Consider the following 72,089-nt stretch of genomic DNA (forward strand, 5'->3'; position numbering starts at 1 on the left):
AAAAATAGATAGATAGATGATAGATAGATAGATAGATAGATAGATAGATAGATAGATAGATAGATAGATAGATGGCACAGGGTGAGTTGAACATGAAGGGGTGATATCTGGAGAATAAAATTAAGGGGTAAGAGAGGATTATACTGGGAGAAGGAGAAACAAACAAGAAAAGGCTTTTACAATGGAGGGGAAACAGGGAAAGGTGAGAGGGAATGAATGAATCTTATTCTCATCAGATTTGGCTAGGGGATAACATACACACTCAATTGGGTACATAAATCTATCTTACCCTACAGGAAAATAGGGGGAGAAGGGGAAAAGAGATCAGGGGGATGATAGAGGGGAGGTCAGATTGGGTAAGGGGGCAATCAGAAGAAAACACTTCTGAGGAGGGACAGGGTCAAAAGAGAGAATAGAATAAATGGGGGTGTGGGGACAGGATTAAGGGAAATACATTTAGTTTTTCACAACATGACTACTAAGTATTTTGCATCACTACACATGTATAACCTATATGAGTTGTTTGCCTTCTCAATGAGGGTAGGTGGGGAGGGAGGAAGGCAGAAAATTTGGAACCCAAAGTTTTAAAAACAAATGTTTAAAAATTGGCTTTACATGCAACTGGGAAATGACATACAGGCCATGGGGTATAGAAATCTATCCTGCCCTACAGGAAAATTGAAGGGGAAGGGGATAAGAAAAGTGGGGGGGAGATACAAGGGAGGGCAGATTAGGGGAAGGGGTATTCAGAATGCATGCCATCTTAAGGTGGAGGGAGGGACAAGATGGGGAGAAAATTTGGAATTCAAAATATTGTGGAAGTGAATGTTGAAAACTAGAAATAAATGTATTAATCAAATGTAGTGACCAGAAAAGAGAAGAAAAAAAAAAGGGATAACAATCCTGATCTCAGACAAAGCAAAAGCAAAACTATCTTATCAAAGGGTTAAGGAAGGAAACTACATCCTGCTAAAAGGCACCCTAGACAATGAAGTAATATCATTACTAAACATATATGCACCAAATGGTATCGTATCCACATTCTTAGAGGAAAAGTTCAGGGAGTTACAGGAAGAAATAGACAACAAAACTATACTAGTGGGGGACCTCAACCTCCCCCTCTCTGAACTAGATAAATCTAACCAGAAAATAAACAAGAAAGAAGTTAAGGAGGTGAATAGAATACTGCAAATTTAGGTATGCTAGACCTCTGAAGAAAATTGAATGGGGATAGAAAGGAATATACTTGCATTTCTATATATTACCAACAAAGCCCAACAGCAAAAGATAGAAAGAGAAATTTCATTTAAAGTTACTGTAGATACCATAAAATATTTAGGTGTCTACCTGCCGAAATAAACCCAGGAACTATATGAACCCAATTACAAAATAGTTTTGACACAAAAAAAGTCAGATCTGAATAATTGGAAAAACATCAGTTGCTCATGTGTAGCCTGAGCTAATATGATAAAAATGACAGTTCTATCTAAGCTAATTTACTTATTCAGTGCCATACCAATCAAACTACCAAAAAATTATTTTAGAGAGTTAGAAAACAATAATAATAAGATTCATTTGGAATAACAAAATGTCCAGAATATCAAGGGAATTAATGAAAAGAAATGCAGGGGAAGGTGGTCTAGCCATTCCAGACCTTAAATTGTATTATAAAGCAGCAATCATCAAAACTGCATGGTACTGTCTAAGAAATAGAGTGGTGGATCAGTGGAATAGGTTAAGTATTAAAGAAACAGTAGTCAATGACTATAGTAATCTATTATTTACTAAACCCAAAGGCCTCAGCTTCTTGGATAAGAACTCTCTAATTAACAAAAACTGCTGGGAGAACTGGAAAAGAGTATAGCAATAACTGGGTATAGACCAAAATCTCACACCATATACCAAATAAAGTCAAAATGGGTTCATGATTTAGATATAAAGGCTGATACTGTAAGCAAACTGGGAGCACAAGGAATCGTTTACCTATCAGATTTATAAAGAACAGAAGAATTCATGACCACACAGGAGATAGAGAACATTATGAAATGCAAAATGGATAACTTTGATTGCATTAAATTGAAAAGTTTTGCACAAACAAAGCCAATGCAACCAAGATTAGAAAGAAAGTACAAAATTGGGAAAGAATTTTTACAACCAGTGTCTCTGATAATCTCTATGTATTTTAGAAATGAGGCCTTAAGTCAAATTTATAAGAATACAAATCATTCCCCAATTGATAAATGGTCTAAAGATATGAACAGGCAGTTCTCAGATGAAGAAATTAAAGCCATTCATAGTCATATGAAAAAATGCTAATGCTCTAAATCATTACGGATTAGAGAAATGCAAATCAAAACAACTCTGAGGTACCCCATCATACCTATCAGACTGACTAACATGACAAAACAGGAAAATGATAAATTTTGGAGAAGATGTGGGAAAATTGAAACACTAATGCATTGTTGGTAGAGCCCAAAGGTCTATAAAATTGTGCATACCCTTTGACCCAGCAATACCACTTCTGTCTCTATCCCAAAGAGATCATAAAAATGGGAAAAGGACCCACATGTACAAAAATATTTATAGCAGATCTTTCTGTTGTGGCAAAGAGTTGGAAATTTAGTGAATGCCCATTAATTGGGGAATGGCTGAACAAGTTGTGGTATATGGTTTGTTTGTTTTTTGTTGTTGTTTGCTTTGTTTTACTTTTGTTTTTTTGGTCAGGCAATTGGGGTTAATTGACTTGCCCAGAGTTGCACAGCTAGTGAGTATTATGTGTCTGAGGCTGGACTTAAACTCAGGTCCTCCTGACTCCAGGGTTGGTGCTCTATCCACTGTGCCACCTAGCTGCCCCTATGTGGTATATGAAAGTAATGGATTGCTATTGCGCTAGAAGAAATGATGAGCAAGGGGACTTCAGAAAAATCTGGAAAGATTTGTATGGAATGATGGTAAGTGAAGTGAGCAGAACCAGGAGAACATTGTACATAGTAACAGAGTTAGCTCTTCTCAGCAATGCAAGGATCTAAGACAGCTCCAAAAGTTTCATGATGGAAAATGTTATTCAAATCCAGAGAATGAACTATGGAGTCTGAATGCAGATCGGAAGCATGCTTTTTTTTTTCCATTTTGTTTTGTTTCTTTTTTTTATGGTTCTTCCTATTGATTCTAATTTTTCTTTACAACATGACTAATGTGAAAATATGTTTAATAGGAATGTATATGTACAGCTCGCCTTCTTGGGAAGGGAAGAGGTGAAGGAGGAGGAGAAAATATAAAACTCAAAAGCTTATGGGAGTGAATGTTGAAGGCTAAAAATAAATTAATTGAAAAATGTATATAATCACACACACATACACACACACACACACACAAAACTTTTAAGGCTTTCCTCAGGAATCAGAGAATTCACTTAGTGACTACTGGAAGATGAAGTACATTATTCTTTCAGAGGTGGATTTAATACAGACCATCTTTAACTGAGCTTTTCTGTTCCCTTTTAGGTCTGCAGCTTCATGTTTACATACATTTGCTGGCATCAAAGGATTTTAGGATTTAGAAGGACTATGAAACCTTTAGATTTTATCCACTCAGTTTCCTTATCTAGATGGGAAAACTGGGCCCATGTCATAAGTGATTTGTCTAAGGCCCACACATTTACTATCATAACCATACCTTGGCTCCTTCTTTCTCTTAGAATATATGTTTTATGAAAACTCAGACATGCTAGGCATTTTCCTTCAAATTTCCATCAGGGAGCTTTTTGCATCTTATAGAATACAATTCTGATGCCCAGCAGGGCAGTTATGACTTGGCTAAATGATCAGTATTAATTGGGATGTAACTCTGATGGTGGGAGTTATAAATTTCTTTTTCAAGTTTTGGTTTTTATCAGGGGCTAAGAACTTGCAAATGTCACTTTAATAGGCTCTAGATAGGGTTTACTGGGAAGTTACAGAAACTTTGTGTCCATTATTCAGGCCTAAGGGCACTTGGATTCTTTTTTTTTTTCCACCTAAGGAAAATTAAGGGAAGTTCAGCAACTCATTAATACTCCAGTTAAAAGGGGAGTCATCAAAGAAAGGAGAATAATGGTGTTATAGAATTCCGCTATGTTTGATATCAAAAAGCACATTAAAGTCCATTTAGTTCAGTACTATTATTTTACTAAGGGATCAGCTCTATGTAACAGAAACAACCCTGGCCTTGGTGTTGGACAGATCTTGCTCTAAATTCTGACTAACTCTAGGGATGGCTGTGAGATGATAGGAAAATCAATTAAGCTTTTTTTTTTTACTCTCAGTTTTGTCATTTGTAAAATAGGAATTATATCAGTGCTAAATTCTCAGCAAGTATTTACAAGTAAGTCCGTCTTTAAAACAATAATAAAAAATGATAAAAGCTGACTCATTTACTGCTTATTTTACTACAATGCATTTTATAATCCTTAATTCATTTATGCCTGAAAGAATAAGTACAATTATTATTACCTCCCTCCCCTCAATATTTAAATTAGAAAAACTGAGCCTTAAAGGGTGAAGTGATTTATACCAGGAAAGTAATAATAAGTGTCAGAGGCTTCCAACCCAGCCCTGAACAAACTCTGCATGCATTATGCTACTTAACTTGAACTCCTGTTCTGAGATTCTTCCCCCATGTTGCTGACTTTTGCTCCCCTCTTACCCTGAGCTCTGCCAGACCCAAACCTGGGCTGGCCCAACAGAACAGCATCGGTATGAAAGAGGGGAAGTCCTGGTATATCTGGGACTTTGGGGCTGAGGCTACAATCCTCAGCTGTGGAATGAAACCCATGCTGAATGAAAAAGGTTCAACTTGCCTAGATGGTGTGTGAAGGAGAATGGGAAGGTCCATTAGGGGAGAATACCTGATTCTTCTGGAGTATTCATGTCCAGAAAACAGTCAGCTAGGCCCCTAGGCAGACTGCAGACTTCTAAGGATAAGCCCCATCAAGACCTAGGCTCAAAGTTACCTGCTTTGAGAAACTCCTAAGAACTGAAGCAATTCACCACAATCAGTGTAAGTACATTCTCCTGACTAAACTCAACTTCCTAGTTCCTTATTAAAGCTTATTAAGCCTCTTTGTCTCTATTCTTTTTTTTTCAATAGAATTACCCATAGCCTTTCTCTTTCCCCAGCCCACTGCCTCTTGTTCCCTTAGGTCCTATAGTCACATGATTCTAGTCCTCATTGGGAGTGGGGGTAGGGAGGTACTTTGCATGGCACCATCACAGGTGTTCTGCATTTAGGTGTGATGTTGGAGGATTTTACTATAGAACCTCTAGGGTACCCTTCTCATATTCCCAAGTTCATTTGTAGCCCCAGAGCCTTGTTCCCTCCTATTTCTCTTGACTGACTTAGAAGTAGATGGTCCTTTTTGCCTGTGGGAATAAAGAAATTCCCATTGATGTTCCTAACTATGGGGCTGGGGTTAGGTTCCTTCTATATCTGCAGTGATTCCATTTCAACAATTCAAGGCAAAGGAGCTTGGATTATAACTAAGGATCAAATACCCAGAAAAATTGAGCATAATCTTTCAGGGGAGGACTTGAACATTCAATGAAATAAGGGACTTCCAGACTTTCCTGATGAAAAGACCAGAGCTCAATGGAAAATTTGATCTTCAAATACAAGGCTCAAGATAGGCATAAAAAGGTAAACAGAAATGGGGGGAAAACATGTTATTCAATAAGGGTAAATGGTTTACATCCCTTCATGGGAAGTTGGAACTTATAACTCTTGAGAACTATATTTTATTACTACATTTAGAAGGGATATACACAGACAGAAGGGGTGGGTTTAAGTTGATTTTGATGTGAAGAGAAAAAAACCTAATTAAGTGGTGAAAAGGGATTGCAATGTGAGAAGAGGAAAGAAGGGGGAAGAAAAGGAAAAATCACATCACATGAAGAGGCACAAAGAAACATTACAGTATAGGGAAAGAAGGGAGGGAGATGAACATTGTTTGAACTTTACTCTCATTGGATTTGGATCAAGGAGGGAATAACATACTCAGTTAGGTATAGAAACCTAACTTACCCTATAGAAAAGGGAAAAGAAAAGGGAGGGAGGGATAGAAGAGAGGGAAAAAGTAGTAAGGGAAATGGGGAGAAAAAAGGGAGGGGGCTGATTGAAGGGAGGGCAAATTGAGGAAGGCAGTGGTCAAAAGCAAAACTCTAGTGATGAGGGAAAGGGATAAAGGAGTAAGAAAAGCATAAACAGAGTGGGGGATAGGATGGAGAGAAAGACACAGATAGTAATTATAACTGTGAATGTGAATGGGAAGTGGATAGCAGAATGGATTAAAAACTATAACATAATCGTACAATGCATTGTTTACAAGAAACACATTTGAAATAGTTTAAAAGTAAAAGGCTAGAGTAGAATATATTATGCTTCAGCTGAAATTAAATAAAAAACAGGGTAGCAATATTGATCTCAGACAAAGGAAAAGAAAAAATAGATCTAATTAAAAGAGATAAGGAAAGAAACTACATCCTACTAAAAGGCACCATAGACAATGAAGTAATATCATTACTAAACATATATGCACCAAATGGTATAGCATCCAGATTCTTAGAGGAGAAGTTCAGGGAGTTACAGGAAGAAATAGACAGTAAAATTATACTAGTGGGGGACCTCAACCTCCCCTTCTCAGAACTAGATAAACCTAACCAAAAAATAAAATAAATAAGAAAGAAGTTAAGGAGGTGAATAGAATTTTAGAAAAGTTAGGTATGGTAGACCTCTGGAGAAAATTGAATGTATATAGAAAGGAATGTATTTTCTTCTCAGTGGTACATGGCACTTACTCAAAAATTGACGATGTAATAGAGCATAAAAACCTCAAAATCCAGTGCAGAAAGGCAGAAATGATAAATGAATCCTTTTCAAATCATGATGCAATAAAAATTATATGTAATAAAGGGCAATGGAAAGATAGACTAAAAATTAATTGGAAACTAAATAATCTAATCCTAAGGAATGAATGGATCAAACAACAAATCATAGAAACAATCAATAACTTCATCCAAGAGAATGATAATAATGAAAAAACTTACCAAAACTTATGGGATGCAGTGAAAGCAATTCTTAAGGGAAGTTTTATATCTGTAAATGCCTACATGAATAAAATAGAGAAAGAGATCAATGAATTGGGCATACAACTAAAAAAAAAACTAGAAAAAGAATGAATTAAAAATCCCCAATTAAATACCACATTAGAAATACTGAAACCCAAAGGAGAGATTAATAAAATAGATATTAAGAAAGCTATTGAACTAATAAATAAAACTAAGAGCTGGTTTTAAAAAAACTAATAAAATAGATAAGCATTTGGTTAATTTAATTTAAAAAAAAAGAAAGAAAAAAACAAATTACCATTATCAAAAATGAAAAGGGTGAATTCATTACCAGTGAAGAGGAAATTAAAACAATAATTAGGAACTATTTTGCCCAACTATATAGCAATAAATTTGACAATCTTAGTGAAATGGATGAATACTTACAAAAATATAAATTGCCCAGATTAACAGATAAGAAAATAAATACTTAATCCCATCTCAGAAAAATAAATTGAACAAGCCATCAATGAATTCACTAGGAAAAAATCTCCAGGGCCAGATGGATTCACAAGCAATTTCTATCTAACATTTAAAAAACAATTAATTCCAATACTGTATAGACTATTTGGGAAAATAGGTTAAGAAGGAGTCTTACCAAATTCTTTTTATGATACAAATATGGTGCTGATACCTAAACTAGGAAGAGTCAAAACAGAGATAGAAAATTATAGACCAATTTCCCTAATGAATATAGGTGTAAAAATGTTAAATAAAATGTTAGCAAATAGGTTACAGCAACTTATCGTAAGAATAATACATTATGACCAGGTAGGATTTATACCAGGAATGCAGGGCTGGTTCAATATTAGGAAAACTATCAGCACAATTGATCATACCAACAACAAAACTAACAGAAACCACATGATTATCTCAATAGATGCAGAAAAAGCTTTTAACAAAATACAACACCTATTCCTATTAAAAAACACTAAAGAGGGGGCAGCTAAGTGGCAAAGTGAAAAGAGCTATGGCCTTGGAGTTAGGAGGACCTGAGTTCAAATCCAGCCTCAGACACTTAATGCTTAACTAGCTGCATGACCCTGGGCAAGTCATTTAATCCCGATTGCCTCACCAAAAAACAAAACAAAACAAAACAAACAAAGAAAAACCCACTAGAGAGCATAGGAATAAATGGAATCTTCCTCAAAATTGTAAGTAGCATCTACTTAAAACCTTCAGCAAGCATTATATTTATTGGGGATAAGCTAGAAGCATTTCCAGTAAGATGAGGGGTGAAATAAGGATGTCTATTATCACCACTGTTGTTCAATAAGGTACTAGAAATCTTAGCTTTAGCAATAAGAGAAGAAAAAAAAATTGAAGTTATTAGAATAGGCAAAGAAGGAACAAAGGTATCACTTTTGCAGATTATATACTTAGAGAATCCTAGAGAATCAAGTAAAAATCTACTTGAAATAATGAACAACTTTAGTAAAGTTGCAGGACATAAAATAAACCTACATAAATCATTGGTATTTCTATATATTACTGACAAAGCCCAATAGCAACAGATAGAAAGAAAAATTCCATTGAAAGTTACTGTAGATATTACAAAATATTTAGGAGTCTACCTGCCAAAACAATCCCAGGAACTATATGATCACAATTACAAACCACATTTCACACAAATGAAGTCAGATCTAAATATTTGAAAAAACATCAGTTGCCTGTGAGTAGGCTGAGCTAATATAATAAAAATTACAATTCTACCTAAATTTATTTACTTATTCAGTGCCATATCAAACTAACAAAATTATTTTATAAAGCTAGAAAAAAATAATAACTAAATTCATCTGGAAGAACAAAAGTTCCAGAATATCAAGGGAATTAATGAAAAAAAAAATGCAAGGGAACGTAGCCTAGCCATACCAGATCTTAAATTGTATCATAAAGCAGCAATAATCAAAACTATTGGGTAGTGCCTAAGAAATAGAGTGGTGGATCAGTGGAATAGGATAGGCACATAAGACACAGTAGTCAATGACTATAGTGATCTACTGTTTGATAAACCCAAAGGCTCTAGCTTCTTGGATAAGAACTCGCTATTTGACAAAAACTGCTGGGAAAATTGGAAAAGAGTGTGACAGAAACTAGGCATAGACCAATATCTTACACCATATACCAAAAAAAAAAGTCAAAATAGGTACACAATTTAGTTATAAAGGCTGATACTATAAGCAAACTAGGAGAGCAAGAAATAGTTTACCTGTCAGATTTATGGAGAACAGAAGACTTTATGACCAAACAAGAGATAGAGAACATCATGAAATGCACAATGGACAATTTTAATTACATTAATTTGAAAAGTTTTTGCACAAAAAACCCCAATGCAACCAAGATTAGAAGAGGAGCAGAAAAATAGGAAAGGATTTTTACAACCAGTGTCTTTGACAAAGGCCTTATTTCTAAAATGTATAGGGAACTGAGTCACATTCATAAGAATACAAGTCATTCCCCAATTGATAAATGGTGAAATGATATAAGCAGGCAGGTCTCAGATGAAGAAATTGAAGCTATCTATAGTCATATGAAAAAAATGCTCTAAATCACTATTGATTAGAGAAATGCAAATCAAAACAACTCTGAGGTACCCTATCACACCTATCAGATTGGCTAACATGACAAAACAGGGAAATGATAAATGTTGGAGAAGATGTGGGAAAATTGGAACACTAATGCATTGTTGGTAGAGTTGTGACCTGATTCAACCATTTTGGAGAGCAAGTCAGAACTTTGCCCAAAGGGCTATAAAAATGTGTATACCCTTTGATCCAGCAATAGCACTCTAGGTCTCTATCCCAAAGAGATCACAAAAATGGGAAAAGGACCCACATGTACAAAAATATTTATAGTAGCTTTTTTTTGTGTTGGCAAAGAATTAGAAATTTAGGGGATGCCCATCAGTTGAGGAATGGCTGCACAAGTTGTGGTATGTAAATATAATGGAATAATATTATGTTATAAGAAATGATGAGCAGGCAGACTTCAAAAAAACCTGGAAGGACTTGTATGGACTGATGCTGAGTGAAGTGACAAGAACCAGGAGAACATTGTACACAGTAACAGCCACAATGTGTGCTGACTAACTTTGACAGAATCATCTCCTCTCAATAATGCAAGAATCCAAGACAACTGCAAAGGCTGATGGAAAATGCTGTCCACATCCAGAAAAGGAACTATGGAGTCTGAAGCCAGTCGAAGCACATTATTTGCTATCTGCTTTTCATTTGCTTCTTTTTTCTCATGGTTTCTCCCATTGGTTCTAATTCTTCTTTACAACATGACTAATGTGAAAATAAGCTCAATATGAATTTATATGTAGAACCCATATCAGATTGCATGCCATCTTGGGGTGTGGGGGGGAGATGGGGAGAAAATTCACAACTGAAAGTTTTATGGAAATGAATGTTGAAAATTAAAAATAAATAAATAATTTATTTTTAAACAAGAGCGATTGCCAAAAAATCAATGAAACACCAGCACATGTATTAGTAAGGATATGGTTGAAAACGGAATTGTTAAGAACTGGCTCAATATAAGATGTAAGTTTGTGTTTCTAAATTGTTACTATTCTTCTCAATCACTAGAAAGGCAGTCACTTCAACCACTGCCCCGTATCCAAACATACAATGATCAGGAGGAAGAGGGAGAGAAGGAAGGAGGAAAGGGTACATGGGAAAAAAAAAGTAGGGGTAGAAAAGAGGAGTGGTGATATATACAAGGTTAGCCACTGTGACTTCCCTATACTATACATATTATCAATTTAAACATGCTTCTACCATGCCCATTCTAGCACCTGCTTTCATGATAGTAAATCACTTTTGGAATAATTACAGGATCACCTTGCTTCAGTGGTGGATTATTTGAGATTATGTAACAATGTATAGTGGTGCCAGTCAACATAGATTCATGATTGTCTTTAGATAAATTCAGCAGCATATTAATGGAAGTAGGCAGTGGAGAGTGGGAGTAAACCAAGATTAGACCTTCTCAAGGCATGATTGATAATGTAGTGGCAAAAGACTGCAGTTTAGAGTAGAATTGATTGGGAAGGGATGAAAGTATAGGGATAACAGCCTAAGTAAGAACAGCAGGGTAGAGAGATTTAGGAATCATAGTGAGGATAAAAACCAAAGTCACAAGGCAGAGGAAATGATAAAATATAATCAGAGAAAAGAATTTCTGAGCTTGTGAATGTGAAAATACACTTGTGGCTGGTATCAAGAACAAAGTTAGGAACATCTATATTTCCAAATGAGTTTGCATGAAGGAATAGTTCAAGGGAATTGAGTTTATTGAGAAATGGAGAAATCAATGAGTTTGAGATAGTTTGTATCCCTTATAGAAGTTGAGATGGAGAGAAAAACTCTAAACTGAAATCATTGACTTAGGTAGGGTCTTCTGCCAGTGTCTAGATAAGAGCTACCTGAAACTATTAAAGTAAATTTGGATAAAATGAATGTCATAGAAGGAGAGGTGAATGAAAGATAGTGATGGAAAGAGAATCTAGAAGTGACAGTGAGCAGAAAGATATATTCCAAGTACCCTCACCATAAACGATGAGTCAGTGGGGTATGAGAGAAACTACAACAACCAGTATTGGAAAAAGTAGCCAAATACTCTATGTCAGGAAGAGGTAGATAGGTCACAGTGAAAACCAGAAGATGGATAAAGTGGGAAAGTTTACAATGGAAGCAAGTTTTTAATCTATTGGGTAGGCATTCAAAATATCACAATTGAAGGAACATGAAGAACTGGGGTGGGATATTTGTGAAGGGCAAGAATGGGTAAGGGAGTGTGCAAATAAGGGAATAGTCAATGGCACATGGGAAATAGTGTTTCTAAAGTGACTTCCAGGGATCCAGAATGACTAGCATGGAGAAAATAGGATGGGATAGGAGTTTACTACCCACTGAAAAATGAGTCCAAAGAAGAGTGGTTGGTGATTGTAGCAAATAGAGACCTGGAATTGGCAATATGGTATTAGAAGTATTACAAATGTACCACAAAAAGGAGTGAGTTGGGGTGTTGGGGTGAAAATTCTTCCAGTACTGAGAAGGGGATCCAGAAAGCTGGGTCTAAGAGGAGCAAGGTTTAGTAGAGCAAAAAGATGGAAGGAGCAACAAGGGAAAAGTCTTAAGGGGAAAGACTATTTGTTACCTATGGAGCAAGCATTACAAAGAGCATGGTAGAGGGTCTGGATAGATTTCAGTTGGAATGTTTTGGAGTAGGTTTTGGTTGAGGAAGAAGGGAAAGAGGGAGCAGTGAGTGGCTACCAAGAACAGGTTTTGAACAATGGCAGCCAAGGACTAAGATTCAGTGGGATTCACAAGGAATGATATGATGGGAAGACCTTGATGACTTAGAAACAAAAGTTCAAGGAGGAAATCATTTTCCATATAGGTTTAGCCTGATGTTGTGTTGTCCCCAGGGTATAAGGCAGCAATATTCAGCTAGTAACGGGGTAGGGCTGGGCAAGCCAGCTCCTATTGCTGAGTTTCATTGGCTAAGAATGACTAGAGGACCTAAATGGAAACCTACATCTGTGAAGTTCATCTGTGTGAACACATATGTATGTGTGTGTGTATAAATATATATATATATATATTATATATATATATATATATATATATTATATGCATATGCAGTACATACATAGATATGCATATATGTATGCGAATGAATATAGGTTTATGTGGAAGATGTATTATGCTTCTAAATGATTGTTTGCATGTTTGTATGCTATATGTCCAACAACCAGCATAATACCTGATATATAGTGGCTAATTGATAAATTCTTCATATATTGATTGATGTAGGTGGAGTATCTGAAACACTATTAGAATATTCAATGAAGAAATGAAATCAGTTTGCATGGTAAGATTAACTAAATAATTTAATTCATTGTATTGAGTTTATTTTAAATTTTTAATAAAACAATTAATAAAAAATGAGAATTCTGCTTCCTCTGGATTTAAGGATGATGGCAGATTATGCCTCAGTTTCCACTCCTCTGTAAGTAATTTCTAAGAGAAAAAAGGTTACTTCCCAAGAAAATGCTCATTTTTTTTCCTCTTCAGCCTTTTGTAATTTATAATTGTAGAATCAAATGCATACTAATAATTTCGTTGTGACATCTTCCTTTTGAAGGATGCAGTTTTGGTAAATCTAAAAAATACATATTCTACTTTTAGCACCAGAGAACCACAACAATTGTCTGAAAAAATATATCCCCTTATGACTCTCTTATACATCCTAGCTAACCTTATGACCAATTATATTTCCTAAATCTCTCATTTTTTCTATCATCTATAACATACACTTCATCTCTCCTTTCTTTTCCTGTCATCTATAACATAAATTTCATCTCTCCTTTCTTTTCCTCTCCCTCAAAAACTTACATGAACCTCTCCTGAAAATTATTAATGGAGGCAAACTCAAATATTGCATTCACTGACAACTTCTGAACCCTGTTTAAGTTGGAGAGTTAAGGATATCTCTGGTATTGAAGAAACCTGTGTGAGAAAAGTGTTTTTTTTTTAATTTCCTCCTGTGAGCACTCTGTGATGAATAAGTAGATTTGCCTTGCGACTGAAACCCTTTCCACACATATCACATATGTAGGGCTTATCTTCAGAGTGGAATTTTTAATGAATATTCAGTTTTGAATTATTAGTATACTTATCAGTTCTTTTCTACTTTATGGTTTCTTATGTTCACGAAGTTAGGAGAAGCGAATAAACTACTTTCTAAAGATGGAATATTTTTATTTTTAGCTCATAGAATTTCTTTAGTAGATAAGCCAACATGATGTCCAAGTTGACAATTGCTTATCATCTCCATACCTATGGCTTTCTGATTCATAGAATCGCTCTACTGCTTATTGTGACAGATTTCCTTTACCTTGCACCATTGAGAAGCTTGTACCAAATGAGACAAAGATTGCACAATTGTCTGCTCAGAACAAGTTTCCATGGATGAAAGTTTTCTCCACTTTAATCTTTCACTCATATTGACTTCTCCCTAATTTTCATGAAGGACAACACTTCCACAGGCTTGCAAAAGTTCATCCTGAAGTTTTACATGCCTTGAAATTTCCCTTTGAGGATTCGGATAATTTTTCTCAATTCTGGCCATTTTAGTGGACATTTAATAGAAGATTCCCCAAAATTGCAAGTATAGATCTACCTTTTGATACAGATCTCTAGAAGTTTACCATAACTATTCATCATATAATTCTTGGGCCTAAAATTACTAGTGCCTACTGGCACAACTTTATACTTCCAGGTCTCAGAAGCTGCTCCTTGGAAAATGACTTTTTGTTGAGATTTCCAAGTATTTTCATATATTCTCTTCCTCTGGTTTGATGATCTATATTTTTGAATGTATCCACTTTATTAATCATCTTGTACATACCATCTAATTTTCCTAAAATTAAAGCAAAAAATGCATCAACTAGAAATGAAATTTTTCAGTTATTCCAAGTAACCCATTCACTCTGTGGTATATTGGCAGGGATAAGAAAATCAATAGTAATTGAATTAATTCAGTTACATAATTATTAAGTACTTATTTTAGGCAGGGAATACTGAACCCTAGGGGTGATCAAAGGATACATATGCATCCATAAATTGTAAATCTTAGTACAATACAAAAGCAGAGGAAGAAATATGTATGAAAAATTAATAAAGGGATTCAACTTTTGTAAAAAGAAAAATAATTTCTAATGAAGGAAAAAAAAATCAAGAAAGGCACTTTTTAAGAGGTGGCATTTGATATTTGGCAAGTACTTGTCATGTATAAGGGGTATTCTGAGATCCCTGGTCTGAGATTCTGCCTCCATGTTGCTGACTTCTTCTGCCCCCTTAACCTAAGCTCTGGTAGCCCCAGACCTAGCCTCACCTGAATGGATAAGCAGAAGATAAAAAAGCTGACATGCTGGGATACCTGGGACTTTGGGGCTGAGTTTGCAATCTTCACCTGTATTATGAAAATTGAGCAGAAGAAGAGAAGTAGATCTCACCTAGGAAGTGTGTGAAGGGAAATGGGAAGGTGCTGTGAGAGATAATACCTGGGTCCTTTGAGGGATTTGTGTCCAGAAAGAGCAAATCAGGTTGCACTCAGGCAGGCTCTGATCTCTAAGGATGAAGCTATTTTTTTGACTCCACAGGAAAGATATGGACTCAAAATCACCTGCTTTCAGAAAGTCCCAAAAACTGAAGTAATTAATCCCAATCAGTGTAAGGTAGTTTCTCCTGACTAAACTCAGCATCCTGGTACCTAATTGAGACTTTTGAGCCCTTTGGGGCTGAAGCTCAGTCCCATCAGTGACTCCATTACAATAAATTCACAATAAACCCAAAAAAGAAGATGGATGAGCCCAAGGAGTTGAGAGTTGTTGCAAAGGTAGCTCTTTTAACCTGGGGACATATGGGTGTATGGAGTTTTCGGGAAGTACTATCATAATTTAGCTAACTTGAAATATAATATAATCCCAGACACCTTGGAATTTCCCTTTCCTTCTTAATCCCTAACCCCTAAATCTTTGAGGTTCCCTCTTTCTATCCTGTTTGAACTCATTCTTTTGCTATTCCTCAGCTAAATGTCTTTGGGCTTTGCTGTCTGCTCTTCTCCTTAACTCTAATCTCCTTGTTGTCATTACACCCTGATTTCTTTATTTTATTTTACTGCTGTGTTTGTGTTAAGTTCCACCCTTATTTTTGTCATTTCTCACCCTCTCTCAATAAGACTCTTACTCCCTTTCCTCACCTTTCTTTGCTCCATCTTTCAAAACTGAAATGGTAGCTTCTGACTTTATATATAGGTCAAAGAACAGAAAATATTGGGAGGGCTTCCACAGCCTTCTGGATATTGAAAAATCATAATTAGAGGAGGAGTTACTGGAGGAAAGGAAGAAATATCTGTCATATATACTTAACCACTTTCCTGCTCCATTATCTACTTCCCTTCCATATCCACTCATGCTAAAGAACACTCTGAAATCACTAAACATGGGTCTCTTCAATCAAAGCAATAACATCCTGGAGATGCTATGGTTAAATCCTAAATCCAAAGATTAAAGGATACATTTTCTAATACTGAAATTTTCTCATGTTTTTGTTTTATTTCATTTGCTTCATGGAAAATCAGATCAGCCTCGAAGTAGTCGGTCCACAGCAATGATATATGTGGGACACTGAATTGAAATTCGAGAAAAATGAGGAGACCATCAGAGAGTCAGTACTGAATTCAGTGAGTTGAGAGCACTGAGATGGGCAAGAAAGGGACAGAGGCAATAGGGACATAGACTAGAGTTGTAATTTCATTGGTCTAATGACCAAGATAAGAGGACTCCTTCTACCAATGGAGGTCTGCAACTTCTCTGCAAATTCTAGTGTTAGTTTGGGGAAAAACTCAAAGGTTAAATGACTTTTCCATGATCACATAGTCAATATGTATCACAAACAAGACTTGAATCTAGATTTTTCTAGCTTTAGGGCTATCATTCTATATATTTAACTACATGACTTTTAAAGATATGGTAACTGATCTATAGAAGGTAACATTTCATAAATCCTGGAGAATAGTAGAGAGAGTATATCCCTGGAACTTGGAAAATATCATTATCTTTTGATTGAGGGAGAGCATGTGTTCTGCCTTCCACATAAAAATAAATTATAATATATGGTAGGCAAAATACTACTTTGGGAATTGAATTTAAAAAAAATGAACACTTACACCAACGGGATATTAATGTAAGGCAGTTTAGACTATTAAAAAATGGTGCTAAAGTAGCCTAATTTTCTTTTGTGAGAATGTTTATCTTCCTATTAACTTTACACAGTCAAAAATAATTTCTTATGACCACTATTACTTTGTATAATTTTTTTTGCAATTCAATTTATTTTATTTTGTGAATTTTACATGTCATTTGGTCCACACATTTTTATGTTGATATTATTTATGGTTCCTTTATGCATAAAGAATATTTTGAGTTTATGTACATATCTAATGGGAATTTTTATGTTGTCTTTGTCTGGTAGTGTTGTCGCCATTATTGACTTTTTAGATTCACCTGTTCATAATGAATTTTGTTCCAAGCTCTCAGTTAGATTTTATATATGTTTTGTTCTGTAGATATGTTTCTTGTAAGCAACAGAAGGTGGATTTTAAACTTTCTTATCCATCTGCTTCATGTTTTCATTTTATGGGATTATATAATCCATTTACTCATATATAAGAAAGTCAGGTTTATGTTTTCTGCCTCTTATTTCTCTAATATTGCTTTTTAAATCAGATTTTCTTGTTCAATTCAAACTACTTTCTCCCAAGTTACTTATTATCTCTCAATTGTTAAATCTCTTTTTTTGAGGCAGTTTGGGTTAAGTGACTTGCCCAGAATCACACAGCTAGTGAGTGTTATATGTCTGAGGCTGGATTTGAACTCAGGTCCTCCTGACTGGTAGAGCTGGTTCTCTATCTACTGCACAACTGTCAAATCATAATGTCCTTTTCTCAATCCTCATCCTTTAATTCCTCTTTGCAGTCTTTGAAACTGTTACCATTTCCAACCAGATATTCTCTTTTCCCTAGGTTTTCATGGCTCTATTCTATCCTAGGTTTCCTCTTCTCTTTCCATTCCTTCCAAGCCTCTTTTCCTTGATCTATTTCAAGGTCATACCCACTAAATGTGGGTTCCCCATAGTGTCTATACTGTTGTTAAACTTCACAACGTATATAGTAAATTTCTACCCAGATGGATTTTCTTCATTAATATACCTATCACAATTATAACCTGTTGTTTGATTACCTATAGTTCAGGTGTTCTCTAGGAGATCCTAGAGCTGCAAATCTCTCTCATTTTCTCAAAAGGAGACAGAATCTATACTGCCTACTCCTAGTCCCAGAAGAAGAGTGTGGGACAACTCCTTTTAAAAATCCATTAAGATGTTTTTAGTCATTACAAAAACTTTTAGGAGGTCTGTTAAAGCCCAGGAGTGGGGTTCTAGGTTCTCCCAACATTGTTAACAGCCTACAAAAGTTTTGGCTGCCCTACCAGCAAGAGATCTGTTATGTAGCCCATAGAGATCAACTCAAAGCAATTTCCCAAATTAAATCATCCTTACTTTCTTCTCTTTTCTGCTTTCTTTTTTTTTCTTTTTTCTGCTTCTCTTCGCTTTTCAGAATCTGGAGAGAATGGATAATAATTCATAAGTTAGGAGAGTTGTGTTTTTCTCACAATTTTTACCAACATGACTCATAGAAATGTCCTTTACAATGATGATTTACAATTTAAACATAAATTGCTAAAATTCTGAAGTGATTACATTTAAGGCCACTATAGAGAAACCTTGATCAAAGTGAGCCTTGAAAGGACAAAAGCTTATTTATGCAGTTCTAAACAACATATTGGTCTAATTGTGGCAGGCAATGTATAGGGAATAGAATACCATCAGAGGACAGGGAATTATAAAATCTGTCATGGGGAATCTTGACCTTAATAGTTCACAGATGGATTTTAAGGATCATAAGGAAGCAGGAAGTCAACACCCACTTGCTGGTGGTTGTCTGAGTTACAATAAGATTCATTTTCTACGTGCAGCTACAGTGAGTCAGCACTTTTCAATTGCTGAATTTCTACTTGGATGACTTATCAGTAGAAAAAATAGTTATTCAGCTTAAAAGAAAATCTATCTTTTGGATCTATGGCCCTTACCTCTCCCTCTTCTTCCATTATAGCTCCTTAAGTAACCCATAAAGTGGGGCAGAGCCAAGATGGTGGAGTAAAAGCAGTGACTTGCTTGAGCTCTCCCCCAAACCCTTCCAAATACCTGTAAAAAATGGCTCTAAACAAATTCTAGAGCATCAGAACCCACAAAAAGACAAAGTGAAACAAATTTCCAGCCCAAGACAACCTGGAGGGTTGGCAGGAAAAGTCTGTTGCACTAGACTGGGAGAGGAGCACAGCAGTGCAGCATGGGCCTCACAAGCAAAGATCAGGCCTCAACTAATCTGGAGCAGGCATCAGAGGACTGAATCATGGGCAGCTGTGGCAGTTTTGAGACTTCTGAACCCACAAATGACAAAGACAACTTAGAGGGTCAGTAGGAAAAGTCTGTGACCATATTGAGAGAGGAGTTCAGTGTGGCCCCAGCCCTGGTAGAGCCCTGAGTAGCTGTTGTTTCTGGAGCTCTCAGCCTGCAGATGGAGGGGGATCAAGTGGCTGAGCAGAGGGGGATTGCAGGGATCTCTTTGCTGGTGCAGGATTCTCTTACTTTGCCCGTATTTGGATCTAGGACACAGCTCTGGGTGGGAGTCCTGAGGCAAGGAGGAGTGCTAGAGGAGTGCTGGTGTAGTGGAGCATGTAGTGGCTGTGAAGAGGAATCTTCCTCACAGTTCCAAGACAGAAAAGAGTGCTTGTGGTCACTCATAGACCAGAGCACAGGCCAGGAAAGGAGTAAACACCTCACCCTTGATCATACTGCCTTGGAAGAACAGAAAATTTACAAGTCCCTAGAAGTATCTCTGAAAACAGCTGCATAAAACCCCTGAAGCTTGGGACAGTACATTCTCTATGCTGGAAACAGACCCCTACCTTAACAAAGAGTTTATAACTCGAGTAATTGGCTGGGATCAAGAGCAAGCAGCACAAAAAGAGTCAGACCATAGAATCTTACTTTGGTGACAAAGAAGATGAAAACATACAACCAGAAGAAGACAAGAAAGTCAAAGCTCCTACATCCAAAGCATCCAAGAAAAATATGAATTGTTCCCAGGCCATGGAAGAGCTCAAAAAGGATTTTGAAAAGCAAGTAAGAAAAGTAGAGGAAAAATTGAGTGTGATGCAAGAAAATCATGAAAAACAAGTCAACAGCTTGCTAAAGGAGACCCAAAAAAAATACTGAATAAAATAACACCTTAAAAAATAGCCTAACCCAAATGGCAAAAGAGGTCCAAAAAGCCAATGAGGAGAAGAATGTCTTCAAAAGCAGAGTTTACCAAATGGAAAAGGAAGTCCAAAAGCTTACTGAAGAAAATACTTTCTTAAAAATTAGAATATAGCAATTGGAAGCTACTGACTTTATGAGAAATCAAGACATTGTAACCAAATTCAAAAGAATGAAAAAATAGAAAATGATGTGAAATATCTCATTGGAAAAATAACTGACCTAGAAAATAGATACAGGAGAAATCATTTAAAAATTATTGGACTATCTGAAAGTCATGATCAAAAAAAGAGCCTAGACACCATCTTTTAAGAAATTATCAAGGAAAACTGCCCTGATATTTTAGAACCAGAGGGCAAAACAGAAATTAAAAGAATTCATCGATCACCTCCTGAAAGAGATCCCCAAAGGAAAATTCCTAGGAATATTGTAGCCAAATTCCAGAGTTCCCAGGTCAAGGAGAAAATATTGCAAGGAACCAGAAAGAAACAATTCAAGTATTGTGGAAACACAATCAGGATAACACAAGATATAGCAGCTTCTACATTAAGGTACTGCAGGGCTTGAAATATAACAATCCAGTGGGCAAAGGAGATAGGATTACAACCAAGAATCACCTACCCAGCAAAAATGAGCATAATCCTTCAGTAGAAAAAGTGCACATTCAGTGAAATAGAGGACTTTCAAGCATTCTTGATGAAAAGACCAGAGCTGAATAGAAAATTTGACTTTCAGATATAAGACTCAAGAGAAACATGAAGAGCTAAACAGGAAAGAGAAATCATAAGAGACTTATTAAGGTTGAGCTGTTTATATTCTGCATGGAAAGATGATATTTGTAAGTCATGAGTCCTTTGTCAGTATTAGAGTAGTTGGAGGGGAAAAAAATTATATGTATGTATGTAAGTACGTATATGTGTGTGTGTGTGCGTGTGTGTGTGTATGTATAAAAATGGAGGGCATAGGGTGAGTTGAAGAAGGGGTGATATCTGGAGCATAAAATTAAGGGGTGAGAGAGGATTATACAGAGAGAAGGAGAAAGGGAGAAGTAGAATGGGGTAAATATCTCACATAAAACAGATAAGAAAAGGCTTTTACAGTGGAAGGGAAATGGGGGGAAGGTGAGAAGGAATGAGTAAATCTTATTCTCATCAGATTTGGCTTAAGGAGAGAATAATATTCACACTCAATTGGGTGTGGAAGTTTATCTTACCCTACAGGAAAATGAGGGGGAAAGGGACAAGAGAGCAGGAGGATGATAGAGGGGAGGGCAAATTGGGGGAAGGGACAATCAGAAGCAAACACTTCTAAGGAGGAACAGGGTCAAAAGAGAGAATAGAATAAATGGGGGGGGTGGGATAGGATGAAGGGAAATATAGTTAGTTTTTCACAACATAACTACTATGGAAGTGTTTTGCTTGACTACACATATATAACCTGTATCGAGTTGCTTGCCATCTCAATGAGGGTGGGTAGGGAGAAAGGAAGGGAGAGAATTTGGAACCCAAAGCTTTAAAAACAAATGTTCGGGCAATGGGGTATAGAAATCTATCCTGTCCTACAGAAAAATAGAAGAGGAAGATGATAAGAGAAGGGGGTAGTAATAGATGTGGGGCAGATTAGGGGAAGGGATATTCAGAATGCACCTTGTCTTGGCATAGGGGCTACGGCGAGATGGGGAGAAAATTTGGAACTGAAAATCTTATGGAAATGAATGTTGAAAACTAAAAATTAATTAATTTTTAAAATAAAAATAAAATAGGTTCTCTTCCAATTACAACTTGAATCTCTTTTCAATCTCAACCCAGTTTACCTTTCCCTTTTTATTAGATTCCTCTCTTATGTCCCATTTCCTATCATCTATTCTGTTTTTGGACTTCTTTGGAACTTCCCACTGTATCTTCATTCCCCAGAAAACACATCATTTGCAAATCTCACGATGCTACACAATCGGATATACCTGGAACTCATATGTCATCAATTTTCTCTTTGCTTCTCATTGGACCCTTTAACTGGAGGACAGGGTTGTAGCCTCCAGGGCCTCTATTCAAAGAGAAGGCTCAGCACAGATTTTCTTCCAATATCCCACCAGATGCACTGTTTTTAGACTTCTTTGTTACTCTCTGTCATGTTCCCATGCCAGGTACCTTCTTCCCCACCTTCCCCCATCTTGGTTTTCAACTTCCTTTTTATGTGTTGTCTTCCCCTATTAGATTGCAAGCTTCTTGAGCATAGGAACCGTCTTTGTTTTAATCTGTATGTGTCTCCCCAACACTTAGCATAGTGCCTGGTACACATTAAGTGTTTAATAGATGTTTATTGGTTGATTTATTATAGTCAACTTGAGGTGCACTCTAACTGATCTTCTTGTTGTTCTTGCCCTTATGTTAGGAGACTTCATCATACAGGTACCCCCTGAGAACCCTAACCTCATTGTTACTTCACTTATTCATTTCTCATGATCTATTCTTCCACACACCCCCTTAGCTACACACAAAGATGGTCATATCCATTTACCACTTCCATATTTATGAACTCTGAATTTTTTTAAATCTCATCACAATTTTGATATTTCACCATATTTCCATTCATTCTTAAAACTCTCCACAGGTCACCTATGCCCATGCTCTCAGCAGAAAATACTGTATTCCAAAAATGGGTCACAGACAGCAAAAAAGCATAGATATGAGAGATGATGGGTTGTGGCAGAGATGATAGAAAGGAAAATCTCCTAGAAAAGATGGGATGGAATGGGATCACTTTAGCATAGAGAAGGGTTTGTGTTGCCAAGAACAGTTACCTTTTCTCATGACATAGAGATGAAGCAGGAAAAATGTTGCAAAAAATCTCCCATATTCAGTCATTTCAGTAGTGTCTATGAAATGAAGGTAGAAGAGGTATCTCTCAGTGCATGGCTTAAATTTCTTCATTGCAATATGAGGCAAGAAATGAGGACAGCAAGATTGTGAGCCAAGCCCTGAACTCATTGAAGAAGGAAAGTGAATGTCCTAGAGGTCACTAGAATCTTGACTGAATGATAAATATGTATTTTGAATGAATGCCAGAGGAAGAGAGGGCAGAGGGTAGATGGAGAGCTTGGCAATGTGGAATGTGGAGTATTACATCTTCCCTGCAACCAGTGAATTGAAGGGTTTAGGTGAAAATACAAACAGTGCTGGAAAGAGTGGTCAGTAAAGCTGTGTCACAAGGAGAGAGCCAGGTTTCAGTGAGAACAAGATGGAAAGAATAGGAAAGAAAGTATTTAAGATGAAAGCTAATTTGTCACAAAAAGAGAAGGCATTTCAGAGAGTATAGTGGTAAGGCTGGTAGCTTTAGATTGGGAAAGACTCCAGTTCAAATCCAGAAACTTACTAGATGTGCAACCCTAGGCAAGTCACTTAACATCTGTTTGTCTCAGTTTTCTAAAGTGTAAAAGGAGGGTCACAATAGCACCTACCTGTAAGAGTTGTTGTGATACTCAGATATTTGTTTGTTTTTTTGTTTAGGCAATGGGGTTAAGTGACTTGCCCGGGGTCACATAGCTAGTAAGTGTTATGTGTCAGAGGCCAGATTTGAACTCAGGTTCTCCTGAATCCAGGGCCAGTGCTCTATTCACTTCACCACCTAGCTGCCACTGTTTGCTGGTTTTTTTAAGTGCTTTGCACAGTACCTGGCACAATAAATGCTTATTCCCTTTCCCTTCCAATTGAAATGTAAGTTGTATATAGACAGCTATCTTATTGCTTTTGTCTTTGTAGTTCTAGCACAGTACCTGACACATTAGTTGCTTAATAGATTCTTGATTTATATAGATAGAATTGCTGAAAGTATTAGAATATTTGGTCATGAGATTAATTTGTTTAAGTGAGAAAATTCACTAAGTTTAGTTGGCTGTATTGTTATTTATTTTATCTTTTAATAAAATAGAAATTAGCTTTCTCTAAATTTCCAGTGCATGGCAGAATATATCCTGGTTTCCTCTACTTCCCCATCAGAATTTCTAAGACAGAAGTATCACTTTCTCTATCATTTTTCTCCTTCAGCATTCAATTATTTGGAGTGATACAAGGGCAGAAAAGTAGTCTCATTGTTATATCTTTCCACCTTTGAAGGATGAACGTGGTTAACATAAAGTTACATACTCTTCTTTTGGCAAATGGGTTTCCCAGAAAATTTCTGGAGGGGAAAAAAAAAAAATATATATATATATATATATATATATATATATGTATATATGTTTCTTGTGACTCTCATGCCTCTTTACCAGGCTTGTGATCTACTATATTTCCTGAATCCTTCATTACTTTTCTCTAATAATTGATACTCTTTTTCTTCCTCTTTTCATCTGTCTCTCTCTCTCTCTCTCATGAGGTATGATAAAATAGTATTGAGTTGGACATTTCTTTAATCCATTTTAAGCTGAGGAGCAGAGGGTATGTCTGGTATTGAGTACATCTGTGAGAGAAAGAACTGTTTGTATGTTTGTTTTTCATTTTCCTTCTTTGAGAGTTTACAGAGAAGGAACAGGATATGGCAGATGAAAAAATAAAAAAACTGACGTAGGTGTGGAATAAAGAGTGAACTACTTATTGTCCTAGAAAAATATGAACAAAATGCGGCATTATCATACAGCAGAATACAGGAATGAAATTGAAAAAAAAAAAGGAGCACATAAGGGAAGATTCATAAATTGGATCAAGAAACTTAGTCACTTATGTGTGGTTTCATAGAATATTATGAGGTCAAAGAAAGAGTACGTACATGAGATCCACTACTAAAAGACCTCATTTGCAGGGAATTTGGAATCAGAGTAAAGAGAGGCTGGCCCATACATTCCATGAGCATAATTTTCACCTGGACCAGGAAATCATCTTATCAATAGAAAATCTCTTATCAACAAAAAAGATTTCATGCCCAAATTTTGAGTGTTGAAGGATTATTAATGAGTCAAAGTAGTTAGTGAACGTGACTGGGGTTATTTAGATTTGTCATTTTAATAAAATCTTCCAATAACTGTTTTTCTTCCCCCTTCATAGGGAACTCTGATGAACATGCAGCTTTGAATTTTGGCCATATATCATGCAGTTAGGGCTTCTTTCCTTTGTGGACCATTTGATGAGCATGAAGAATAACCGTGTGATGAAATGTTTTCCCATACTCATCACATTTAAATGGTTTTTGCATGGTATATATTCTTTAAGGAGCATGTGAATTTGAATTGTGACTGAAACTCTTCCCACGCTCATCATACACATAGACTTTCTCTCCAGGGTGAACTCTCTGATAAATACATAATGTTGATTTTTGATGGAATCCTTTCCCATACTAATTGCATGAATAGGGTTCCTCTTCTTTGTGGATTCTCTGATGAACATGTTAACTTGAAATAAGACTGAAATGCTTCCCATATTCGCCATATATATATAGTATTTCTCTCCTGTGTAAATTCTCTGATGAATATTTAGGTTTGACTTATAACAAACTTTTTCCCACATTCATTACACTTATAAATACTCTCTATTTTATGATTTTTGATGTTCCTGAAGTTGTGAGATAGGAGGAAAATATTTCCTACAGATGAAATATTTATATTTTTTAGTCTGTGAGACTTCCTGAATAGATGAGCCAAATGTACAATTTTTATCATGATTTGCCTCAAACTTTCCATTAGTGGGCCTTCCAGGTTTTATGAAACACAGTTTTCATGCTCAGCTGGGCAGTTATCTCTTGGCTAAATGGCAAATATTAATTGAGGTGAAACTCCTACAGGATAAGATCCAAGCTCTCCTTTCAAGTGTCAGTTCTGCAGATCAGGGGCTGATAACCTGAACATTTGACTCTGCATTTAGATTGAATCAAATTGGAATTCATTCAGAAGTCGCAAAAGCTTTCTGTTCATTATTCAGGTATAAAAGAACTTCTGTTTTGTGTTTGTTTTTTTTAATCCCCATAAGGAAAGACTGAGGAAAGGTAAGCAACCTACTAACATTCTTTAAATAGAAGTGGAGTCACCAATGACAAGGGAAAGATCCTATCATAAGACTCTCAACATGTATAGGATGAAAGGATCCTTAGAATCCGCCTAATTCAGTTAGTCTTTTACTTCAAAATCACACTGGACTTGGAGACAGTAGAGATATTGCTCAAATTCCTTCCTCTCTCTAGGAAAAATAATAATAATAGCTAGCATTTACATAGTGCTTTCTAAGTGTTAGGCATTATACTAAGAGCTTTACAATTGTCCAATTTGATTCTCATAACAACTGTGATGAGAGGTATATACTATGATTACATTAATTTTACAGATAAGGGAACTTAGGTAAATAAAGGTGCAGGGACTTGCCCAGAGTCCCACAGCTAGTAAATATCTGAGTCGATTTTAAACCTAGATCTTCCTGACTCCAGGCCCAGCACTCTATCCCCTGCTCCACCTAGTTGTGATATAATGGGCAAGTCAATTCATCTTTTTCAGTCTCAGTTTTGTTATCTATAAAATAAGAATATCTGTGTGGCTATTCAAAAGTCATTTACAATTGGCAGTCTTAAAAAAAAGTAACAAAAATGACAAAAGCTGATGTATATACTGCTTAACTTATTGCAGAGCACTATGTAATCCTTAGTACATTTGTACTTCAAAACAACCACATGGAACAGATAGAGAAGCTAGAGGGAAAGGATTTGCATTTGTTACCCTCTCCCTTTCCTTGGGCTCTGCCAACCCCAGACATGGTCTTGCCAGTCTCTGGCCTAGCAGAAGAGCTTTGGAATGAATGAGCAAGGACCTCCTGGCACACCTGGGACTTTAATCGTCCACTTTAAAATCTGAACAGATCTTGAGGTAGATTCTGTCCAGGTGTGAGAGAAATGGAGACAGAGGGAGAGAAATGCTAAGACCTGCATGGAATTTAGGACCAAAGTGAAAAGGCCAGGGCTCCCCTAGTGGAAGGGCCGCACACTCCTAAAAAAGAAACTGCTTTCCTGACTCCAGAGGCCAAGATAGACAAAGACTGAGCTCACTGGAGAAATTTCTAAAAGTCATAGTGATCAATGCCAATTAGACCTTGGAAATTTCTTCTGCCTGACCTGGGCTTTTGACCCTTTAGTAAGAGTCTGCCTGTTCTTTGGCCTCTTTTCTTGGAAGAGGGTTCTTATGAAACCTCCCTGCTCTTCAGCTCCCATAGCTCCTTGCTCATTTGGATACCACAGTCATATGAACCAAGTCCTAATTGTGGGTGGGGGTGAAGAGGCCCCTGCTTGGTGGCATCACATATGTCTTGCATTTAGGTGTGGCATTAGGGAATTGGGCTGTAGAGCCTGCAGAATCCACTTCCTGCACTAGGGCATCTGTAGCTCGAGTATGATCGCTCCTTAGTTCTGTGGACTGGCTTGGCAGTAGAAGCTCCCTTGCACTGGGAGGACTAAAGAAATTTCAATGATGTACATAAACCTGAAGATGGGAGTGCATCCCTACTAGACTGGTAATGATTCAATTTGATACATTAGAGATATAATAAAATGTTGAAAGTGGATGATCCCAAGGAAAAGCTAGGGAGGTAGTATAAGGGTAAATAGTGTAATCTGGCTAGTTTACAACATACGATGCCAGACACCTGGAAACTTCTCTTCCCCCTCCAACCACCTCTTACTAAGTCTCTGTGGCTTCGTCTTTCCCCAGTTGAACTAATAGTTCTCCTGTCCCTTAATTTCTTTCCATGAATATTTTCAGATTGTCTGACTCTCCTTTCCTTAGCTCTAATCTCCTTTTCATAATCCCCTACGTACTTCTTTAACTTATTTCACTAATGTCCTATGAGCAATTCTACACTGTTTCATCACTACTCAAAATTCACCCTCTCCCAAGCCTAACTTGTCTCTTCTCTCTGTTTGCTTACTTGTTTCTTCTCTCTGCTCTCTTTCAAAACTGAACTTAACTAAACCATCTCTGGCTCTGGAAGAATTAAGCCTCTTTCTTGACTCCAGAGAGTTAGGCAGACAGACTCTTGCAGTACAAACTCTTAAAATCTTCAGCAAATCATGCAAATCATCCCCAGGCAATTGCTCTAGCCTGAGCCAGGCTTCCAGATTCCTTATCAAGGATCTTCCAGCCTTTGACCTACTTTCCCAGTGGTGGTCTTTTTGGGATGGCTCTGCTTTTACGCGATTGCAGCTTCTTGCTACTCCATCCAGAACTCAGTGCACCTGTGCAAAAGGCAGCAAAGAAGAGGCACCATGAGACCAGCTGTCATATGGTCAGACTTTGAGTATGGGAATGACAGAGGATGCCTAAGTGTGGAATCCATAGGTGGTTTCTCATTCAGTTGAGTGCCTAGAGGATTGGGCATTAAAACCTGAAGTTACCCCTCACCCTCCTCCCCACAAACCAGTCTAAAGGCATGCTTGTCCTCAGAACCTTGACCCTTCTAGGTCTCTGGCCAGGCTTAGAGGCAGAGGTCCCTTAAACCATTTACTTTTAAGCAATAATAAAATTTCAATTCTAAGTAATGATAAAATCAGGAAAATCACAAGACCAGGAGAGGAGAAATTGGTATTAGAAGGGGAAAAGGAACTTCCTAGATATCTCAGATCATGTCATTGTGTAAAGTAGTCAGGATACAGTCTATCTACCCTCACACTAATTTTCACAGCTCTATCTTTGGGTCATCTTTTTTCAAAATTTGGTTTTATCCCCAAATAAGGAAAATGGAGCCACTGTAGATGGAGGAGGGACCCAGACTAATCTCCAGCTTTAGGGATCTACCTGTGAATTTCATCAATCCCCTAGTGCAAGCCCAGGTTTTGCAAGGTTGTGAAAAAAACTATGAAGCCAGTTTCTTTGGGACAAATGTAGCATGCCTCTTTACTCCACCAGAATAGCTAAGCAGAATTATTTTCTGTTACTTGCTGGGAAAGAAGGGAATGCCAACAGAATCTCTGCAATAAGAAGGGCTTCTGATAGTCAGATTTTGCTCAATCCTTTGTGGAGACTGTTGGGGGAGGGATGCTGAATGAGGGCTTTAAATATTATTGTTATTTGTTTTAGCTTTAAAAAACTGTGCTTGTTTCTTTACAAATAAGATAAAAGGGTGGTAATAGGATGGTGCTCTGCAAGATTAAAACCTCACCCTACTGGATAATGCACTATGAGGTGAGGATAGTGACACACACACCTCAAGGGGCTGTAGATTCTCACTTAAGTGTTCAGAGTTCAAGTTCAAGAGCACAGCTTACTCCATCATGACAGAGAGCAGATGAAGGTCATCTTACTCACACAGCCATCAAAGGTTTTTTTCATGAGAACTGAACCAGATGATCACGAGCAGAGGAGAATGTGTAGCGAGGGATGTGACCATACCAGTAGGGGACAGCATGTCCAGGAAGTAATAGGTGGCATCATGGAGCCTCAAGTCTGTCTAGATGCGTGGTTCCCAATATTATTCTTGATTTCAAGACCTCTTTTGGAAAAATAAAAAAGTGTTGCAAACAGCCAGGGAAATTCATATGCTAATAGAAGTATTATTTACAATTATTTACTGCTTAAGTACTGTTAAGAATTTATGGCTTGAATCAATTGGACCACTGTTGCAAATGCCTAGGATTTCTCAATCCACTAAATGGAAAGCTTTGTTCTAAATGACTTGAAGGATGGTTCTTTTGCCAACTATCCTGGCAAGATACATGACACAGAGGTGAAATCCAGCAGTGAATTTATGTCGAGATCTGAATCAGTGCAACCATTTTTGGAAAGAAATTTGAATGTTTTTAAATAAAGAAAATAAAATGGCATTACATTGTGAGTTGGAAATTCCATGATTAGGCTTATATCACAAGGACAGCAGTATAAAAAGAAAGCTCCCTTTTATATAACAAAATACTTAGAGACATTTTTTGTAGTTTCAAAGAATTGGGGGAAAAAGAAAATACCCATCCATTTGGAAATGGTTAAATAAATTGTGGCATATGATTTTACTGGAACATTATTATGCTGCACAAATTTGTAGATTTAATAAACATGGACAAGCATAGAACATTTTAGGTGATTTGACTCGTAATATGTAAGCAAAGCCAAAAATCAATATACAGAATGAGTACAAAATGGACAGAAAAACTACAAAACAATCAGAAATGACTTGGTAAAAGTACAAAGAGCAAACATGACTCCAAAGAAGGGATATGAGAAGATACACTTCCAAACTATTGCTTTACAGAGGTGTGTAATGCAGGGGTGTGGTAGATTGCATTTCTTTTGGACTCTTTTGATGTATTGAACAGTTTGTAGAAATGTTTCTCTTCTCTCTCCAAAAAATAATCATTTTTTTAAATAAAAGATGGCTCTGAGAGGGGAAGAATAAGAACAGATAATATGAGAAAGTCTGGTGACATAAAAAGGAAGAGATAGTAATTTTTTTAAAATACATTTAAAAAAATTCCAGCAGTGAGGATTCACAAAGCCTGGGATGTCAATGAGGTATAACATGGAGAAGACCATTGGCACTGAAATTCCCATAGAGACATCCTAGTGTGCCATGACCCTGTCCTATACCTTCATGTTCCATTTTCCATATTGTAAGCTATAACACAGGACTGACAATAATGAAGAGACCTGGATGTGTCCTTCAAAGAGTTACTCATTACATAGAAAAAGTATTGTATATTTTTTTCAAAAACTTTCATATCCATTATGTCATTTGATACTCCTATGATCCTCATGTAGTAAGTTATTGCAGAGTTTGGGAAACTGAGGCACAGATACTTTAGGTCATTTGCCCAAGGCCACATAGTAAAATCAGGACCTTAGCCAAGTAATACCAAATCTGCATGTCCTTGATAATTAATCAGGGCCTTTACACAATGCCTAATTGTGTATGTGCCAAGAGGCAGCTTCAGAAAAGAAAGAAAATAGAAACTACTGAATAATCGGTGAAAAAGTAGCATATGAGTTAATAAAGATGTGATTGAAAACAGAGTTGTTAGAGCTGACAGATTAGAGAAAGTTGTTATGTTCTTCTCAATCACCAAGAAGGCAATACAGAGACATCAATACAGAGATATTAGGAATGTATCTCCCATGGTCTTAGCTTTGGTTTCTTTAGCTGGCCTCCTACCTATATGGGATGAAATATGTGTAACATCAGGATATCTCCTTTGGGCCAAACCAAGCATTACCCTCCCCTCCTCTCTTAATATTTGGTGATCAGAAGGACAAGGGGGGCAGGGAAGGAAAAAGTGGAAAAAGCAAGGGGAACAAAAAAAAGGGGGAAGGCAAGGGAAGCGGTAGGCTGTACAAGGTTAGCCATTCATACTTCCCTCTAATACACATATTATCCATTTAAACCTGCTGTTACCTTTCCTAACTTAGCATCCTAGGACATGCTTTGGTGACAGTAATTACATTTGGGAAGAGTTATAGGGATACTTTGATTCAGTGATGGACCTTTTGAAATTACGTAAAGATTTGTGATGAAATCAGTCAGCAAGGATTTGTGATATTCTCTAGCTAAATTGAGCAGCACATTAATGGAAGCAAAGGTATAGAGGTGGGAGTAATTCAAATTGGCACTTTTCAAGGCATGATCTGTAATAGGTAAGGTGGAAAAAAGATGGCAGTTTAGTGTTGAACTAGTTCTTCAAGAAGTCAAGGTAGGGAAGGGATAAGAGTAAATCCAGTGTAGGGATAATGGCCTCAGCAAGAAGTGACTGGTAGTGGGATTTAGGAGTCATGATGAGGACAAAAATAAAAGTCATAAAGCAGAGTGAATAGTAAAATATCATAAGATAAAGGATTTTCAGAGTCTGTGTACATGAAAATATATCATGTGTGGCTGGTGGAAAGATCAAATTAGGAATATCTATATTTGTAACTGAGTTTTCATAAAGGAATAGGTCAAGGGAATTGAGTATATTGAGAAATTAATGAGTTTGAGGTAGTTTGTATCCCTTACAGAAATTGAGATGGAGAGAAAAACTGAACCACCCACTGAAGTCACTGAAATAGGTAGGGTCTCCTGGGAGTGGTTAGATAAGAGCTACCAAAACCTAATGAATGTCAAAGGAGGAGAAATGAATGAAAGATGGTGTTGAGAGTCTAGAAGTGACAATGCGGAATAATATATATTCCAATTACCCCTACCATAAAGAGTGAATGAGAAGGCTAGAAGGGAAAGTTTAGCCAGTACTGGAAAAGGTAACCAAGCAAGCCATGTCATGAAGACATAGGTCAAAATGAGAATCGAAAGATGAAATAAATGGGAAAAGTTTACAATGAAAGCAAGTTTATGAACTATTGAGTAGGGATTCAAAATAGCGTGATGGAAGGGTCATGAAGAACTGGAGTGGGATATTTGAGAAGGGCAGAGATGAGTAGGGGAGTATGCAAATAAGAGAAGAATTAGTGGCACACAGAAAATACTGTTTCTTAAATTACTACCAGGGATTCAGAATGACTAGAATGGAGAAGGTATAATTGGATAGGAGTTTACTTGCTACTGAGAAATGAGTCCAAAAGAAGAGAGTTTAGTGAGTGATAATAATAGATGGAGAATCTTGAATTAGAAATATGGAACCAGGAGTATCACAATTCTACCACACACAACCAGTGAGTTGGAGAGTAGAGTTGAAAGTTCAACTTCTTCTGAAAAAGGGGTCCTAGCAACCTGCATCATCAGGAGGAACTACATTTCAGTGACAGCAAGAAGATGGAAGGATCAAGAAAGAAAAAGGCTTGATATGAAATACCATTTGTTACCTGTGGAGCAAGAATTCAAGAAGCATTGCAGATAGTTTGCATAGATTTCAGTTGGAATATTGGTGAGGAGGTTTTGATTTAGGAAGAAGGGAAAGAGAGAGCAGCGAGTAGGCTACCAAAGGTAGAGTTTGAAGAATAACAGCCAAGGACTAAGATTCAGCGGGATTCAGAAGGAATGATAAGGTAGGAAGAGGTTGATGACTTAGAAACAAAAGTTCAAGTAGAAATCATTTTCCACATAGGTTTAGCTTGAGGCCCAGTTGTCTCAGGATGTGAGGCAGTAAGGTTTAGTTAGAAAATGGGTAAGGCTAGGCTAGCCAGCTCCTGTTGCTGAGCTTCACTGGCTGAGAAAATGCCTGGAGCATCTAAACGGAAAACTATGGCTGTGCAGCTCATCTGTGGGAATATATTTTATATGTTTGTATACACACACATGCACATACACATGCACTCAATATACACACATACATACATAGATATGTGTGCATGTATGTAAGTTTATGTGTAAGATATACTTATTGTGTCTATTAAAGTATGTTCATATGAATATGAATGTTGTATGTTCAGAACCTACCACAACACAGGATACACAGCGATTGCTTGATATATTCTTAATATATTGCTTAGTGCAGATGGAGTATCTGAAACAGTAGGACTATACCATTTCATTATATTGAGTTTATTTTAGCTTTTAATAAAAAATAAGAATTCTGCTCCCTCTAAATTTAAGGATGATGGCAGATTGTACCTCTGTCGTAATTTCTAAGAGAAAAATGTTGCTTCCTATGAAATTGCTCATTAATTTTTCCACTTCAGTCTTGTGATATTTATAGTTGTAGAATCAACTGCAGACTAATACTTTCATTGTGACAGCTTTCCCCTTTTGAAGGATGAAATTTTGGTAAAACTAAAATTACATATTCTACTTTTGGCAGCCAGAGAATCTTAGACCTTGTCTGAAAAAATGTCTCCCCTCATGACTCTCTTTTAACTCCTAGCCAAGCTTATGACCAAATAACTTTCCTAAATCTCTCATTTCCTTTCTCTATTACATGTACTATAAACTTTATCTCTCCTTCTCTCTGTCCCCTCCTGTAAAAATTTAACTGAACATCTCCTCCTGAAAACTATTAACGGAGGCAAATGGAAATGTTGCACTCATGGACAACTTCTCTGCAGTATTTGAAGTGGGGAGTTCAAGGTATCCCTGGTATTGAAGAAATTTGTTAGAGAAAAGTTATTTCTTAATGTGAGGGCTCACAGAGGGAAAACAAGTTGTCATATAATGGATGAAAATCTAACATAGGAATGGGTTAATGAGTTAAATTTTCATTGATTCCTACAAAACAATTTATCAATTACACTGGAGAAATGGCATTATTCTACAACTGAATGTAGGAATGAATTTGAATAAAGGGCACATAAGAGGTAGCTCACGAGTTTGGGCAATGAACTTAGTCCCTCATATGTAGTCTCATGAAGGAATATTCAGTCAAGGAAATGAATCCAAAGGAAGAGAGATCATATACATGATATATACTGAAGAGTCAAGTTCACAGGAGTTTTGAAGTCAAAATATAGAATAACTGGATCATATTCAATGAGTTTAATATTTTCCTTAAAATGGAAACCTTCAGAAGAATTATTCTCAGCAGAAGGTATTTGATGCTACAAATTTGCAAATCAAATTATTGTTACTCCATCACAGCAGTAAATTAACGTAATTGGGGTAATTTAGATTTGTGCTCTTAATACTATCTTTCCAGAAGAGTGAAATTGAAAGTCATGTTTCTACATGGGAATTTTGAAGAATGTGAAACTTTCACTTCTGATTTTTTTTATACACACCACATAAAAAAGAGCTTCTCTCATGTGTGACTCTATGATGATTATTAAGAGATGACTTTTTATAGAATAACCTCTCACATTAATCACAAACATATGACTTCTCTCCTGTATGAATTCTCCTATGAACATAAGGATAGTTTTTTTAACCTAATCCCTTCCCACAGTCTTCACATACGTAGGGTTTTTCTCTTGTTTAATGAACTCTCTCATGAATATAAAATGCTACCTTATGGCAGAATCCTTTTTCACATTCATGACAGTTAGAGGGTTTCTCTTCTTTCTGGACATCTAATGAGCATGTACATTTCAATTATGACTGAAACTCTCCCCACACTCATCACATATCTATGGTTTCTCTCCTGTGTGGACTTTGTAATGAGCATGTAGATTTGAATTATGAGAGAAACTCTTCCCACAAAAATCACATAGGTATGGTTTTTCTCCTGTATGGACTCTGTGATGAGCAACTAGTGTTGCCTTCTGACTGAAACTCTTCCCACACTCATGACATATGTATGGTTTCTCTCTTGTATGGACTCTGTGATGACTAAGTAGATTTATCTTCTGATTGAAACTCTTCCTAGATTTATCACATGTATACGGTCCAATCCTGTGGGGACTCTGTGATGATTAAGTAGATTTATCTTCTGATTGAAACTCTTCCTAGATTTATCACATGTATATGGTTCCAATCCTGTGGGACTCTATGATGAATCAGTAGGCTTTTCTTCTGATTGAAACTTTTCCCACATTCATCACATACATACAGCTTATCTTCAGTGGAAAATTTTTGATGAATATTCAGTTTTGACTTACAGGTGGATTTTCCCCACTGTTGTCACACTTATTACTTCTCTCTACTTTGTGGTTTCTTATGTTCATGAAGTTGGAATTAGAGAAGAAAATACTTTCCAAAGATTTAATATTTTTATTTTTAGGCCATCGGATTTCTTGAGCAGATAAGCCAATGAGATTTCCAAATGAACAATTGCTTATTATCTCCATACCCATAGCTTTCTGATTCATAGAATCACTCTGTTGCTTGTTCTGACAGATTTCCTTTTCCTTGCACTCTTCAGAAGCATATTGTACCAAGTGAGGCATGTGTTGCCCAATTATCTGCTCACAACCAGTATCCATGGATGAAGGGTTTTTTTTCCATTTTAATATTTTACTCATATTGACTTCCCCCTGATTTTCATGAGGGACATTTCCACAGGCTTGCAAAGGTTGATCTAGAAATTCCACATGCCTTGAAATTTCCCCTTGAAGATTGGCTAATTTTTCTAACTAAACTAATTTTGGATAATTTCTCAACCCATTTGTTGAAATTTTGAGGTGTCTTAATATATTTTCTTCCTCTTGCTTGATGATCCATACTTTAGAATGTATCCACTTGATTAATCCTCTTTTACATCTCATCCAATTTCCCTAAAATTAAAGCAAAAAGTGAATACTGAATGTTAGGAGTGATCAAATGATAAATATGTGCCCTAAAACCATAATTATAAAACAAATTATTAGTATATAAATAATTAAAGCCCATAAATCTTAGTATGAAAAGAAAAGGAAAGAAATATATAAGACAAATCAATAAAAGATATTCCACTTTGTAAATAGATAAATAATTTCTAGTGAAGGAAAAAATCAGCAAAGACACTTTCTAAGAGATGATGTTTGATATGGGACATGTATTTTTTGGGTATAAGGAAAGTTGTGAGTAAGATCATGTATGTTGAATATCATTGAGCAGGTACAAGGGATGTCACACCATGAATAGTGATAGAAGGGGTTTGCAGAATATAATCTAGAAGATGGGAATGATTTTCTGTCTGTATCCAAGCACCTAACCCAGTATCTCACCCTCAGGAAATGATTACTAAAAGTTGGTTGATTTAAATTGAAAATTTAATGTGAGAAGTAAAGTAATCATGAATATTTTAGTATCAACAGGAAAGTGGTAGGAGAAAGAAGAAACCTGTGGGAAAGAGACTATATTTTTTTCAAGAAGGGGGTACTAAAGTCAAATCCAGAGACCTAGGAAATAAAAAGAGAAATGAATGGACAGTAAAATAATGTGGTTAACAGGATGAAGGCAACTGGAGGAGGGCCTATAAGTAATAAACCATCTGTCATCCTTGTCAAGTGTTAGCAGCAATCATGAGAGAATGAGGCAATTACCCCGGAAAATATAATCAGAGAGGCAGGGTCTTCTCCAGAGAAGGATGTTTCTAAGTGAGGAATTAAGTGAAAAGGTATGAGGTAAAGAGGTCTAGGCTTAAGAAGAGTTTGTTATCTATGGAGCATGAGAGGTTCAAGTAGGAATAATGGAAAGGGATGGTCTAGGAGGGTATCTATCAATTGTGGAGGGAGCTGAGATGGCTAGAAATGAGAGGATGCAAGCCAGTGAGGCTTGTCTGATCCAGGCACAGACAATGGCATACTGAATACATTCCTTATACAACCTTCCTTAAGAAACCTGTAAGGCTTTCCTCAGGCATCAAAGAATTCTCTCAGTTACTACTAGGAGATACAGTAATTTACTCTTTCTGAGGTGATTATGATACAGATGATATTTAAGTGAGCTTTTTATGCCCTCTTTTAGGTTTGGAGCTTCATGTTTACATACATTTCTTGAGATCAAAGGACTTTAGGATTTAGAAGGATTGTGAAGCCATTAAGATTTATCCATCCAGTTTCCATTTCTAGCTGGGGAACTGGGCCCAAGTCCGAAGTGATTTGTCTAAGGCCACACATATTCCATCTCTCCCAATACCTTGACTGCTTAGGTCTTTTAGAATATGCTTTATGAAAACTCAGACATGCAAGGCATCTTCCTGCATATTTCCATCAGGGGGCTTTGTGGCTGTTATGGAATACAGTTTTGATGCCCAGCAGGGCAGTTATCACTTGGCTAAATGGCCAGTGTTCATTGGGAGGTAAGTCTTGTGATGGGAGCTAACAATCTCTTTTTCAAGTTTCAATTATTAACATAAGCAAAGAACCTGCAGATTTAACTACCTGAGATTGTAGATAGGGTTTACTGAGAAGTTAAAGAACCTTTCTGTCCATTACTCAAGCCTAAGGGTACTTGTTTTTTGTTTGTTTGTTTGTTTTTTCCACCTAAAGAAAGTTTAAGGGAAGTACAGGAACTAATCAATACTCCAAATTAAAGTGGTGTCATTAATAATGTAGAATGATGGTATCCTAGAACTCCAATATGAATTGTATGGAAAAGCACATCCAAGTCCATTTAGCTGAGCTGTGTTCTTGTAGTAAGGATTCGACTCTATGTACTAGATAGAACCCTGACTTTGCAACTGGAGAGAACTTGCTCCAAATCCTGACGACTTTTAGGGATGGTTGTGGGATGATAAAAAATTCAATTAATCTTTTTCTTTTACTCTCCATTTTGTCATCTGTAAAGTGGGACTAAGATCAGGGTTATCTACCCTACAGGTATTTACAAATAAGGTAGGTTTTACAACAATAATAAAAATTATGAAAGTTCACTATTTTACTGTTTAATTTACTGCAATGTGTTTGATAACAATTAATTCCTTTAAGCCTGAAAGAATAGGTTCCACTGTTATTATTACCTCTCTCCCCTCAATATAAAAACTGGAAAAAACTGAGCCTTTAAGGAGTGAAATAATTTTCATCAGGGAAGCTGTAACAAGCGTCAGAAGCAGAGCCCAGCCCTTCCTGAACACAAGCCCAGCATGCACTATGCTGCCTACCTTGAACCCCTGTTTTGAGACTCAGACCTCATGTTGCTGACTTTTGCTCCCCCCCCCCCTTATCCTCAGCTCTGCCAGCCCCAGTCCTGTGCTCACTTGGACAGAAGAGCTTCAGAATGAAAGAGCTGATATGCCAAGATACCTGGGACTCTGGGGCTGAGTCTGTAATCCTCAGCTTATGAAAGTCAAGCTGAAGAGAGAAGTAAGGCTCACTTAGTTGCTTTGTGAAGGGGAATGGGGAGGTGGTGTGGGGGAGAATACCTGGCTCCTCTGGGGGATTCTGGTCCAGAAAGTGCAAGTCAGGTCACCCAGAGGTAGGCCTCAGACCTCTAAAGATGAAGCTGCTTTTTTGACTCCCCAGGAAGACTGACTCAAAATCAACTCCTTTTTAGAAACTCCTAAGAACTAAAGCAATTAACCCCAATCAGTGTGAGGTAGTTTCTCCTGACTGAACTTGACTTCCTGGTGCCTTATTAAGGCTTGTTGGGCCCCTTTGGTCTCCTTTTCCCGGAAGAGGTCTTTTGTTGTTATGTTTTGTTTTGTTTGTTTTTTGTTGTTGTCATTTTTATTGTTGTTGTTATTTTCTTTTTTAATGGAATTATTCATAGGCCTTCTCTTCCCTGTGCACAGCCTCTTGCACCCTTGGGTACTGCAGCCAAGAGGTCCTAGTCTTCATTGTGAGTGGGGATAGGGATTTACCCTTTCATGGAAATATCACAGGTATCCTGTATGTAGGTGTCATATTGGAGAATTGGAATGTAGAACCTTTAGGGGACCCCTCCAACTTGCCTAAGTGCATTTGTAGTCCTAGAGTCTTGTTCTCTCCTAGTTCCCTAGACTGCCTTGGAAATTAAAGGTGCCTTTGGGTGAGGGAGCAAAGAAATTCCCAGTGATTTCCGTAAGTCTGGGGCTGGTGTTCATTCTCTTCAGCATCTACAGTGACTCCACTTCAGTGAATTAAATTTTAAAAAATGTAGAAGGTGAATGATCCTAAGGAAAAGATAGGAGAATTGGTAGGAGGATAAATATTGTAAAGAGGTTAATGGGGTATTCAGGAAGGACTATTGCAACCTAACTTGGAATATAATATGATTATAGATACCTTTGAATTTCCTTTTCTCCTTCAAACCATGCCCCCAAGTCTTTGTGGCTCCCTGTTTCTTTTCCAATTAAACCCATCCCTTTACCATCTCTATGCTTTTCTCAAGAAATGTCTTTAGACTTTACTGTTTGCTCCTCTCTTTAGCTCTAATCTCCTTTTTATCACCCTAATTTCTTTAACTTGTTTCGTACGGTCTCTTGTTGTTCTACCCTTATTTTTGTTATTGCTCAGAATTTACCTTTTCTCACACCAGAAACTTTTTACCCTCTCCTCTCCTCTCCTCCCTTTGATGTCTTTCAAAATTGAAATGGGGTCTTCTGTCTTTATGTATAGTTGAAAGAATGAAGAATATTGGGAGGGCTTCCACAACATTCTTGGGATTGAAGGACCAGAAGCAAAGAAGTCATTAGAGTAGAAAAAGAAAACATCTAACATAAAACTTTAACCACCCCCCTGCTCCATTTGCCTTCCATACCCACTCTTGCTAAAGAACACTTTGAATTCTCTACACATGAGTCTCTTCAGTCAAAACACTGGAAGCCACTAAAGATGCTATAGTTAGACCCTGAACCCAAAGATTCACAGATGCATTCCCTAACAGTAAAATTTTCTTGGTTTTGTTTTGTTTCGTTTTGCTTCCATATGGCATATCAGATCAGACTCAGAGTAGTTGGTCCACAGCAATGATACGTATGGGATGATGAATTGAAATCCCAGAAAAATGAGGAGATAGTAAGAGGGCCAGTGCTAAATTCAGTGAGTTCAGATCACTGAGATGGACAAGAAAGCATCCCAAGGTATAGAGGTGAAAGGAACAGAGACTAGACTTGTCATTTAATAGGCTAAATGACCAAGATAAGAAAACTCCTACCAATGCAGGTCTGCACCTTCTCTGCAAATTCTAGTCTTAGTTTGAAGAAGTAAAAGATTGAATGACTTGTCCAGGATCACACAGCCAATATGTATCACATGCAAGATCTTTCTGGCTTTAGGGCTAGCATTTCATATATTTTACTACATGACTTTTATATATTAATCGATCTTTAAATTATAAAATTTTAAATACTTGCAAATAGGAGACAGAGAATATAACTTTAAAGTTGGAAAATATTTTGATTTTTTTAAAGGGGAGGCATGTATTTTCTCATCCATATAACAATAAATTTGAAATGTGGTTTGCAAATGTATGGTTTACAAAATAATTTTTTTGCAATTAATATTTTAAAAGATGTGACCACTTGCAACCACTGGTGAACAATACAAGGTAGCTTGGGCCATATAAATAAATTGTGCTAGAGTGGCCTCCTTTTCTTTTTTGAGAAAGTTTGTCTTTCTGTTAAATGTATGTAGTCAAAAAGTTTTCTTACTATTACTTTTTAATTTTTTTTACAATCCAATTAATTTCTCTTTTTGAATTTTATACCTGTTATTTGGTACATTAATTTTTATATTGATGTTTTTGGTTCCTTAAGCACAATGAAATTTCCTTGTTTATCTCCATTATCTATTGGAAATTGTTATATTTCCTTTGGTAGTATAATTGTCAGTTTTGTGTTTTGGATTTTAAGTATGCTTTGTTGTATAGATATGTTTCTTATAAGCAAAAGATGGTGGGTTTTCAATTTTCTTATCAATTTGCCACTTTTTTTCATTTTATAGAATTGTTTAATCCATTTCTTTATACATGTAGGAAAGTTAGGTTTTATTTCCTGTCATTATTTCTCTAATATTGCTTTTTGAAAGATTTGATCATTCAACTCAAATTGCTTTTTCCCAAGTTACTTATTATGTCTCAGTTTTCAGATCTTAATGGCCTTTTCCTAATGCTCATCCTTGAATTCGTCTTTGCACTCTTTGAAACTGTCACCATCTTCACCTGGTTATTCTCTCTTCTCTGGGTTTTCATAATGCTCCTCTATCCTCTAGCCTTCTTGTCTTTGCACTCCTTCCAAGTCTTTTTTGTTATATCCAGATCTCAGCCACCAAATGTAGGTTCCCCCAAGTATCTATCCTTGCTCTTTTTGTGTTATTCTTTTTTAAGATGTCCCTAAATGATCTCAGGTATTTATGAAGTGTTCAGGGAAGATGCTTGCCTCCAGTGTGAGGCTTGCCAAGCCCTTTTCAAGGATGCTAATCCACCTTAGGTGCCCACCTTCACCTAACTTTCACATATGGCTCCAAGAAGCTGTAACATGCACAGTGGCTACACCCTAGTAAAACTGTCTTAGCAAGTGGGCTAAACCAGATCAAAACTCTCTTCTTTTGGCATCTGGTCTCATCACTTCTTTTTGAATATCTCAAACATCATGTCCTGTAGACATCTTAAACTATATATATATATATATATATATATGGAGAGAGACACATGCACACAGACAGAGAGTAACAGAGAGAGAGAGAGAGAGAGTTGGATAAATACATGTAGGCAGCATCTGTATAGAGATGATAATTGAATCCATTAGAGCTATTGAGATTACTTGTTATTGGTCTTTCGTTTTTGAAGAGGACCAATGACATCACAATGTGATGTGATGTTTGATGTCTTGACTTGCTCATGAATTGGATTTAGGTGAAACAGAGTTGTTCAGTCATCACATTACTCTGTCTTCCAGAGTCATCATAGTCCAGTGGTAAGACAAGTGTCAGGATAGCTAGTGTTGGCTGGGGATGCAGCCTATGACCATGGCATCTTCAAGGTTTGACCAAGCTCTAAGCACCTCACAGCACCTGCTTCAGCCACCTTCCTGGCCATTACATCCACCCAATTGGCCTAACCTATGGTAGAACCTTCTGAGCTCATATTGGTCCGATTAGCCACTGTTGGACATACTGTACCTTGACTGGACAGTGATGTCGTTTTGGTCCACTTGCAGCACAAAGTACAACCACCAACTTACTACTCTCTAGGGCTCTAGTGTGTTCACAATCACCCAGGTTTAAAATCCAAGTGATAGCCTCAATTCCTCACATACTCACTGCATACTTCCTATGTTTTATCATGTCTTGTCTATTGTACCGTTGCACTATCTCTCTTATGTGACCTCCTCTTCTCTGAGAGTGCTCCAGCCCTGTCGCATACCATCATCACCTCATTCCTGAACTATTCCAGTGGTTAGTCTTCCTGCCCAAAGTTGCTCTCCATTTCAATCCATCCTCTACTTAGTTACCAAAGTGATATTACTAAATGGCCGAGGTCACCATGTCAGCCCATTGTCAATAAATTCCATCGGCGGCCTGAACATGGCTTCTCCGGTGTGTTGCGTCTTGGGATCACGCTCTGCCGTCTGTCCCTCCGCAGGAGCCCCGGCGCGGCCACCCCGCCGGAGCTGCACCTGGGGCCGAGCCGAGGGCCTACTCGAAAGATAGTGAAAACAACTGGTTTCGTTCCTTCTTTGTCCACAAAGTGGATCCCCGGAAGGATGCTCATTCCACCCTCCTGTCAAAGGAGACCAGCAACCTGTACAAGATTCAGTTTCATGACGTGAAGCCAGAGTGCCTGGATGCCTACAACAGCTTGACGGAAGCGGCGCTCCCCCATCTTCACCTAGACCCTGACTATCGTTGTGCATTGGTGGGAAACTGGAACACCCGGTATGGGAGCGGGACCAGGCAGTACATTTGCGGCGATTATCTGGACGCTACCCTGCCCTCATGGACTTCATGAACAAACTCAAGGGCAGCAAGGAGTAGCTGGAGCTCCAAAAGAAGAGGAGTAAGATGCTGCTGTCCAGGAGAAACCAGCTGCTTTTGGAATTCAGTTTCTGGAATGAGCCTGAGCCTCGTGAGGGCCCCAACATTTACGAACTAAGGACTTACAAGCTGAAGCCAGGGACCATGATTGAGTGGGGAAACAATTGGGTCCCAGCAATCAGGTACCATCAGGAAAACCAGGGAGCCGCGGGTGGCTTCTTCTCCCAGAATGGAGAGCTCTATGTGGTCCAGCATTTCTGGACCTATAAATACCTGCAGTCCCGGCAGGAAATCGAAATGCCGCCTGGAGGAAGAGGGACTGGGACGAGAATGTATATTACACAGTCCCTCTGGTACGGAACACAGAGTCTTGTATCATGATTCCCCTGAAGATCTCACCCCTCCAGTGATCCTGCAGGCTCCTTTCTCATCCCTGAGGGAGCTGTAGCCAGAAGAGGCCCTCTCCTCTCCTCCCCTCACGAAACACTCCCCTTTCCCCCACAACCCTCCACCACCTCATACCCCATTTCCCCTAGCCCCATCCTCTCAGATTTCATGCCTCGTTCTTTCTTTGGGGTCTGACGGGTTCCTCGGGGAGTTAGGAATTAGACCAACACCTGGCTGCTTCTAATGCCCATCCCCCTTCTCCCCTTTCTGTTCTTCCTTTGGTTTCAGGCAGCTAGGTGACTCAGTGGATAGAGTTTGGAGCTTGGAATCAGGAAGACCTGTGTTTAAATCATGCATAAGACACTTACCAGCTGTGTAACGAGCTGGGCATTTCCTTTCATCTCTCTGGGCCTCAGTTTCCTCATCTGTAAAATGAGGATCACAATACCACCTACCTCACAGGGTTGTTGTGAGGAGCAAACAAGATAATGTATGTAAATGGCTTTGCAAACCTTCAAGCTAGCTATCATTCACAATTCTCCTTGTTCTGCCAGTCCCTCATCTGCCAGGTGCAGATTTCAGCTTCTGATTTCATTTTCCCTCAACTCTGGCTGCTTAGGTCTGCCCTCCTTCCATGTGAACGTCACAGATGCAGTCATATTTATGTAAAAGGTGGTGGAGTCCTGTGGTTAAAACTTAGAGGCAAGAGCTGGGGCCATGCCTACCTCACCTACTGGCTTCCCTGATGCACCAGAGCGAAATCCCTCTTTTTGCTTCTTATTCCAGGATCTTAATATACCATCCTGAACCAGTGAGAGGGCTAGTAAGGTCAAGGCTGTTGGGTTGGGGGCTTTTGAGCCCAGTTTCTAGGAAGATGGAGGGATGTAGAAACAGCTCACTGCCCGAGGCCAGGGGCCAGATGGAAGAACAGTCTTGTATTTCTGATGTTCCCATTTTTGTAGGGTCTCTGGGTTAGGCTTCTAAGTATTACTGCAGCCACCTGCCAGGCAGAAGGGGAACTCTCCCAATAGGTTTCTTTTTTCTAGAGCTCTGGGCTTTTCTTTCCCCCCCACACCCCACCCTCACCCCATATCTGGAATGGAGGCTTTGGCTATCATGCTCCTTCTCTCTCTTCCCTCCTATATTCCCCTTTAGTCCTTCCTTCCGTGACTATCTGCTGCCATGTAGGGATCATTGCAATACCTGGGAGGAGCAAGGTTGGGCCTCTTCAGGTCCCTATACCCCACAAATTATGCCAGGAGGCTTACATCCATCCCCCTCCAGGGTGGCCTGTACTGAAAGTCACTGACTGACCTAATTAAATATTTAATAGAAAAATAAATAAATAAATTCCATTGGCTCCCTTTTACCTCCCAGATCAAGAATTCACTCCTCTATTTGCCATTTACATAGATCTTCATAACTGGGCCCTTCCAAATTTTCTATTCTCCTTACAATCTATTCCACTCTTTGTAATTGATAACAATGCAGCACTCACCTTCTTGCTATTCCTTGCACATGACATATCTTCTGATTCTGACTTTTCACTGGCTGGCTCTGATATCTACAATGCTGTCTTTTCTTTTCTGTGCCTCTTGACTTCCCCATTCTTCAAGAATCACCTCAAAGTACTATCTTCTACAAAAAGTGTCTCTAAGCCCTCCATTTCCCTGCTGTCTACCCTTTGAAATTACTTAAAAGCTTCCATCTCTAATCTAGCTAGGCAGCTAGCTAGTTATTTTTCTAGCTATTTTTATATTTTTCTATCTCTATTTTCACTATCATACCTGTGTATAGTTTTGGTTTTAGTTTGATTATGTTTTCTCTTTTTTCAGTCAAAGACAAGGTGTATTAGAATATCTGTCATATTGGACAGACTCTTAAGGAGTCTGAACATTAGTAAGCTATTGACTAGATTTTAAGAATCTGAGCATGTGGCTAGATTATAAGAATCTGAACAGTGGCTAGATTTTAAGCATCTAAGCATCTTAATGGAGACAAGATGGACCTTATATACAGAAAGACTGTAGGAGAGATCTAGGAGTGGCCAAGTAGTCTATGAAGTAATAGAATTCCAGGGGCCTGGACCACTTGGTCAAGGGAGGATGGAGCCTATATAGGATTAAGGGTGGGAAGTGGCCTGGGGCCACAGGGAGGTATAGACTAGATTAAGGTAACAGAGAATGGGAGATTGGGTATAGCCAAAATGAAAGGCCAGTTGATGGGATTATAGCCTCATGTAAATGCCAATTTGCCCATGTGAGACAGTCCAGGGTTTTTCCTTTTTAGGGCACAGGTCCCATCCTCATCATTCCCCCATCAAACAAATGGGACCCAAATTCTTGTGGGGTAAGGGGCGAAGGTCTTGGCTTCTGAACCTGCTTCCTGCTGGCAAGGGGTGTAGAGCTGTCTCTGCCTGGAGGGGGTCCCAAAGAGGAGGTTGACTGGAACCAAGCACAGGCTGCATCCAGGGAACAATGGGGGGACATTGGCTAGTACCTGCTGTTTGCTACCAAGTGTAGGTGAATGGCCTGTAGTCTTGAATATACAAATCTGACAGAAGAGACTGCAGGGCCCAGATATAAAGCAGGGACTAGATTTAGGGCCCAAATATGAGAGGATAAAACATCCTTAGCTCTGTTTGGATTCAGATAATTCAGTTTTCCAACTGTGCAATATCAAATCCACCTCATAGACAGACTCAGGAATAACCAGGTGGGTAACATTCCTTTTCAAAGGAACATAATGGGGAAAGTGAACCGGGAGGCTCCCATCTTAGATTGAGGCTAAAACTGTCTTCTCAGCTTTCCCAGATGCTGACTTCCCACCAGTATCACATTCTCTGAGTAGCTTGTGGCATTTGTCTCAGATGATGGATTATGTTATCAATGGATTATTATGATCCATCAGACAGCTCAAAATAAAATCCTATGAGCTTTTACCTCACACAGCAAGTTTCACTAATCACAGCTTAGGAAAAATTTTTCCAGGATTTGTGTCTCAAACTTAAATTTGTCCTGGTATAAAAAGTTAATCATTAGAGATTTCTATATTCTTTCAAATTCTCAGCAAGCCATAACCCAAACAAGCTTTTTGGCTAGTTTACACATTAAAACAATAACCAACAATAGCTGAATTATTTTAGTGGTAACCAAATTATGAAAAGTTGCTTGACATAACTGATACAAAAAGTTCACCAATTTGAAACTTGAAACAAACTCATTTCCAATCAGGTGACTTCAATTTTGTTCCAAATTACTTTACACAGAGAATCAACATGTTCATTAACAGTCAAAACTACAACTTTGAAAGAGTGTACTTACCCAAATTCAGAGGCCTGATTCTTTACCTTGAGCAGGATGTGCTGAACTTGGGTAATGCTTCCAGGCAAAAGTTGCCCTGGGACCAAGGCCATTGTCAGTGGGGCCCGCACTATAGCTGCTGCTGCCGCTGACCCCTCTTTCCTTTCCCCAGGTAGGGGAGGGCAAAATCAAAGGTGAAGGGAGTGGGAGAAAGGAGTGACCACGGTTGTAAGGAGGAGTTTCAAAACTCCTTAATGATCAATCACAAAATCTCCAGAATCTGCCAAGATATTTTTAGCTGTTCTAACTTTTCCCTGTAACCTCCATGAAGGAGGATTCAGGAGTGTAGAGGGAAGGGAGTAAGTAAACCTCAGGGAACCAAAAGCAACTGCAGTTTTCTTCAATTCCCTAGCACCAAGACAATTGACAGAATTGGGCATACAGTTCCAGATAGGGCATCTGTCCTTGTCCTCTATGCTGTGAAAGGTGTACCCAGGTCCATGGCCTTGAACTGACCCAGCAGACCAAGAGCCTGAGAGAGTCAGGCTGAGTGCAAGACAGCTTCATAACTGCCTGAAAAGCACCTCCAAGCCTTGGTGTTTGGAGAGTGACCCCAACTGCAGAGCAAGAAAGGAAGGGGAGGGGAGGCTTACAAACCTTCCAGTGTTGGCTGGAGAAGAACTTGGGGTTAGGCAGTTTCCTATACAGGCCACAAAAATGTTGAGGTTTAAGGGTTTAGGGGTGCTAGGACCCCAAAAATCACAACACAAGGTCCTGCCCAAAAGAATTCCACCCAAGCCTTCTTTCAGCCAAGACAAGGTTTATTAGAACATCCATCATATTGGACAAACTCTTAATGAGTCTGAACATTAGTAAGCTATTGGCTAGATTATAAGAATCTAAATGGTGGCTAGATTTTAAGAATCTAAGCCTGATTATGTTTTCTTGCATATTGTCTCTTCCATTAGACTGTGACATCCTTGAGGGCAGGGAATACTTTTGTCTCTCTTTGTATACATAGCACTTAGCCTAGCACCTAGCTCTTAATAAATGGTTGTTAACAAAGTATTATAATTTCTTTAGGAATCTTCTTTTAAGCAAATATTTACACTATGATTAGATTTGCTTACGCTATAAACCTGTTCACTCAGGATCTTTTACTTTTCAGTTCCTTATAAATGCCTTGATTTACTTAGTGAGGCATTGTGGATTTTACTACATTATCCTTCTGTTCTGCTCCTCCACATTGACTTCTCATGTTTATTTAAAATCCTACTTAAATCTTTATCGCCTGGTATGTTTTATTTATCAGTTCTCTTGGCTTTTTTTTTCACCATAAAAGACAGTCTTTTTTTTTTTTGTAACCTCTAATCATGGAGTATTTTATTCCATTTATTTATTCTGTCCTGGATAACTACTTATTTACCTTTCTTGTGTTTCTGTTATTGGCTGTATTTTCAAATCCAATACACTGCTCACATTTTGTTAGGAGGCTAAAAGGAGGGAGGCAGGAATGCTTAATAATGCCTTTCTGTTTAATGTCCATATTTTCTCACTGATCATTTAACAGAGTCATGTAGGGTATAACCTTTTGGTTGTCATCTAGATTTCCTTTGCCTTTGGGTATGTACTTTTCCATTCCATTCTCCAGTTTCTAGTGAGGAGGAAGTGATTTTGCTCGAATCTTCCTTTCCTTTATATCTAAATTATTTTCCTGCTTCAAGAATTTCTATTTATCATTGGAACCACCATAAAACTTTAAGTTTGAGACATAGGTTTAGTTTTTTATTGTCCTCTGGGGGGACTCAGTCTGCTAGTTTCAGTTAGATTTTCAGATGAAGAAACTGGCCCCAGATCAGAAGTGATTTGCCCAAGTCCACTGTAACACAGGAACTCAGCTGCATCTGAGATTTACTGGATTCAGCCAGACTTAAAGGACATGACAGAAGTAGCAAGGGGTTAATATTCTGTTATTCTTGTGGCAGCCAACAAGACAAGGAGTGGGGGCATCTGCCCCTATAGCATCTGCCTAATCATTTTATTCTGGGGGCAGCCAGCCAAGATAGGGTGTAGGTGCATCCTAGCATCTCCCCTACACCATCCACATTCACATTATGCATTCACTGACCAGTGCTTACTTGATTTATAGAGGAGCACACAAGAAGGTAATATTCCAACAATAAGCTCCCATTTTCATTAACTTTGGTTATGTCATGATATTTCAGAATAGGGCAGGCACAGTTTGGTGTTTATGGGCTAAGCTCAAATGTTTACATTATCTATGATTACATAATGATGAGCAAGTGCAGTGAGATTGTATATGGGCCATGATCCTGAGAACTTGTATCAAATTGGATCAATGCCACCTTACACACAGCCACCCAGATCTATTGTCTCTCCCATACATAGCTAGGCTCTATGGGGAATTTCTCCTTGAATGTTTTTTATGAGGACTGGGATGTTACAGCCATCTTCCTCACATTTTGCATCAAGGAGTCTTCTAGCTTTTATGAAACACAGGTTTGGTCACTCTGGAGAGCAATTTGGAGCTAAGCACAAAGGGCTATAAAACTGTGCATACCGTTGACCCAGCAATATTACTTCGAGGTCTGTATACCAAACAGACCATACAAATGGGAAAAGGATCCTTCCTGTATAAAAATATTTATATTGGATCTTTTTGTGGTGGCAAAGAATTGGAAATTGAGAGGTGCCCATCAATCAGTTGTGGAATGGCTGCACAAGTTGTAGTATGTGAATGTAATGGAATACTATGGTGCTACAAGAAATGCTGAGCAGTAGACTTCACAAAAACCTGGAAGGACTTATATGAACTGATGTTGAGTGAAGTGAGCAGAACGAGGAAAACAGTAGATGCAGTAACAATCACATTATGCAATGACTAACTTAGATAGACTTATCTCTTCTTAGCAGTTCAAGAATTTAAGACAACTCTGAAAGACTCATGATGGAAAATGCTGTCCACATCCATAAAAAGAACTGTGGAGTATAAATAACAGGTTGAAGCATATTATTCATTCTCTCTCTCTCTCTCTCTCTCTCTCTCTCTCTCTCTCTCTCTCTCTTCTCTTTCTTTTTGTGGTTAGTCCCATTGGTTCTAATTCTTCTTTACAACAAGACTAATGTGAAAATAGGTTTAATATGCATGTGTATGTTGATCCTATATAAATTTGCATACTGTCTTGGAATGGAAGGAGAGGGGAGATGGGGATAAAATTTGGAACTCAAAACCTTATTGAAGTGAATGTTGAAAACCACAAACAAATTAATTTAAAAAAACACCTCAAGTTTGATGTTCAGTTGGAAAGTTATTACTTGGCTAAATGGAAAATGTTAATTGAGATGAAACTCCTACAGGATAAGATTTAGTCTCTCCTTTCAAGGTTCAGTCCTACATATCAGGAGCTGATAACCTGAACATTTTATTCTGTGTTTAGATTGAATCAAGTTAGGATTCACTGTGAAGTTACAAAAGCCTTCTCTCCATTGTTCAGGTATAAAAGAACTTTCTTCTTGTTGTTGTTTTAATCAACATAAGGGAAGATTGAGAGAAGGTAAGCAACTTACTGACATTCTTTAAATAAAAGTGGAGTCACCAATGACAAGGGAAAGATCCCATTGATGGGCTACCTGGGTGCTTGTACTTGGACCTCATTTCCAAGACCATATTTTTCTCCAGCCTCAAAACACTAACCCTGACAGTTTCCCTCCAGCCCAAGGACCTTATCTCTGCAATAACTCATGAGTGGGCCCAGTATGGCAAACTCTCTCCCTCTGGTACAAGAACAAGTTGATCTCTATAGAATTTCCCTTGTATGAATGGGACGATCTTTTACCAACAGAATTGTCAAATACTGATACACACAGTTCCTGTATACAATCCAGAGTTATAGACGTGAACTCCTGAAAGTTTCTTGTTACAGACATAACGGACTAAAAATATACCCTTTAGGAACCTTCTCTTCTCTTCCCGCTTGCCACAGTTTCCAGTAGTGAATGAAGTAGTTGAATCTTATCACCTAATTAGCACATAATTGACACATAATTCACTCCTTTTCCTATGTAAATTTTAGCATAATTTCTGTTAGGTTCAAAGTTCCTTAAGGAGCTCTGCACACCATGGCAGTTTCCTTGAGAATCCTTGCCCTCTGCAGCTAGATGGTTGTGGGGTGGATAGAGCACTGGCCTTGGATTCAGGAAGACCTGAGTTCAAATCCAGCCTCAGACACATAACACTTACTAGCTGTGTGACCCTGGGCAAGTCACTTAACCCCACTGCCTAATTAAAAAGAGAGAGAGAGAGAGAGAGAGAGAGAGAGAGAGAGAGAGAGAGAGAGAGAGAGAGAGAGAGAGAGAATCCTTGCCTTCTGTATAGCATAACAATAAAACTTTGTCACCTTGACTTAAAAAATGCTTGAGTCTGAGAATTCATTCCAGAGGACCCTGTCCTATATCCAGTCCTTGAGGGATCAAAATCTCTCAGATCTCTATACTATCATAAGAATCTTAACATGTATAGGACTGAAAGGGACCTTAGAATCCATCTAATTCAGTTAGTCTTTTACCAAAGGCATCTGTACTTCAAAACTACACTGGACATAGAAGCAGTAGAGATATTGATGAAATCTCTGCCTCCCTCTAGTAACGATAATAATAATAATAGCTAGCATTTACATACTGCTTTCTATGTACCAGGAACTATACTAAGAGCTTTACAATTGTCCAATTTGATTTTCATAACAACTGTGATGACAGGTAGGTACTATGATTATACTAATTTTACAGGTAAAGGGACTTGACCAGGGTCCCACAGCTAGTAAATATCTGAGTCAGATTTTAAACCTAGATCTTCCTGACTCCAGGACCAGCACTCTATCCTGTGCTCCACCTAGTTGTGATATAGTGGGGTAAGTCAATTCATCTATAAAATGTGAATAATATCTGCGTCACTATCCTACAGCAGTCTTTAAATGGCAGTCTTTAAAAGAAATCACAAAAATGACAAAGGCTAATATATATATTGCTTAACTTACTGCAAACACTAGGTAATCCTTAATTCATTTGTGCTTCAAAATGACCCATGGCACAGGTAAAGAAGCTCAACTTTAAAAGGGAAAAGATTTACATTTGTTACCCTATCCCTTTCCTTGGCTCTGCCAACCCCAGACATGAGTTTACCTGTCTCTGGCCTAGCAGAACACTTTTGCAATGAAGGAAAAGGGATCTCCTGGCACATCTGGGACTTTAATCCTCCACTCTAAAATCTCAGGAGATCTTGACGTAGATACTGTCCAGGTGTGAGAAAAATGGAGGCAGAGGGACAGAAATGCTAGGACCTGAAATGAATTCGGGACCAAAGTGAAAAGGCTAGAACACCCCTAGGCAGGCTGTAGACCCCTAAAAATGAAGCTGCTTTCCTGATTCCAGAGGCCAATGTAGACACAGACTAACCTCACTGGAGAAATTTATAAAAATCATAGTGATCAATGCCAATTAGACCTTGGAAATTTTTCCTGCTTCAGCTGGGCTTTTGACCCCTTAGTAAGCATCAGCCTTCTCTTTGGCCTCCTTTCTTGAAAGAGAGTTCCTATGAAATCTCCCTGCTCTTCAGCTCCCATAGCTCCTTGCTCATTTGGGTACCAAAGTCATATAAACCAAGTCCTAATTGTGGGTGGGGCTGAAGAGGCCCCTGCTTGGTGACATCACATATGTCTTGTATTTAGGTGTGGCATTAGGGAATTGGGCTGTAGAACCTGCAGAATCCACTTCTTGTACTGGGGCATCTATAGCTCCAATCATGCCTCCTTAGTTCTGTTGCCTTGCTTGGCAGTAGAAGCTCCCTTTTCCTGGGGGGACCTGAAGAAAGTTAAATGATGTACATAAACCTGAAGATGAGACTGTATCCATACTAGATTGGTAATGATTCTATTTTGATACTTTAGGTATATGCCCAAAAGTTGAAAGTGGATGATCCCAAGGAAAAGCTAGGTAGTTGGTGCAAGGTTAATAGTGTAACTTGGCTAGCTTACCACATGTGATCCTAGACACCTGGGAATTTCCCTTCCCCCTCCAGCTGCCCCCTCCTAAGTCTTTGTGGCTCCCTCTGTCTTTCCCCAGTTGAACTAATGTTTTCCTCTCCTTTAGTTTCTTTACTTGAAAGTTTTCACAGTGACTCTCCTTTCCTTAGCTCTAATCTCCTTTTCTTCATTCTTTCATATTTCTTGATCTTATTTCACTACTGTCCTGTGAGCAGTTCTGCACTGTTTCAGCACTACTCACAATTTGCCTTCTCCCAAGCCTGACTTACCTCTTCTCTCTACTCTCTTTCAAAACTGAACTTAACTGAACCATCTCTGCATCTAGGTGGAAGGACCAAGCATGTGGGGAGGTCTTCCACAGTATCCTGGGAGTGAAGGATCAGAAGCAGAGGAGTCACTGGAGGAGAGGGAGAAAATACCTGACTTGTACGCTTTAGCCACCCCTTCTTATATTCCATTCCTTCTCTTCCACATATCGAATTATACTGCACAGTACTCTGAAATCGTTAAAGTGGGTCTCTTCTATCAAGAAAATATGACACTGATCCTCAAACTAAAACACAAGGATGCATTTCATGCTAGTGAACATGGATATGCTGATGTTCTGGGAAACCTAATGCTTTAGGACTGGAGTTTCCATCCTTGACTCTGGAATCACACCCAGGCTGAAGGAGAGAAATATATAGCAACTGTGGGTGGGGAGAAAATTGAGGGCAGTAGAGCAGAATGTTTCAGTCCAGCAGGAAATTGAAGTCTAGAAAGAGAAGTTTAGGACACAACAAGGAAGCCTCTGGAAGAATTAAGCCTCTTTCTTGACTCCAGAGAGTTAGGCAGACAGACTCTCCCAGTAGAAACCCTTAACTACTGTAGCAAATCATACAAATCAACCCCAGGCAATTGCTCCAGCCTGAGCCTGGCTACTAGATCCCTTATCAAGGATCTTCCAGCACTTTGACCAGCTTTGCCAGGGGCAGTATTTTGGGATAGCTCTGCCCTTACCTGATTGCAGCTCCTTATTCTCAAGCCAGAACTCAGTACTCCTGTGCAAGAAGGTAGCAAAAAGGAGGCATAGTATAAACGGTAGTCATATGGTCAGTTTGAGTTTCCCATCAGTTGGGAAATGGCTAAATAAAATGTGGCATATGATTTTAGTACAATATTATTATGCTATACCACTTTATAAATTTAATGAACACTGACAAGCATGGAACATTCTAGATGATTTGGTTCATAGCAAGTAAGCAAAGCCAAAAATCAATATACAGAATAAGTACAGAAATAGAAATGGATAGAAAAACTACAAAACAATCAAAAAGAGCTTTGGTAAAATCATAAAGAACAAATATGACTCCAAAGAATGGATAGGAGAAGATGCACTCCCAGGGATGTGGTATATTGCATTTCTTTTGGACTCTTTTGATGTATGAACAATTTGTAAAATCATTTCTCTTCTCTCTTCCTTAAGCGAAAAATGATAGCAGGCAATATGAGAAAGTCTGGTGATGTAAAAAAAGGAAGAAATAGTAATTTAAAATATATTTTAAAAATTCCAGCAGTGAAATTTTGCAAAGCCTATGATGTCTGTGAGGTATAAAATGGAGAACACCATGACACTGAAATCCCCCATAGAGACATCCTAGTGAGCTATAACCTTGTCCCACACTTTCATGTTCCATGTTCCATGTTATAAACAATAACACAGGACTGACAATAATGAAGAGACTTGGAGATGTCCTTCAAAGAGTTACTCGTTACATAGACAAAATATGTTATATTTTCTTTCATAGATTTCCTATCCATTATGTCATTTGATCCCCATATGATCCTCCTGTAGTAGGTTATAGCAGAGTATGGGAAACTGAGGCACAGAGACATTAGGTCCTTTGCCCAAGGCCACATAGTAAAAGCAGGACCTTAGCAAAGGAAAACCAAATCTAGTTGTCTTTGGGTAATTATTCAGGGGCTTTACACAAAGTCTAACTGTGTACGTGTCAAGAGGCAGCTTCAGAAAAGAAAGAAACTAGAAACTCTTCAATACTCAATGAAAGATTAGCATGTAAGTCAATAAGGATGTGATTGAAAACAGAGTTGTTAGAGCTGGCAGGGTATAGAAAGTTGTTGCGTTCTTCTCATCACCAAGAAGGTATCCTAGAAGGAGAAGTTTTCCTGAAAAATTCCATTGAACCAAAACTAAGCTAAGTCACTTAGGCTAAGTGGCTTGATGATCACTGTATTGTAGCCAGGATGTTGCTCTCACTGCCCTCTGGCCATCCAGGCATAACGTCTTCAGACTAGGCTTGTCTGTAATTCACCTGCAATACAGAGACATCAATATAGGGATGTTAGGAATGTAACTCCCATGCTCTTAGCTTTGGTCTCTTTATCTATCCTCCCACCTAGATGGGATAAAATATGTGTTAACATCAGGATATCTCCCTGGAGCCAAACCAAGCATTACCTTCCCCTGATCTCTTCATAAGGCATGATCAGAAGGACAAGAAGGGAGGGAAGGAAAGAGGGGAAAGTGTGTATGTTGCATGTCAATATCCTACCATAATACATTACATAGTGGTTTCTTGATCAGTTCTTGATAAATTGCTTAATGCAATGGAGTATCAGAAACGGTAACCCATTCATTATATTGAGTTTATTTTACATTTTTAATAAAACAATAAAAATTAGGAATTCTCCTCCCTCTAAATTTAAGGATGATGGCATATTGTATCTCTCCTCTGTTGTAATTTCTAAGAGAAAAATGTCATTTCCCATGAAATTGCTCATTAATTTTTTCTCTTCAGTCTTGATATTTATACTTGTAAAATCAAGTGCAGACTAATAATTTTACTCTGAAAGCTTCCCCCTTTTGAAGGATGAAATGTTGGTACAACTAAAAATTACATATTCTACTTTGGGCAGCCATGGAACATTAGACTTTGTCTGAAAAAAATGTCTCCCATCCTGACTCTTTTATACCTCCTAGGCAAGCTTAGGACCAAAACTATTTCCTAAATCTCTCATTTCTTTTCTGTCATCTATACTATAAACTTCATCTCAACTTCTCTCTTAGACATCAAAAATTTCAATAAACCTCTCCTCCTGTCAACTGTAAGTGGAGGAGAATTGAAATATTGTACTCATGGACAACCTCTGTACATAATTTAAGTAGGAGAATATAGGGAATGTCTGGTATGGAAGAGATTTTGAAGAGAAAAGTGGTAATTGCCTAATATGAGGACTTACAGAGGGAAAACAAGTTATCATAATATGGATGGAAATCTTATATAGGAATGGGTTAATGAGTTAAATTTCATTGATATTTAGGAAACAATTTCATCAATTGCTTAAGAAAAATGGCATTATTCTACAGCTGTATGTAGGAATGAATTTGAATGAAGGGGTATATAAGAGATGGCTCGCAAGTTGGGGAAATGAATTCAGTCCCTTCTATGTAGTTTCCTGGAGGAATATTCAGTCAAGGAAATGAGTCCAAAGGAAGAGAGTTTACACACATGGTATATACTGAAGGGTCAAGTTTGTAGGGCATTTGAAGTAAAAATAGAGAATAACTGCATCATATATTTCATGAGTTTAATGTTTCCCTTGAAATGGAAACCTTCAGAAGAATTGTTCTCAACACAAGGTATTTAATGCCTCAAATTTGCAAACCAAAATGCAGTTACTCCATCACAGCAGTAAATTAATGTAATTGGGTTAATTTAGATTTGTGCTCTTAATACTATCTTCCCATAATTGTTAAATTGAAAGATGTATTTCTACCTGGGAACTCTGATGAATATGAATCTTTGACTTCTGATTGAATCCTTTCCCATACAAATCACATGAAAAGAGCTTCTCTCATGCATGAATTCTATGATGATTACGAAGATATGAGAGTTTATAGAAACCCTTCCCATATTCATCACAAAAAATTACAACTTCTCTCTTGTATGGATTCTTCTATTTATTCTATGTGGAGAATTTTTTAACATAATCCCTTTCCAGAATCTTCATGTATATAGGGTTTCTCTCCTGTGTAATGAACTCTTTTGAATGTAAAATGCAAACCCATGGCAGACTCCTTTCCCACATTCATGACATGCATATGGTTTCTCCTCTTTCTGCACCATCTGATGATCATGTAGATTTGCATTATGCCTGAAAGTTTTTCCACAGTCACCACTATCTATGGTTTCTCTCATGTATGGACTCTGTAATGAGTAATTAGATGTATCTTCTGACTGAAAATCTTCCCACATTCATTACAATGGTATAATTTCTCTCCTTTATGCGTTCTGTGATGAGCAACTAGACATTTTTTATGCCTGAAACTCTTCCCACACTCATCACATGTATATGGGTGGACTCTATAATGATTAAATAAATGGTTTTCTTGCTGAAGCTTTTCTCATACTGATCACAAGTATGTGGTTTCTCCCCTGTGTGGACTCTCTGATGAATAAGTAGATTTTTCTTCCAGTTGAAATTCTTCCCACACTCATCACATATGTATGGTTTCTCTCCCGTATGGGCTCTGCGATGAACAAATAGACTTGCCTTATAACTGAAACTCTTCCCACACTCATCACATATATATAGTTTCTCTCTTGTATGTACTGTGTGATGAGTGATTAGACTTATCTTCTGACTGAAACTCTTCCCACACTCATCACAAACATATGGTTTCTCTCCTGTGTGGACTCTGTGATGAATAAGTAGACTTTTCTTCCAAATGAAACTCTTCCCACACTCATCACATATGTATGGTGTATCTCCTGTGTGGATTTTGTGATGACCAACTAGACTTTTGCTATGCCTGAAACTCTTCCCACACTCATCACAGAGGTATGGTTTCTCTCCCTTATGTACTCTGCAATGATCAACTAAACTTGATTTATGACTGAAACTCTTCTCACACTCATCACATATGTAAGGTTTCTCTCCTGTATGGACTCTATGATGAGTAATTAGATTTATTTTCTGACTGAAACTCTTCCCACACTCATCACATGTATATGGTTTCTCTCCTGTGTGGACTCTGAAATGATCAAATAAACTGTTCTTCTGACTGAAACTTTTCCCACATGTATCACATATATATGGTTTTTCTCCTGTGTGGACTCTCTGATGAATAAGTAGACTTTTCTTCCAGTTGAAACTCTTCCCACACTCATCACATACATGAATCTTATCTTCAGTGGAGAATTTTTTATGAATATCTGGTTTTGAGGTATAATTGAGCCTTTTCCCACAATTGTCATGCTTATTAGTTTTCTCTACTTTGTGGTTTCTTATGTTCATAAAGTTGGGATTAGTGAAAGAAATACTTTTCAAATATTGAATATTTTTATTTTTAGAGCATGGGATTTCTTGAGCAGATAAGCCAATGTGATTTCCAAATGGACAATTGCTTATCATCTCCATACCCATAGGTTTCTGAATCACAGCATCACTCTGTTGCTTATTGTGGCAGATTTCCTTTTCCTTGCACTCTTCAGAAGCATATTGTGCCAAGTGAGACATGGTTACCCAGTTATATGCTCAGCACCAGTTTCTGTGGATGAAGGTTTTCTCCATTTTAATCTTTCATTCATATTGACTCCCCCCAATTTTGATAAAGGACAAAACTTCCCCAGGCCTACAACAGTTCATCTTGAAACTACTTGTCTTCAAATTTCCCCTTGAAGATCTGGATAATTTTCATTAAACCTGGAAATATTAATGGATATAATTTCCCAAAATTACAAGCAGAGGTCTACCAACTTTTGCTCTAGATCTCTAGAAGCTTCCTTTAAATATTCATCAAATCATTCTGAGGCATAGAATTAGTAATTGCTACTGTTCCATAACATTATGGTTCCAGGTCCCAGAAGCTGATCCTTGGAGAACAATGTATTTGTTGAAATTTCCAAGTATTTAAATATATTCTCTTTCTCTTCCTTGATGATCTATAGTTTAGAATGTATCCACTTGATTAATCCCCTTGTATATCACATCCAATTTCCTAAAATGAAAACAAATAAGGTGTCAACAATTATAATTTTCATTTACATCTATATAACCTATTCAATCTTCTGAGGTACAATGACAGGGATAAGAAAATCAATAATTACTAATCTAATTCACTTGTATAATTATCATGTATTTATTGTATTCAGTGAATACTGAATGCTAGAGTTGATCAAAAATTAAATATGTGCCCTAAAACCATAATTATAAAATTAATTATAGTATATAAATAATTGTAGCCCATAAATCTAAGTATACTATGGAAAGGAAATAAATATATAAGACAAATTGATAAAAGTTATTCCACTTCTTAAATAAAGAAATTATTTCTAGTGAATGAAAACATCAGCAAAGTCACTTTCAAAGAGGTGATATTTTATATGGGACATGTATTTTTTGGGTATAAGGATAGTTGTAAGATCTTGTATTTTAAATATCATTGAGCAGATACAAGGGTTTTCACACCACGACTAGTGACAGAAGAATCTTTCCCTATATATGTTTCAAAATGGAAATGAAATTGTACCTCTTTGTATTCAGGCACCTAAACCAGCATCTTGCATTCAGGAAATGACTATTAAATGTTGGTTGAATTAAGTTGAAAAAAATGTTCACATGTTAAGTAATGTAATCATGAATATTTTAGAATCTACAAGAAAGTGGGAGGACAAAGAAGAAGCCTGTGAGAGACTTTTCTTTTTCAAGAAGTGGGTAGTAAAGTCAAATCCAGAGTCCTAGCAATGAAAAGAAAAGTAAATGGATAATAACATATTTGGTTCACAGAATGAAGGCAACTGGAGGAGGGCCTGTAAGTAATAAACCATCTCTCATCCTGGTCAACTGTTTTCAGGAAGCATGAGTGAATGAATCAATTACCCTGGAAGATATGATCAGGGAGGTAGGGTCTTCTCCAGGGAAGGATATTTCTAAGTAAAGAGTTAAGAGAAAAGTGTATGAGGTAAAGAGGTCTAGACTTAAGAAGAGTTTGTTAGCTATGGAACATGAGAGGTTCAAGGAGGAACAATGGAACGGGAGCTTCTAGGAGGGTAACAATTGTGGAATAGAACTGTGATGAGAGGATGCAAGCCACTGAGCCTTGTCTGATCCAGGCACAGGCAACTGACATACTGAATACATTCCTTAAGAAACCTTTAGAAACTTTCTTTAAGAAACCTGTAAGGCTTTCCTCAGGCATCAGAGAACTGTCTTAGTTACTACTGGGAGATAAAGTATTTATTTTTTCTGAGGTGACTATGATACAGATGATGTTTAAGTGAGCTTTTTATGCCCTCTTTTAGGATTGGACTTCATGTTTACATACATTTCCTGAGATCTAAGGACTTTAGGATTTAGTAGGATTGTGAAGCCATTAGAAACTGTCCACTCAATTTCCATTTCTGGATGGGGAACTGGCCCCAGTCTGAAGTGCTTTGTCTAAGGCCACACATATACCATCCCTCCCAATACCTTGACTCCTCAGGTCTTTCAGAATATGTTTTATGAAAACTCAGATATACCATTTTCCTTCATATTTCCACCAGAGGACTTTGTGCTTCATATTGAATACAATTTTGATGCCCAGAAGGGCATTTAACACTTGGTTAAATACCCAGTGTTCATTGGGAGGTAACACTTGTGGTGGGAGTTATCAATCACTTTTTCCAAGTTTCAGTCATTAACAGAAGCTAAGAAACTGCAGATACGATTATCAGAGCCTCTAGATAGGATTTGCTGGAAAGTTAAAGAACCTTTCTGTCCATTACTCAAGCCTAGGGTACTTTATTGTTTTGTTTTGTTTTATTTTGTTTTCCACCTAAAGGAAGGTTAAAGGAAGTGCAGGAATTCATTAATACTCCAAATTAAAGGAGTGTCATTAAAGAAGAATAATGGTATCCTAGAACCCCAATATGAATTGTATGGAAAAGTACATCCAAGTCCATATAACTGAGCAGTGTTCTTTTACTAAGGATCCAACTGTATGTACCAGATAGAACCTTCACCTTGGAATTGCAGACAACTTGCTTCAAATGCTGAAAAAAATTCGGTTAATCTTTTTTTTTTTTACTCTCAGTTTTGTCATCTATAAATTGAGAATAATATTGGGACTATCTACCCTACAAGTATTTACAAATAAGCCAGTTTTTACAACAATAAAAAAATGATAAACATGTACTTTTTACCGCTTAATTTACTGCAATACATTTTATAAGTCTTAATTCCTTTAAGCCTGAAAGAATAGTTCCACCATTATTATTACCTCTTTCCCCTCAATATTGAAGTTGGAAAAAAAACTGAGCCTTCAAATTGTGAGATGACATTCACCAGGAAACCAGTAATAAGTGTTAGAAGCAGAACCTAGCCCCTCCTGAACACAAGCCCATCAAGCACTATGCAGCCTACCTTGAACCCCTGTTCTGAGACACAGACGTAATGTTGTTGACTTTTGCTCTCATCCCTTACCTTGAGCTCTGCCAGCCCCTCTTCTGTGCTCACCTGGACTGTCCCTGAAGAAGAGCTTCAGGATGAAAGAGGTGATTCACCAAGATGACTTTGGGGCCTAGTCTGTAATCCTCAGCTCAGCTATGAAAGTCAAGCTGAAGGAAAGAAGTAGAGCTCACCTAATTGCTCTGTGAAGGGAATGGGGAGGTGCTGTGGGGGAGAATACCTGGCTCCTCTGGAAGATTCTGGTCCAGAAAGAACAACTCAGATCACCCAGAGGTAGGCCTTAGACCTCTAAACATGAAGCTGCTTTTTTGACTCCCCAGGAAGACTGACTCAAAATCAACTCCTTTTTAGAAACTCCTAAGAACTGAAGCAATTAACCCCAATCAGTGTGAGGTAGTTTCTCCTGACTAGACTCAGCTTCCTGGTGCCTTATTAAGGCTTGTGGAGCCCTTTGGTCTCCTTTCTTGGGAGCAGGTGATTTTTGTTGTTGTTGTTGTTGTTATTGTTTTCTTTTTTCATGGAATTATTGATAGCCCTTCTCTTCCCTGCCCACAGCTCTTGCTCCCTTGGGTACTGCAGCCAAGAGGTCCTGGTCTTCATTTTGAGTGGTGGTAGGCAGGTCCTTTCATGGAACTGTCACAGGTGTCCTGTATCTAGCTGTCAATTTGGAGAATTGGAATGTAGAACCTTTAGAGGACCCCTCCAACTTACCCAAGTGCATTTGTAGTCCCAGACCATTATTCCCTCCCAGTTCCCTGGACTGCCTTGAAAGTTGAAGTTTCCTTTCTGTGAAGGAGTAAAGAAATTCCAGTGATGTCCATAAATCTAGGGCTTCTGTTTATTCCCTTCTGCATCTACAATGACTCCACTTCAATAAATTCAATAAAAAAAATAGGAGTTGAATGACCCCAAGGAAAATTTATAAGAGTTGTTGTGAGGGTGAATATTATAACCTGGGTAAATGGGGTGTTCAGGAAGGACTATTGCAACATAACTTGAAATATAATATAGTCTTAGATAACTTCAAATCTTCCTTTCTCCCTCAATCCCTACCCCTCAAGTCTTTGTGGCTCCCTATTTCTTTTCCAATTAAATCCATTCCTTTACTATCTCTATGCATTTCTCCATAAACATCTTTAGACTGTACTGTCTGCTCCTCTCCTTAACACTAATCTCCTTTTTATCATTACACCCTGATTTCTTTAACTTTTTTCATTACTGTCTCTTGCTGTTCTACCCTTACTTTTTTTCATTTTTTCAGAATTTACCTTCTCTCACACCAGACTCTTTTTTCCTCTTCACTCCCCTTTCTTTGTTGTCTTTCAAAAGTGAAATGGGGAATTCTGCCTTTATGTATAGCTGAAAGAATAGAGAATATCAGGAAGGCTTCCACCATTTTTGGACTGAAGGATCAGAAGCAAAGGAGTCACTGGAGTAAAGGAAGACAACATCTAACATAAATACTTAACCACCCCCATGATGCATTATTTACTTTTCCTTCCATACCCACTCATGCTAAATGATACTTTGAATTCCCTAAACATGTGCCCTTTCAGTCAAAGCACTGGAAGGCACTGGAGAGCTATGGTTAGATATCAAACCAAAAGATTCATGGATGCATTTCCTAACAAGAAAATTTTCTTCTCTTTTTGTTTTGTTTTGCTTGTCTTTCATATGGCGTATCGGATCAGACTCAGAGTAGTCTATCCACAGCAATGCTACTTGTGGAACAATGAATTGAAATCTGAAAAAAATGAGAAGATAGTAAGAGGGCCAATGCTGAATTCAGTGAATTCAGAGCCCTGAGATGGACAAGAAAGTATCCGAAGGTATAGAGGTGAAAGGGAGGGAGACTAGACTTGTCATTTCATTGGCTAAAATGATCAAGATAAGAAAACTTCTCCTACCAATGCAGGTCTGTAACTTCTCTGAAAATTCTATTCTTAGTTTGAAGGCAAAGTAAAGGGTTGAATGACTTGTCCAGCATCACACAGCCACTACTTGTCACATGCAAGACAGGAATCTAGCTCTTTCTGGTTTTCAGGTAGCATTTTATATATTTTACTACATGACTGTTATATGTATATATAATAATCGATCTATAAATGGTAAAATTTTAAATCCTTTTCGATTGGGAGAGAGAATATAAGTTTCAAACTTAGAAAATATTTTGATATTTTAAATGGGAGGGGAAATGTCTTTTACCAGCCATATAAAATTAAATTCAAAATGCACGGTTTCAAAATAATACTTTTGGAATTAACATTTTGAAAGATGTGACCACTTTCACCAACTGGTGATCCATACAAGGCAGCTTAGGCTATATAAATAAATTGTGCTAGAACTTTTTTTATTTGGAACTATGCACAAAGGGCTATAAAACAGTGCATACTCTTTGTCCCAGCAATACCACTTCTAGGTCTCTATCCCAAAGAGATCATACAAATGGGAAAAGGACACATATGTAGAAAAATATTTATAACAGCTCTTTTTGTGTTGGCAAAGAATTGGAAATTGAGGGAATGTCCATCAGTTGTGGAATGGTTGCACGAGATGTGATATGTAAATGTAATGGAATACTATGTACTACACAAAATGGTGAGCAGCAGACTTTAGAAAAACCTGTAAAGACATATGAACTGATTCTCAGTGAAGTGAGCAGAACCAGGAAAACATAGTACACAGTAACAGTCACATTAGGCAATCGCTAAGTTTGATAGACATCTCTTCTTAGCCTCTCTCCTCTCCTCTCTCTCTCCTCTCTCTCTTTCTTCTCTCTCTCTCTCTTCTCTCTCTCTCTCTCCTCTCTCTCTCTCTCTCTCTCTCTCTCTCTCTTCTCTCTCTCTCTCCTCTCTCTCTCTCTTCTCTCCTCTCTCTCTTTCTCTCTCTCTCTCTCTCCTCTCTCTCTCTCTCTCTCTCTCTCTCTCTCTCTCTCTCTCCTCTCTCTCTCTCTCCCTCTCTCTCTCTCTCTCTCTCTCCCTCTCTCTCTCTTTCTCTTTTTCTCCTTTTTTTGTTTCTTCTTTTTGGTGCTTTCTTCCTTTGGTTCTAATCCTTCTTTACACTTAGACTAATGCAAAAATAGGTTTAATATGAATGTATATGTTGAGCCTATATCATTTTACACACTGTTTTGGGATGGAGAAGGGGGGGGGATGAGGATAAAATTTTAACACAAAATCTTGTGGAAGTTAACATTCAAAACTAAAAACAAATAAATTTTGAAAAAAACAAGCTTGGTGCTAAGTTGGCCAGTTATCATTTGGCTAAATAGAAAATGACAATTGAGCTGAAACTCCTACAGGATAAGATTTAGTCTCTCCTTTCAAGTTTCAGTTCTACAGATCAGGGGCTGATAACCTGAACATTTGACTGTGGATTTAGATTGAATCAAGTTAGGATTCATGGGGAAGTCACAAAAACCTTCTATTTGTTGTTCAGGTATTAAAAGAACTTTCTTGTTGTTGTTGTTGTTTTAATCAACATAAGAGAAGATTGAGGGAAGGTAAGCAACTTACTGACATTCTTTAAATAAAAATGGAGTGACCAATGACAAATGAAAGATCCTATCATAAGAATCTTAACATATATAGGACTGAAAGAGAACTTAAAATCCACCTAATTCAGTTAGTCTTTTATTAAGGGCCTCTACTTCCAAACCAAACTGCACTTGGAGGCAGTAGAAATATGACTGAAATCCCTGCCTCCCTCTAGGAACAATAATAATATTAACTAGTATTTACATACTGCTTTCTATGCGCCAAGTATTGTGCTACAAGCTTTACAATTCTGCAATTTCATTCTCATAACAACTGCGATGAGAGGTAGGTACTATGATTATACTAATTTTACAGGTGAAGGGACTTGCCCAGGGTCCCACATCTAGTAAATATCTGAGTCAAATTTTAAACCTAGATCTTCCTGACTCCAGGCCCAGCCCTCTATCCCCTGTTCCACCTAGTTGTGATATACAAGTCAGTTCATCTTTTTCATTCTCGATGTTGTTTCCTATAAAATAAGAATAATTTGTGCGTGACTATCCTACAGCCATTTACAAATGGCAGTCTTTAAAAAAAATTTCAAAAGCTAATGTATATATTGCTTAACTTAGTGCAAACATTAGGTAATCCTTAATTCATTTGTGCTTCAAAACAACCCCATGGCACTGACAGAGAAACTGAATTTTAAAAGGGAAAAGGATTTATTTCTTACCCCATCCCTTTCCTTGGGCTCTGCCAACCCAAAACCTGAATTTACCTGTCTCTGGCTTAGCAGAGAGCTTTGGAATGAATGAGCAGACATCTCTTGTATACCTGGGACTTTAATCCTCCACTATGAAATCAGAACAGACCTTGAGATGGTTACTGTTGAGACACGAGAGAAATGGAGGCAGAGGGACAGAAATGCTAGAATCTGCATGGATTTGAGACCAAAGTGAAAAAGCCAGAACACCCCTAGGCAGGCTGCAGACCCGTAAAACTGAAGCTGCTTTCCTGACTTCAGAGGCAAAAGTAGACACAGAATGAGTTCACTGGAGAAATTTCTAAAAGTCATAGCCATCAATACCAATTAGACCTTGGAAATTTTTCCTGCCTCAGCTGGGCTTTTGACCCCTTAGTAAGAGTCTGCCTTCTCTTTGGCCTCCTTTCTTGGAAAAGAGTTCATATGAAATCTCCCTGCTCTTCAGCTCCCCCAGCTCCTTGCTCATTGGGGTACCACAGTCATATTAAGCCAGTCCTAAATGTGGGTGGGGGGTGAAGAGGCCCCTGCTTGGTGGCATCACCTATAGCTTGCATTTAGGTGTGGCATTAGGGAATTTGGTTTTAGAACCTGCAGAATCCACTTCTTGCACTGGGGCATCTGTAGTTCCAGTATGATGCCTCCTTAGTTCTCAGGCCTGGCTTGGCAGTAAAAGTTTTCTTGCCTAGGGGGGACTGAAGAAATTTCAATGAGGTACATAAAGTTGAAGATGGGACTGTGTCCCTACTAGATTGGTAATGATTCCATTTTGATACATTAGTGATATGCCCAAAAGTTGAAAGTGGATAATCCTAAGGAAAATCTAGGGAGTTGGTGTAAGCATAATAGTGTAAGGTGGCTAGCTTACAACATGTGATCCCAGACACCTGGGAATTTCCCTTCCCCTCTAGCTACCCCCTCCCAAGTCTTTGTGCCTCCCTCTGTCTTTCCCCAATTGAACTAATATTTCCCTCTCCTTAAGTTTCTTTCCATCAGTGTTTCCACACTGACTCTCCTTTCCTTAGCTCTAATCTCCTTTTCATCATTCCTTTCATATTTCTCTTATTTCACTACTGTCCTGTGAGCAGTTCTGCACTGTTTTCTTCACTACTCACAATTTGCCCTCTCCCAAGCCTGACTTATCTCTTCTCTCTGCTCTCTTTGAAAATTGAACCTAACTGAACCATCTCTGTGTCTAGGTGGAAGGACCAAGCATGTGTGGAGGTCTTCCATGGTATCCTGGGGAGTGAAGGATCAGAAGCACAGGAGTCACTGGAGGTGAGGAAGATAATACGTGACATGTACACTTCAGCCATCCCTCCTTGTATTCCATTCCTTCTCTTCCACATACCCAATTATATTATAAAGTACTCTGAAATCATTAACATGGGTCTCTTCTGTCAAGAAAATATAACACTGGAAATCTTAAGGTAAGATCCCCAAACTAAGACACAAGGATGCATTTCCTGCTAATGAACATTGGTTTTGTATGAAATTCACATGGTACATCTGGTCAGATACAGTTTGGCCACAGCAATGCTAAATGTGGGAAGCTAAACTGAAATACCAAAGAAATAAAGGGATAGCAAGAGAGCCAGATCTGAATTCAATGAGTTTAGAGAACTGAGATGGACAAGAAAAGTACCCTTAGTTATGGAGGTAATAGGGACAGGAAATAGACCTGTGATTTCATTGGTTTATAGACCAACATGAGATAATCTTTCATTCTCAGTTTTATTAGCAGTAATTTATCTGTATTTAATATCTATTTTATTATATTATTTATTATCTTTGCTGCCAGCAATGATTAACTTATATTTTATCCATAAACCACTTTTTAAAACAATAACAAACAAAATAATTATAAAAGCTGACTTGAATACTAAGTGGAATGCCACGAACTTTGTAAAGGTTATTGATGTGTACATAGAAACTTCCCTGTGGAGCAGCTACCATATGTTAAATTAATTAATCATTTCTCAAGTTGAAGAAACTGACCCTCAGAAAGCTGAAGTGACTTGCCCAATATATTGAATACTAGCTACTATATTATGTATTAAATATGAGTCACTGTATTGTGATGCTTTTCCCTACCATCTTCTCCAGGACTCTGCATACATGATTCTGGCTATTCCTCCACCCTTACCCTCTAATGTGCCAGCCCTAAACCAGGGCTCATCTTGCACTGACCTACTATGAATGAACATGGACATAGTGATGTGCTGGGAAACCTAATGCTTTTTGACTGTAGCTTCCATCCCTGACTCTGGAATCAGACTCAGGCTGAAGGAGAAAAATGGATATTGTTGCCGGCGGGGAGGTTGAGAGGTTGTGACCCTTCAAAGACTGAAGTACATGGGTCATCTGGAATGAATTCACAGACTCAAGCATTCTTTAAGCCAAGGTGGCAAAGTTTATTGCTATGCTTTTCAGCGGGCAAGGATTCTTAAAGGATCCTGCAAACTTAGAGAGGTACAGTTAAAGTTTATATAGGATAAAATACAATAAAACATGTGCCAAATATGCTAACGAGGGGATTCAGGGTGAGATTAGGGAGTGGTTAAGGAGTGGTCAGTTCTTAAAAGAACATGCACTTCTTGTACCTACTGCGCAGGCGTTTTACCCCAGAGTTCACTAGGAAAAGCCCACAAGGGGGGCCACATGGAAGTGTGGTTTTAGGCCTGCTGTGTCACTAAGTCCACCAGAGTTCAGGGTAACTGAGAGTTGTCCTGTCTGCCACCAATCAATGTCTTGTTAGACATGATAGATGTAGGGAGTATACATATGTCTTAAGTCTAGAATACAGTTAATGAGGAGCCCAGGATGTAGATAATGAGGTAGGGCAGTAGGATAGTATAGTAGCGGGTAAGAATGTCTTTATGACCCAGTGCAAAGCCAGTTTAAGCTAATAAATCCTTCAGGTGCTGTTTGGAACTGCACCAGGGAGAGAGATAAGGGTCTTGCTGGGGCCCACTCTTGAGTAATTGCTAGGCACGGTGTCCTTGGGCTAGGGAGAAACTGTCAGGGACAGTGTTTCTGAGGCTAGGGAGAAATTGGGGTCCAAGTACAAGCACCCAAGCATAAGCATCCAAGCATCACATCAGATACCACCTGAGGGTGAAGGGTGGGGAGAGAATTGGAGGCAGTGGAGCAGAATGCCTTGGTCCAGCAGGAAATTCAGGTTGAGAAAGAGAAGTTTAGGACACAACAATGAGGGCTCTGGAAGAATTAAGCCTCTTTCTTGACTCCAGAGGTTGAAGCAGACAGACTCTCATAGCAGCAAATCATGCAAATCAACCCCAGGCAATTGTTTCAGCCTGAGCCAGGCTCCTAGATCCCTTATCAAGGGTGCTCCAGCCCTTTGACCTACTTTCCTGGGGGCAGTATTTTGGGCACAGTTCTGCCCTTACCTGATTGCACCTTCTTGCTACTCAAGCCAGAACTCAGTACTCTGGTGCAAGAAAGAGGAGGCATAGTATGAATGGCAGTCATATGGGCAGAAATTGAGTTTCCCATCAGTTGGGAAATGGCTAAATAAAATGTGGCATATGATTTTACTACAATATTATTATGCTGGACCAATTTGTAAATTTAATGAACACAGACAAACCTAGAATATTTTAGATGATTTGATTCAGAGCAAGTAAACAAAGCCAAAAATCAATATACAGAATGAAGAAAAGAAATAAAAATAGATAGAAAAACTACAAAACAATTAAAAAGGCCCTTGGTAAAATCACAAAGAACAAAGATGACTCCAAAGAATGGATATGAGAATATACACTCCCAACCTATTGCTTTACAAAGGACAGGGGTCAAGGGATGTGGTACACTGCATTTCTTTTGGACTCTTGATGTATTGAACAGTTTCTATAAGCATTTCTCTTCTAAAAAAATATAATTTGTTCTGTATGATGTCTCTGTGAGGGGAAGAATGAAAGCAGGCAATATGGGAAAGTCTGGTGATATAAAAAGAAGAAATTGTAATTTTAAAATATATTTTAAAAATTCCAGCAGTGAGATTTCATAAATCCTAGGACGTTTGTGAGGTATAATATGGACAATACCATTGACACTGAAATCCCCCATAGAGACATCCTAGTGAGCTATGACCCTGTCCCATAAGTTCATGTTCCATTTTCCTTGTTCTAAACTGCAACCCAGGACTGACAATATTGAAGAGACCTGGAGATGTCCTTCAAAGAGTTACTCATTATATGGACAAAATGCTTTATATTTTTTTTCATCAATTTCCCATCCATTATGTCATTGGATCCTGATGTAGTAGGTTATAGCAGAGTATGTGAAACTGAGGCACAGAGACTTTAGGGTATTTGCCCAAGGCCACATAGTAAAAGCAGGACCTTAGCAAGTAAAACCACATCTAAGTGTCTTTGGGTAATTATTCAGGGGCTTTACACAAAGTCTAATTGTGTGTGTCAAGAGGCAGCTTCAGAAAAGAAAGAAAATAGAATCTCTTGAATAATCAATGAAAGATTAGCATATACGTCAATAAGGATGTGATTGAAAACTGAGTTGTTAGAGCTGGCAGGGTATAGAAAGTTGTTGCGTTCTTCTCAATCACCAAGAAGGCATCCTAGAAGGGTTTCCTGAAAGATTCCATTGAACCAAAATTTGGAGATAGCTAAATCACTTAGGCTAAGTGGCTTGATAATCACTGTATTGTAGCCAGCATGTTGCTCTCACTGCCCTCTGGCCATTCAGGCATAATCTCTTCAGACTAGGCTTGTCTGTAATTCACCTGCAATACAGAGACATCAATATAGGGATATTAGTAATGTACCTCCCATGGTCTTAGCTTTGGTCTCTTTATCTGTCATCCCACCTAGGTGGGATGAAATATGTGTAGCATCGAGATATCTCCCTTGTCCCAAAACAAGCATTAACTTTCCCTCTTTTCTTCATAAGCCATGATCAGAAGGACAAGGAGGGAGGGAAGGAAAGACAGGAAAGTGTGTATGTTGTATATTGACCTCCTACCATAACATATGTTACATAGTCGTTCCTTGATCAATTCTTGATATATTGCCTAGTGCCAATGGAGTATCTGAAACAGTAACCAATTCCTTATATTGAGTTTATTTTAAAATTTTAATAAAACAATAAAAATTAAGAATTCTCCTCCCTCTAAATTTAAAGATGGTGGCAGATGGTGTCTTAGTATCCACTCCTCTGTTGTAATTTCTAAGAGAAAAATGTCACTTCCCATGAAATTGCTCATTAAGTTTTCCTCTTAAGTACTGATATTAATACTTGTAGAATCAACTACAGATTAATAATTTTATTGTGACAGCTTCCTCCATTTGAAGGATGAAATGTTGCTACATCTAAAAATTACATATTCTCCCCTTGGCAGCCACAAAACCTTGATATATGTCTGAAAAAAATGTCTCCCTTCATGACTCTTTTATACCTCCTAACCTAGCTTAAATCTCTCATTTCTTTTCTCTATCATCTGTACTATAAACTTTATCTCAACTTTTCTCTGTCCTCTCCATCAAATATTTAAATGAACATCTCCTCCTGATTACTGTTAGTGGAGGAGAATTCAAATACTGCATTCATGGACAACCTCTGTACATAATTTAAATGGGAGAGTTCAGGGAATTTCTGGTATTGAAGGGATTTAGAAGAGAAAAATGGTAATTGCCTAATATGAGGACTTATAGAGGGAAAACAAGTTATCATAACATGCATGGAAATTTTTTTTGGAATGGGTTAATGAGTTAAATTTTCATTGATTCCTAGGAAACAATTTCATCAATTCCTTAAGAAAAATGGCATTATTCTACAGCTGAATATAAGAATGAATTTGAATAAAGGGGCACATAAGAGATGGCTCACAAGTTGGGGAAATGAATTCAGTCCCTTCTATGTAGTTTCCTGGAGGAATATTCAGTCAAGGAAATGAGTCCAAAGGAAGAAAGTTTATATACATAGTACATACTGAAGGGTCAAGTTTACAGGGCTTTTGAAGTCAAAATAGAGAATAACTGGATCATATATGATATGAGTTTAATGTTTCCCTTCAAATGGAAACCTTCAAAAAATTGTTCTCAACAAAAGGTATTTAATGCTCACATTTGCAAACCAAATTATTATTACCCCATCACAGTAGTAAATTCATGTAATTGGGATAATTTAGATTTGTGTTCTTAATACTATCTTCCCATAATTGTTCAATTGAAAGACGTGTTTCCACACAGGAACTCTGATGAATATGAATCTTTGACTTCTGATTGAATCCTTTTCCACAAAAGTCACATGAAAAGACCTTCTCTCATGTGTGAACTCTATGATGATTACTAAGAGATAACAGTTTATAGAATCCCTTAACACATGCATCACAAAAATACAACTTCTCTCCTGTATGGATTCTTCTATTTATTCTCCATGGAGATTTTTTTTTAACATAATCCCTT

At 37.9% G+C, this 72,089-nt stretch overlaps 1 pseudogene; it reads left to right on the forward strand.

The window, feature by feature from the left end:
- Positions 1 to 37,597: 37,597 nt before the first annotated feature.
- On the forward strand, positions 37,598 to 43,621 carry LOC110195073 (protein NipSnap homolog 1 pseudogene; annotated as a pseudogene).
- Positions 43,622 to 72,089: the final 28,468 nt, after the last annotated feature.

The sequence above is a fragment of the Phascolarctos cinereus genome, unplaced genomic scaffold (assembly GCF_003287225.1).
Source record: "Phascolarctos cinereus isolate Bilbo 61053 unplaced genomic scaffold, phaCin_HiC Scaffold_726;HRSCAF=1367, whole genome shotgun sequence".
Classification (NCBI taxonomy): domain Eukaryota; kingdom Metazoa; phylum Chordata; class Mammalia; order Diprotodontia; family Phascolarctidae; genus Phascolarctos; species Phascolarctos cinereus.